Source organism: Acinonyx jubatus, chromosome A1 (assembly GCF_027475565.1).
Source record: "Acinonyx jubatus isolate Ajub_Pintada_27869175 chromosome A1, VMU_Ajub_asm_v1.0, whole genome shotgun sequence".
Taxonomy (NCBI): Eukaryota; Metazoa; Chordata; class Mammalia; order Carnivora; family Felidae; genus Acinonyx; species Acinonyx jubatus.
Genome location: NC_069380.1, coordinates 212,525,578 through 212,597,666, shown reverse-complemented (window position 1 = coordinate 212,597,666; position 72,089 = coordinate 212,525,578). Strand labels below are relative to the sequence as shown.

Below are 72,089 nucleotides of genomic sequence, written 5' to 3'. Positions count from 1 at the left end.
GATGCTCAAAATTACTAATCTTTGGAAAAGTACAATCAAAACCACAATGAATTATCAACTTGCACCAGTCAGAATAAGTAGTATTAAAAAGACAAGAAATGACTAACAACGTGGATGGAACTGGAGAGTGTTATGCTAAGTGAAATAAGTCATCCAGAGAAAGACAGATACTATATGTTTTCACTCTTATGTGGATCCTGAGAAACTTAACAGAAGACCATGAGGGGATGGGAGGGAAAAAAATAGGTTAGAGAGGGAGAGAGCCAAAGCATAAGAGACTCTTAAAAACTGAGAACAAACTGAGGGTTGATGGGGGGTGGGAGGGAGGGGAGGGTGGGTGATGGGTATTGAGGAGGGCACCTTTTGGGATGAGCACTGGGTGTTGTATGGAAACCAATTTGACAATAAATTTCATATTTAAAAAAAGTATAGCACACACACAAAAAAAGACAAGAAATGAATAACAAGTGTTCACAACAATGTGGAGGAAAGGGAACACTCATGCACTTTTGGTAGAAATGTAAATTTGTGCAGTCACTGTGGAAAATAGTATGGAGTTTACTCAAAAAGTTAAAAATAATAATACCATACAATCCAGTAATTCCACTACTGGCTATCTATTGAAAGGAAATGAAAACACTAATTTGAAAATATATACATACTGCAGCATTACTTATAATAGCCAAAATATTGAATCAACTCAAATACCCATTGATTGATAAATCAATAAAGAAGATGTGATGTGCACACGTGCTCGCGCGCACACACACACACACACACACTATAATATAAAGCCAAGACTTAGATCTTGCCATTTGTGACAACATGGATAGACCTAAAGTGGAGTAAATCAGATAGGTAAAGGCATATACCATATGATTTCACTTATAGGAGGTATTGAAAAAAACTAATAAACAAAAAGCAGAATCAGACTTATAACACAGGGAACAAACTGGTGGTTTGCTAGAGGGGAAGTAGGTGGAGGAATGAACAAAATAGAGAAAAAGGATTAAAAAATACAAACTTCTAGTTATAAAAAAAACGGCCATGTGTATGGAAAGTACAGCATAGGGTATATTGTTAATAGTATTGTAGTCATATTGTATGGTTACAGATGGTGACTACAGTTATCATGATGAGCACTGAGTAATGTATAGAATTGTTGAAACAATGTGCTGTACACTGGAAACTAAGATAACATTGTAATCATATACTTCAGTAAAAGAGTACCATTTATACATACTGTTCCTTAAAAAAATACAAATACTTATCAGATGTAATTTCAGAGTAATATGTGATTTTAATAGCCTAGTGTTTGTGACAGTTTGTAAATATTCTAAATTTTAAGTTATATAATGTGTGAAAAGAACCAATATTACTACATATAACTAAAAATTAAACTGATTTAGAATTATAGATGGCAGAATGAAGTTGTTTCTTGGGCCCTTTTCTCATTAATTTAGTGCCACCAACAAAAGGAAAATGAAAAATAAGTGTATGCTCAGTAAAAATAGAAAATCTAATGGAAGATGGTTTTGTTAATGGAATACGACCAAATTGAGGAAGAACTCTGCATTGTATTATTGAGATGTGTGTTACCTCATCTCAATAATACAATGCAAAGTTCTAAATGTAAGTGACCAATCTTGTGATTCCTGAACTGGAGTTTGGGAAAAGGGCAAGATTTTCCCAGGAGAATGGATGAATGCTCAGAAAACATATCCCCCAAAAATTGGATGGATAAGGTTTTCCATTATAGAACTCTTTGTACAGCAGCCAAGTGAGGACAACTCAATGTCCACATAGGAATGGGAAATAAATGATGAAGAATCCAGAATATATAAGACTATGATGGTATTCTGAAAAAGTTATATATCTATAAAGAGATATGGAAAAAAGTTTTTAAATTTTATTATAAGATAAAAAGCATGATCCAAAGCAATACAAAGACTGCTTGTCCAATGTTTACATTTCTACCAATCTGAATACTTACATTTAGTTAATTTTATGAATTAAATGTATAAATAAAACATTTGTATTAATATTAAATCTGGTTTGGTTGAATGCTAAGCAGTTTATATATTTTATTATGTTTATAAGCTTTTATTATTTGTTTTGAATTGCTTGTGACGATTCAATGTAATATTTATCTTCTATGTATTTTATTAAATCTCTTGACTCTATTGATTATTTTGCATTGCAGAAGTTCTCTATTTTGAAATTTCTTTTCAGTTTTTGAAGTTTTTGATATTTTTAAAAAATGTTTATTTTTGAGAGGGGTGACAGAGGATCTGAAGCAGGATCTATGCTGACAGCAGTGAGCCTGATGTGGGGCTTGAACTCACGAACCATGAGATCATGACCTGAGCCAAAGTCAGACACTGAACCTACTGAGCCACCAAGGTGCCCTGAAGTTTTTGATATTTAATCAAATCATTATAACTCCTTATAGTGTAGCTCAGTTTCAATTTTCTCCTATATAATTGTAGGATTTTATGCTCTTAACATTTAAGTCCTTATTCCATCTGAATGCTACTTTGATTTGTATTTCAAGATCTATACAAAAAGAGCCATTTGCTAATTAAGTGTACATATTTAAGATATTTGCAAATGACATATCTGATAAAGGGTTAGTATCCAAAATCAATAAAGAACTTACCAAACCCAACACCCAAAAAACAAATAATCCAGTGAAGAAATGGACAGAAGACATGAATAGATATTTTTTCAAAGACATCCAGATGAGTAACAAACACATGAAAAGATGTTCAACATCACTCATTATCAGGGAAATACAAATCAAAACTACAGTGAGATACTATCTCACACCTGTCAGAATGGCTATAAGTAACAACATAGGAAACAATAGATGTTGGCAAGGATATGAAGAAAGGGGGACCCCCTTACACTGTTGGTGGGAATGCAAACTGGTGCAGCCACTCTGGAAAACCATGTGGAGATTCCTCAACAAGTTAAAAATAGAACCACCCTATGATCCAGCAATTAGGTATTTACCCAAAGGATACAAAAATACTGATTTTCAAAGGACAAATGCACCCCAATGTTTATAGCAGCACTATCAACAACAGTCAACTATGGAAAGGGTCCAAATGTCCATTGACTGATGAAGGGATAAAGAAGATGTGGTACATATATATACAAGGAATATTACTCAGCAATCAGGAAGAATGAAATCTTGCCATTTACAATGACATGGATGGAGCTAGAGTGTATTATGCTAAGCGAAAGAAGCCAGTCAGAGAAATACAAATACCATATGATTTCAGTCATTGTGGGATTTAAGAAATAAAACAGATGAATATAGGGGAAGGGAGAGAAAAGAGAGGGAGGTTTCTCTTTAACCAATATTGCAAAGAATGCCAAGCACTTGAGTGTATAATCTATCATAATAGTAGGGAATGGGGTATAGTAAAGAGTTTTAGTACCCACTGCTGGCCTCAAGAAGATGAGTGATTGCCTTGGAGAACCTTAAGTATTTATTTAAATTTCAATTTGTAACATCTCTGGTTAATCAAAATTGTTATCATCATTGTTTCATGTATTCTCAGTTTCGTGAGGCAAAAATTTGCTCTAAAAAATGTTTTTACCCCTTCAGTCCACCTCCATCTACTCAGTCAACAGAGGAAACTTCTCTTGCATTAGTGGTATTATGTTTTTATCAGATCAAGTGTTTGGTAAATATCAGCTTCATCTTGACTTGTGTCTTCAAAAATATTGGAAGAAGGCTGAACCTAGTAACTGATAAATCTTTATGTAACTTTCTGGATTTAAAAAAAAGGAAAAAAAAACTCTTTGTAATTTGCAAAAGTAACCAGTGTGATAATTCATTAATTTTGCTTGATGCTTTTGAAGATTTATAAATTAATTTTTTAAGTTTATTTACTTTTGAGAGAGAAAAAGACAGCATGACTGGTGGAGGGGTAGAGAGAGAGGAGGTAGAGAGAGAGGGGGAAAGAGAGAGAATCCCAAGCAGGCTCTGCTCTATCAGCGCAGAGCCAGACGTGGGGCTCAAACTCACAAACTGTGAGATCATGACCTGAGCTGAAATCAAGAGTCCAACCCTTAACCAACTGAGCCACCCAGGCACCCCTATAAATTAATTTTTAATGAAAAAAATAAATTTGTCAACGGTGTTCTTTCACATAAACATGGTAGTCTTTGCATTCAATATTTTATCAGTTTTGTTTCATGACATTGCCATTTTATGCAGACTGGATTTTATTGTCTACTTCTCTCTCTTAATGTTTCTCTCATCATAACTAGTTTCTATGATTTTATTTGAATTCTGAACAAGTTGACTGAATATCTGTTTCATTGCACTGATTTTCTAAGGAATATAACTTGTTAACTGCCATAATAGTTTTAAATTTGATAATTCTTCTTTCAATCGGGAATACATATTTTATTTCTAATCTCTAGAATAATTGCATAAATTAAGAGCTAATGATAGCTTCAGGTCATAATGGAGGTGGCGGCTGAATACCAGATTTCTGGACTACTCTGTGGGTTCCAGTCACAACTGGGGCCACCTATCCACAAGGAAGGTCCTCATCTACTTCATCAAGCTCCCTGGAGTTGGAGTCAATATGCTAACTGCTTTCCTGAAGTCACACCAGGGAGAGCATAAGAACCCGTATTCTCTACCTACCCTCATCTCCGCATCAGGTCCAAGCTCTTTCTCTGGAAAGATGGCTACCATGCTCTAGTCCGTAGCCTTCATGCAAAGACACTTTCAACCCATGATGATATGAATAAAGAAAACCACTACTCTGACACTGTGGACCACAGCACCAATTTGGACCGTTATTCTATACATGGACCAGTAAAACATAAGTGATTTTAAGCTCATTTCTTTAGCTGCGTCAAATGATGATGTGTAGACTGGTCTTCTAACACTTTGATTTGACAAGAGATGACTTAATAATTTAGAATGACTTAAGTAAATAATTTAGAAATAATAATAATAATAATAATAATAATAATAAATCTTTAAAAAATAAGTAATAAGAAGAAAACCTTGCCTCACTTCCCCCGACCCCACCTTTTTATTCTTGTTGCCTTGGGTTTTACATTTCCAAGTAAAGAGTCACCGCATTACATAGGTAGTATATATAACAGCCATATACATGTGTTTTGACAATTAAACATTTTTCACACTATATGAAAGACAACAGTTGATCCAATTACAATTAAAGTTCTCACTACTCAGTGCTTTACAAAGAAAATAAATTGGACAAAACCAGTTCAAGACTAGTTCCGACTTTGATTCAATGGACTCAGCAGAAGTTGACCTAGAGGAGCTATAAGGTGGCTAGTCTTCTATAATGTATAGGTTATTAGAGGAGTATGGAATAAAAAACAAACAAAAATGAAAAAGATGTTCACAAGATGAGACTGCAGAGGTGGTCGTAGCCTAAGTGTATATATGGCCCAGGAACATAACTTGATAACCTGAAAATATTACTAAAAGCCTTGAGAAAACTCAGTGCAGTTAAATCATTGTTGAAAATATTTTAATATGGTGGCCCAGGGTAAAGAAAGCCATTTTCTGCCCTAGACAGAGTGGTGGGGTAAAATGGGAAACTGGCAGTATTCAGTATGTAGCCTTGCATTCTTTGTTTTACTTCACTGACTTACTTTTTAATATATTTTACCATTGTTGATTTAAGTAGTTTCTGTGAATTGGCTGGGTAAACATTAAAAATGGATATCTTAAGTCTTCTAGTAATTAGCAATATTCTAGAACACTAATAAAAATATTTGATGATGTATTTTTTTGTCAAGATGAAAATTGGCAGGTTAATAAAACCAAAATAATGTATTTTTTTTAAACTTTGCAAATGCACTGAGAATTTCTGCCATAAGTAAACCTGAACATTATTAATCCAACATTTCTAAAATGGATTTGATGATCTATCATGATTTTATTAATCATAATACCTATCAATATATTGCAGAATCAGTACGCCAATGTTTTATTTTAGATTACTTATTAAACCTATTTTTAAGCTTGATTTTATAAATAAAAACACAAGAATTTGAAAATTTTCAGTTTTCCACTATATATAAGAGGTTCATGACATAAATTGGTCCATATGAGAAACTTTCTTTTTAAAGAATGCTGAGTTACTTAACAAGAGACACAGATAACATGAAATAATATGAAGGGTTTAAAAAAATGTAACTGTGTTTAATTTATTATATGTTAAACATTTTATCCAGTGACTCACAATTGCTGAAAATTTTCAAAAGATACAGGAAAAGAGAGATTTAAAGAAAAAATATGCAACTTCAACACAAAACTAGCTTTTCCACGAAATGAGGGCCATTCCATGTTCCCATGGAATGATATACACCCACTGGCAAAGCTTTGCTTCTAATCTAATAAAATATACAAATTTAATCAGGGATAATACTCAAATACATTCATTACTTTTTCCTTGGGCATTGTGCATGACACTTAAAAACTTAATTTTATAATAAAACAAGATGCCTATAGCTACATTGGTGAAGTGTTAGGAAATTGTTTAAATTGTTGTTATTTAAAACAAAACTTTCTACTAAAGCTAATAAAAATTTAAATCAATACATAAAGCTACATTTAAGTAGATTAAAAGGAAGCTTACCGTTATGATTAAAAACAATAAGCTCAAGAATGTAAAATGAATAAGGACATTCAATAAATAAAATGTATTGATAATTGATATATAATTATATTCTATTTATTAATTAATAATTCAATTCTAGAAGCATTGGAACTTAAGCACATAGCTATCTGTACCATTATTAGAAAATAGAGATATCACATATTATATTAATAGGAAAGAAGTTTAAAATATTTTTTTAAAAAACTTAGAAAAAATTATCAGAGGCTGTGGATTCAAATAGAATCATTAATAAAATGAGTCTTTGGTTTAGTGCATGCTCCACAAAGGGATAAGGGAGGAGGAGGGAACTAAAATGCTTTGAAAAACTTTCCATCATATTTCTGGAAATCTAGGAGGTCATGTTCATGTTTAGAATTGTGCACATGCCCAGAAGAGACATGAAAATGTACTTTAACCTCTGCTTGACCTTGAGGCTTAACAAAAGCAGTAAGTGAAAGTTATGACACAGTCTTAAACTATTGGCTAAAGCAGTGAACTTGTACCCCAACACAACCCACACCCACACACAGAGCCACTCAGCAAAGTCCTAGAAACCCATTAGTTGAAGGTGTATAAGTATATCTCCCTTCCACAAAGTTAAGTAGAGGCCAGCCAATACACACAACAAAGAATACAGACAGTATATAATTAGTCCAGAAAAGTCCTAAACAAAGGATGATAGCAGAGTAGGAAGATTCTGAGTTCATTTCCTCCCATGTACACACCTAAAATGCCTCTGAAGACAAGCAGAACAACTCTTCCACAACAAGGGATAGAAAGTCACACTAAGAAGGGTAGGAGGGGCAGAGACAGAATCAAGAACCAAACCACTGGTACAACCAAACCACAACTGGGAGGAATTCCATAGGCACAAAGATCCTCCCTGAGGAGTGAGGGATCAGGCCCCACATTGGATAACCCTTGCCCTGGAGACGGGCAAGGGGAAAATGACCATCATAATGTCTGTCTCTGAAAGTCAGTAGAGCTTAACTCTGGGAGAGCTGAAGGGATATAGGAAGTTGATATTTACAAATAAGTCATGTTGATGAAAAGGACAGAATGGGTAATACAATCAATAACTTTGTAATAATTTTATATAGTGACAATAACTACATTTACCGCAGTGAACATTTCGTAATTATTTGATTATCAAATCGTTATGTTGTACACATGAAACTAATATTGTAGGTCAACTATATTTCAACTAAAATTTTAAAATACATATATTAAAAAAACAGCAAATAGCAACAATAACAAAATTGGATGAAGGAGGAAAATAATTTCCAGAGCTGACACAGAGTCAAAGCCTTTGGAATCAAGGTTACAACATCAGTTCCTGCTGGAATTTCCAGCCTACAGGCATGCCCTGGAGATTTTGGATTTGCCAGTCCTCACAACTACATGAGCAAATAAACCCAAGTCTCCGAAATACATTCCCTAAACATCTCTTTCTCTCAGTTTCTGTCTCTGTTTCTCTGTCTCTGCTGTCCTTTTATTTCTCTCTCATGTGTTCTTTTTCTCTGGAGAAGCTTAATCCAAAAATCAAAAGAAAACACAGGAAACAAAAAATCAAGGACACCAGAGGAAATTAAAGCTCTGACACCTATAGTTACACCAGACAATAAAAACAGACCCATAGCTAGATAAACATACAACTTCACACTAAAAACCTATTTGCTGTAGTTCTTATCCAAATACAATATGTCTAGCAAGTAACAAAAATTACAAGGAATACTAAAAGGTAAGTAAAACCATAGTCTGAGCCAAATCAGGTAACAGAACCAAACTCAGAAGTGGCAGACATTTTGAGTTTATCAGGTTGGGAATTAAAAATGAGTATGATTAATGTGTGAAGAGAACTAATGGAAAAGTGGACAGTGTGCAACATCAAATGGGTAATGTAAGCAGTTAGATGGAAACTCTAAGAATCAAAGTAAATGCTAAAAATCAAAATCACTGTAACAGAAATGAAGACTCCTTTTCATGATCTTATGAACAAACTGGACAGAGCAGAGGAAAGAATCACTGAGCTTGAAGACACCTTAACAGAAACTTTCTAAATTGAAATGCATAGAGAAAAAATATGAAAAAAAAACTGAAAAATAAATCTAGGTACTATAGGGCAAGTACAAAAGGCATAATATATGCATGTTGGAAATGCAAGAAGAAAAATAAAAAGGAGGGAAAATCATGTAAGAGGTGAAAATGGCTAAGAATTTTCCTAAAATGGCAGGCACCAAACCAGAGATTAAAGACTCAGAAAATTCCATGTAGAATAACAAAAACCCTTTACCTATGCATTTCATGCTTAAACTACAAAAAATTAAAGAGAAATCTTGAAACACACACATAGACAGAAAAACGACATCTTACCTAGGAAGAAAGAAGTATAAGATTCATAGCAGACTTCTATAAGCAATGAAAACAACGAGAGAAAGGAGTAAAAGAAATCACCAACCTAGAATTCCATATCAAGGAAAATTATTCTTCAAAAGTGAGGGAGAAATAAAGATTTTCTGAAACTAGTAAAACAACAAGAGTATTTGTCACCAATAGACCTCCCTTTAAAAAAATATTTAGGGGCGCCTGGATGGCTCAGTCGGTTAAGCATCAGACTTCGCTCAGGTCACGATCTCGCGGTCTGTGAGTTCGAGCCCCATTGGGCTCTGGGCTGATGGCTCAGAGCCTGGAGCCTGCTTCCGATTCTGTGTCTCCCTCTCTCTCTGCCCCTCCCCCGTTCATGCTCTGTCTCTCTCTGTCTCAAAAATAAATAAAAAACATTAAAAAAATTAAAAAAATAAATAAAAAATATTTAAAGTATAATGTTAAAAAAGTGTTTACAGAAAGAATTGATGAAGATCAGAAACTGAAATCTACACAAAAGAGGGCATTAGAAAGGAAATAAAGGAAAGATAATTTTTTTTACATATTGTTGATTCAGAAACTTTAAATTTTTTTAATGTTTATTTTTCAGAGAGAAAGAGCACGGGGGGGGGCGGGGGTAAAGATAGAGGGAGACACAGACTTCAAAGCAGGCTCCAGGCTCTGAGCTCTCAGCACAGAGCTGGAAACGGGACTTGAACTCACAAACTGTGAGATCCTGACCTGAGCCGAATTAGACGCTCAACGGACTGAACCACCCAGGTGCCCCGAATAACAGCAAGACATAGCAGACAATAATAGCTTATTAATAAGTGAAATGCATGATAGCAATACTAGAACAGATGGAGGGATAAATTTGAAACGTTCTGTTATGAAATATCTGCACTACTCATAAAATGGTGTAGTCTTATTTGAAAGTGGACTTCAATTAGTTATAAATATATGTTGAAAACTTCCAGGCAACCAGTAGAATAATTTTTAAAAAGAAGTATAAATAATTCTACTGAAAAATGGGAGAAAACAGGGACACCTGGGTGGCTCAGTTGGTTGAGGGTCTGACACTGGATTTTGGCTCAGGTCATGATCCTAGACTTGTGGGACTGAGCCTGACGTCAGGACCCGTGCTAAGTGTGGAGCCTGCTTAAGAGTCTTTCTCTCCCTCTGCCCCTCTCTCCCCACTCGCACACTTTGTCTAAAATAAAAATTTTAAAATAAAAATAAAATATCAATAAATAATGAGAGAAAACAGAATCACAAAAATTGACTAATCAAGTCAGAGAAGGCAGAAGTATGGAAGATTAAAAGAAAAACAACACAATGAATAAAAAACAGTACTGAAAGAGGTGAGAATTATCCAAGTATATAGATAATTGCTTTAAATATGAATGGATTGAATGCAACTATTAGGGGGTGCTTGGGTGGCTCAGTTAGTTAAGCATCTGACTTCTGCACTGGGCTCTCTGCTGTCAGTGCAGAGCCTGCTTGGGATTCTCTGTCCCTCTCTCTCTGCCCCTCCCCCTCTCTTGTGTGCTCCCTCTCTTTCTCTGTCTCCCAAAAATAAACAAACATTGGGACGTCTGGGTGGCTCAGTTGGTTGAGCGTCTGACTTCAGCCCAGGTTTGTGAGTTTGAACCCCGTGTTGGGCTCTGTGCTGATGGCTCAGAGCCTGGACCCTGCTTCGGATTCTGTGACCCCCTCTCTCTCCGCCGCACCCCTGCTTGTGCTCTGTCTCTCTCTGTCTTTCAAAAATGAATAAACATTAAGAAAGATTTAAACACCCCAAACATTAAAAAAAATTCAACTATTTAAAAACAAAACAAACAAAAAAAAGAATAGATTTTTTAAAAAAGAACAAACTCTATGTTGTCTACAGGAAACCCACTTTAAATGCATAGACACAGATAGATTATGTAGAAAAGGATGAAGAAAAATATACCATGCTAACACTAATGAAGAGAAAGCTAGAGTAACTATATTAATGCTAGGCAAAGCAGACTTCAGGCAAGGAAAATTATCAGGGACAAAGAGAGGCATTACATAGTGATAAAGGGGTCAATTTCCTAAGAGGATTTAACAGTCCTTAATGTGTATGTGCTTAACAGCAACACACCAAAATAAATAAGGCAAAAACTGGTAGAATAGCAAGATTAAGTAAGTAACTCTATAATTATAGCTGGAGAGTTCAACAGACCTCTATCAGTAATTGACAGATCTTGCTGGCAGAGTATTAGTTAGGGTATAGTTGAACTGAAGGGCTATCAATCAAGTGCCTCTAATTGACATTTATAGAATAGTTACCCAACAACAGGAGAATATACATAATTCTCAAGCTCACATGGAACATGCAGCAAGATAGATCACATTCAAGTAAATGAATCAGACTTTAGCAAATTGAAGAGTAGAAGCCATCCAAAGCATGATCTCAGAACACAATGGAACTGAACTAGAAGTCAATAACAGAAAGTGGTAAATTCCAAAAGATATTTAAAATAACTTAAATTGAATGAAAATACAAATTATCAAAATTGGTGGTATGTAGTGAAAACAGTGCTTAGAGGGAAATGGAGAACATTGAATGCCTATAGTATAGCAGGAGAAAGCTCTAAAGCCAAAAACGTTAGCTTCCATCTTAGGATACTAGAGAAAGAAGAGCAATATAAACCTCAAAAAAGCAGAAAAGAAATAACAACCTTAAAGTAGAAATCAATGAAGTTTAAAATAAGAAGTAGAGAAAAATCAATAGATAAAATGAGAGGATCTATGAAACCAAAAATCAGGGCTCTTTGAAAACAGTAATGTAATTGATAAACTTCTATACAGACTAGGAACAAAAATGGAGAGAAGACACAGTGACTAGTATCGGAAATGAAACAGTACCATCATTAAAAAAAAAAAAGGTTATTTTGAGAGAAAGAGCGAGCACACATGAGCGAGCTGGGGAAGGGCCAAGAGAGAATCCCAAGCAGGCTCCATGCTCAGCACGGAGCCCAATGAGGAATTTGATCTCGTGACCCTGAGATCACAACCTGAGCTGGTATCAGGAGTCAGCCACTCAACCTACTGAGTCACCCAGGCACCCCAAGAGTACCATCATTTTAAAAGCTAACAGATTATGTAAAATGTTATGATCATAAATTTGATACTTTGAATGAAATGAACTAATACTTGACACAACCCATCAAAATTTACACAAGGAGAAATGGTAATCTGAATAAGACCATGCCTATTATAGAAATTCAAACAAGAGAAAGCACCAGGCCCAGATTTTTTCTTTGGTGATCTCTACCAAACATTTAAGAAAGAAATGAATTAAATGTCTTTAATATACTCTATAAAAGAGAAGCCGGTTGAACATTTCCTCACTCATTCTATGATACCAGAATTATCCCAATATCAAAACCAGATACAGACATTACAATAAAACTACAAGCCAACATCTCTCTTAAGGAGATGAAAAATCCTAAAGAGTTATAGGACACTAAGCCCAAATCTTTGTAAAAAGAATTTTCATACTAGACCAAGTAGGATTTATTCTGAATTGGCTAAACATCAATATTCAATTACATCAAAAGAATAAAGAAGAAAATTTTACCCCAGTCACGTTACCCACGTTCTAGTGTCTCATTTTTCACATCTGTAAAATCTGGTTAATAAAGGATGTACTGCATGCAAACAGCTGGCTGTGAGAAGTAGGTGATGACTCCTTTCTCTCCTTCATTTTACACCAAGATCACCAGGTGTGAGTCCAGTAGGATAATCAGATGTGGCTGTCATACAGTTCAAGGAATGATGGTACAGAAATACAAATATGGACCTAGAATATAGTATCTACTTGGTAAATATTTGTTGAGGGAATGAAAAAAATAAACACAATACTATATAAAAATACTGATGAGGGGCAGTTAACTCTGATGGTTTCATAGAAGACTTCTTGAAGAAACTGATTTTTGATCTGGTTCTTGAAGGATGAATAGGAATCTGTCCAAGGGAGGAGATATGTACCAAATGTCATAGTCAAAGAGCAATGGAGCTCCCAAATGACAGGAAGTGGAACACTGAGGTCAGGAAGATGAATAATGGTTCCTCCTTGCTTCCTTTAGATCTGTGCCCCAGATTTGGGGCTTGGAGTGTGCTGGTTGTGGAAATTTGTCATTACACCTGTTTTTATAATTAATTTTATTTCACTATGAAACATAGCAAAACTTCAGGTACTCAGTCTAAACATCTTATCTTTGGGATGGATTGACATTCTATATTTAGGAGTGCTAGTCTAATATTTACATGTTATGTAGGTATGATTGCTATTCACTACCAATATCTGCTCTGATTTGTCAGTTCTATACTCTACCAGTCATGACATATTTTAAAAGTTGTATTTTAAAATTACATATTTACCACAAAGTAAATAAAGATAGTCATTTTTTTGCAAACTTTTGGTCAAGTGTAAATAATAGTATTCATTTGATATGAACTTGACATGAATCAAATGAGTTACTGTAAAATTGTTTTTTAATTTGTTTCTAAGAGAAAGAGAGACAGTGTGAGTGTGGGAGAGGCAGAGAAAAGGAGACACAGAATCCAAAGTAGGATTCAGGCTCTGAGCTGTCATCATAGAGCCCAACACAGGGCTCAAATTCATGAACTGCAAGACAATGACCTGAGCCAAAGTCAGACACTTGACCAACTGAGCCATGCAGGCGCCCAGAAGAGTCACTTTTTAAAAGATTCTATTACCTTTATTTTCCTTTTCCTTTATTTTGACTCATTATGTAAGTATTTCAAACATTCAGATAATTTTAAAAAGAAAAAGAAAACAGGTATAGTTATATTCACTCTGTACATAAACTTTTAATTTTGAGTGTATTTATTTCCATGACTTCCCTTTGAACACCACCATTTTATTACTGAACCATCCAAACCAGGTGAATTTTTAAAAATTTCTGATTATACATTAGTAAATGTAGTTTTTAGAATAGTTTTCGATTTATAGGAAAAAATGTGAAGATAGTTCAGAAAGTTCTCATGTATTTTATATCCAGTAGCCTCTGTCATAACATCATGTATTAGTTGTGGTCCATTTGTCACAGTTAATGAACCAAAATTGCTATATTATTAACTAATTATTAGCTAAGGTCCATACTTTATTCAGATTTGTTTAGTTTTTACCTAATGTCTTCTTTTCCAGAAACACATTGAGGATACCACACTGTTTAGTTGTCATGTCACCTTAGGGTCCTCTTGGCTGTTGACAGATTCTAATGCCTTTATTGATTTTGATGATTTTGACAGTTTGAGAACTAACTGTTCAGGTATCTTTTCACAATGTCCCTAAATTGAGTGTTGCCTGATGTTTTCTTATTATTACATGGGAGTCTGAGATTTGGAGAAGAAAGTGCACAGAAGAGACATGACATTTTCATCATATCAAGTGTATATACTATCAACATAATTTAGCAATGTTGATGTTGACCTTGACCACCTGGCTGAGATAGCATTTTAATTTTTTTCCACTATAAAGTTTTTGGTTTTTGTTTTAATTTTTCCTGTACCCTGTCTCTCATTCTCTACTCATTGGAAGGACATCACTGTGTATAGGCCACATTTCAGAAATGAGAGTTATGTTCCATGTCTTTGAGGGTGGAGTATCTAAATTATTTGCAATTCAATAATCATTTATTTATATAAATATGGCCTCATTGATGTTAATTTTATACTTTATGTTACAACTCAATACACTTAATTTATTTTGATGCTCAAATTTTTCCAGCTTTAGCCATTGGGACCTTTTTCAGTTGGTTCTCTGCCTCTTCAACCTACCCTCATCATTATAGGTGTTTTGTTGCCCTTCCTTACTTCCTGGCACTAGATGATCCTCTAGGCTCATATGGTGAATTTCCTCCTCTGACGCTAGAGGCAGCCATTTCTTCAGGAAGCACTGGTTCCTTTTATTGAATAATGAGGAATTAGAAACCAAAATAACATTACTAAGTGTACCCGTTGCTACTGGAGAGTTCTTACTCCTGAGACCTTTCAGATGAAAGACAAGGTAAAATATGTGTGTATAACAACATGTGTACATGTGTATATATATTAAAGTATACATAAATAATATACATATTATATATACGTAAATACATACATATATACATATATAAAATATATGCTTATCTGTAAATTGACACTCTAGTAGTGAGAAAATTTGATTTTATATATATATATAAAAAATATATATATTTTACATATAAAACCTGGAGAATACAAATGTATCAAAAATAAATTTGAGATTACTGAAAATTTTCTCACAAACACATCAAAATGTTCTTGAAGTTTGAACATATACAGCCAGGAAATAATTCTGTTTTCTAGGGCAGTGCTATTATAATAACCATTTATGGAAAGTTTCCCATACACTATGGAATGAGTTTTATTTTAAAAAATCTATATGAAGGAAATTTGCCCCAGATAGAAACTTTTACACCTCTTTAACACATCTACATTTCAGCAATAGCTACTACAAATCTGAATGAATCTTACATGATAGGCATCATGCTAAATACAATGTACATATTAACTTCCATCATACTGAGAGTTGCCTTTAATATAGTTACTATTTCCTTCATTTTACCCAGAAAACATCTGAGTTTTGTGGAGATAGATTACCTCATATCATAGAGTTATTACATAGCAAAGAACTGAGTCAAGGAGAGCAAAAAAATTAATTTCTTAACCATTTGTTTATATGGCTCTTGCATTTCCGTCTACTTTTTAGAGTAATTTAGAAATTAAACCTGAATTGTCTTTACTGACTATTTTAGCCATTTAGATTAGGTAGGCCATGCTAGTCCCCTGAAATGGTTATAGGTACCACTATTATATGAACATTTTATAGTTTAGAAATTACAGATATATATTTATGTGAATACCAATAAGCTTCTGTCAAGGTCAAGGGCTAGTCCCAAAGGGGAAAACCAAATTAAAGGAGGAATTTGATTATTATCTGCCTCTATGCTGGAAGGAAGTTCCATGAGGGCAGGGTATTTGTTTTATTCAGAGATCTAGTCTTAAACCCTAGAAAAGTGTCTTGCATGCAGATACAGTTTTGAAAATTACCAAATATTTGTAGGGATGCATAAACTTAATATAGAATCATTTTAAACTGAAATGCTACCAGCTTTTGTCTATTTGCACATATAAACAAAAACCATGGAGCTCAAATTTCCTTATAGAGCTCAAATGTCAGTAACTCATAACCATTCCTTCTCATTTCTGAGAATCCTTTCAATGTATTCATTTTAATGGAATTGGTTGATTTCAATAAAGTCTATTCTTGACAATTATGTTGAACTCTTAAGAATATGATGGCTATTCCATTTGGCGGTTGTGAACATCTTCATGAAAAAAGAGTATTTAACAGATATTTTAATGTCTGCTGGAATAAATTAAATGCAATGTGTGATACAAAATCATTTACAAAGCTCTTTTAGGAACTACAAACTTGTTTCCATGTTTGGTTTTATTCAGCTAGAAAAGTTAATTTCCTGTTCTCTGAAGTGCTGTGTGAAACTGTGATTATAAATGAACTGAATTTCATAAGCCAAATGAATCTGCAATTCTTGTTCAAGTGAAGTAGATACTTGGCATACAACACACACCCAATTAAAATGGTGAAATTTGGGGGCATGTATTATATGTAAATGAAAACATTTATGTGTATGTAAATATATGTATGATATATAAATATGTGAACATTTATGTATGTATATTATATATGTATAAAAGCAAGCCAGAGATTAAATATTATAGACTGAATTATGCCCCCCCCAACTCATATGTTGAAATCCTAACCCTCAAAGGACTATATTTGAAAATAGAGCCTTTGAGGAGGTTAAATGAGGTCAGTAAGTTTGGAACCCTAATCCAATAAAATTGGTGTCCTTATTAGAAGAGACACCATTACAAGTTCACATGAAGACACAACAAGAAGTCAGCAAGCCAAGGAGAGAAGTCTTAGGGAAAGACCAAACTTGCCAAACACCTTGACTGTGGACTTTCAGCCTCTAAAGCAAAGAGAAAATCAATTTCTACTGTTTAAATCACCCAATGTGCCCACGGTGTCTTATTATGGCAGCCTTAGCTGACTAACAATTGCTTAAAGGAAAAAAGCACAACAAAGAAATTCCCTAAGCAAAGCATGTTGGATGATAGCCTATGTAGAAAACGTTTTTCCTAATATTTAATAGTTTTAGAGCTTGTGTGTGTGTGTGTGTGTGTGTGTGTGTGTGTGTGTGTGTTTGAAAGTACAGCTCAGAGGTGCCTGGGTGGCTCTGTTGGGTAAGCGTCAGACTTTGGCTCGGTCATGATCTCCTGGCTCCTGATTTCAAGTCCCGCATCAGGCTCTGTGCTAGCAGCTCAGAGCCTGGATCCTGCTTCCATTTCTATCTTCATCTCTTTCTGACCCCTCCCTGACTCGCTTACGCGCTCTCTTTCTCTTTCTCAAATACAAATAAACATTTCAAAAAAGGTACAGCTCATGTGATGTTACATGTATTTATACCAAGTAATTTAAAAATCAGCAAAATGTATGCTTATTTATTGTGTCTTGAGAGATGTTATACAAATGAGCCCCATAAGGCCCTAGTATGGTTTGCTTCTTTACAGCAGTCTCAGACTATTAGCTCAAAAGCCTGCTGGTACAAAACTCCTATTCTTACACATCCAATTGCCTTAAATATAGTCCAAATTAGCATATATTTAGCTATTTAGAAACTGGCCTGCTTCCCATACTCCGTGAAACTGCACCCGGCATCTCCTAGTGGTAAATAAGACAACCCTGGGGCCATCCCTGATCCCAAGCCACGTCTCTCAAACCCAGAAAGTCCCTATCTTGCTGCTGAGTAACACCTGACACTAAGCCTCCTCTTCAATTTTCCTCCCAAGTAATTCCTTTGGCGGGCTCCCTTTCTGGATGACGGTCCTGCCCCAGTGTCCAAAATGTCTCCTTTTGAGGGGGATTTTCTCCTCAGTGGCGGGCAAGTGCTGCTCCAATGAAGTCTTTGTATGCTACTTCCACCTCATGGCATATGCCTTTGCCTGGACCAGGCCTCCATGGCCTTCAATTCAATGCAGTGGGTATGAGTGTCTTAATCACACATAAGCTCATAATCAAACTTAGATCTAGATACCAATTTTATATAAACCAAAGATGAATCACAAGTGGTAAATTGCTCGTAAGGTACAGCCACTCACAAGATAATTGGGGGTAAATAAATTAGTGTATGTAAAATATGTAGAATAAGGATTGCAAAATACGTAATGGTACTTAGCAAATATTAATATTCCTGGTGAACTAGACTCAAAAATATTGATACAATTTCTTCAACTTTTGCTGGACCAACTTTTCATAATCATTTTAGAACTTAGTCAGCAAGCACTTTGAGCACCTTCACTATGTCAGGTTACTACATGGTGGAATCTTTCCACATTTTCTCCTCTTTATTTAAATAGAGTATTTCACATGGAACTTTCCTATCATATAAAGAAAATTTCTTGCCCTGATTAGTAAATTTGAATCATAAATCATTTATGGCATTTTTAATAGTTATTCATTTTTGAGAGAGAGAGAGAGAGAGAGAATGAGCAGGAAGGAACAGAGAGAGAGGGAGACACAGAATCCGAAGCAGGGTCCAGGCTCCCAGCTGTCAGTACAGAGCCTGATGTGGGGCTTGAACTCACAAGCCGTGAGATCATGACCTGAGCCAAAGTCAGCCACTTAACTGAGCCACCCAGGTGCTCCTATGGCATTTTTCTATCATCACTGAAAAAAAAGTTGACATAGATAGATAAAATGCTATTAAAATCATTGAAGGTATAAAAGGAGATGATTCTAGGGTCATTGACAAATGCCTATTTTTCCTTTCATATTAACTCTTTTTGTGATGAGGTTCACTATCTTCTTTTAGTTTGAGATTTCTAGCATTTTGAATGAACTGATTTCTTTTTGATCCTTCAATTTTTATCAGAAATTATATATTACAGCTGTTTACCTATAATTTATTTATTAAAAAATATCCAAACCAAAAAAAAATATCCAAACCATCCAATAAGGGGTTAATATACAAAATATAAGAACTTATACAACTCCACAAACACAGCACTACAAATAATCTGACTAAAATACGCAGAGGACATGAATAGACATTTTTCCAAAGAAAACATACAGATGGCCATCTGACACATGAAAAGGTGTTCAACATCAATAATCCTCAGGGAAATGCAAATCAAAACCACAGTGAAATATCACCTAACATCTATCAAAATGACTAAAATCAAAAACACAAGAAACAACAAGTATTGGCAAGAATGTGGAGAAAAAGGAACTCTCGTGTAACTGTTAGTGTGAATGTAAATTAGTGCAACCACTGTGGAAAACAGTATGGAGGTTCCTCGAAAAATTAAAAATAAATATACTATAGGATTCAATAATTCCACTACCGGGTATTTAAAAAAAAATGAAAACACTAATTCAAAAAAAAAAAACATATGCACCCCTCTGTTTATTGCATCATTATTTACAATAACCAAGATATGGAAGCAACTTAAGTGTCCATCGATAGATGAATAAAGAAGACACTGTGTGTGTGTGTGTGTGTGTGTGTTTGCGTGTAATGGAAGATTACATGCCATAAAGAAGAATGAGATCTTGTCATTTGAGACAACATAGATGGACCTAGACAGGTTTTATGCTAAGTGAAGTAAGTTATACAGAGAAACCCAAATATCATATGATTTGAATGATATGCAGAATCTTAAATACACACACACGAATGAATAAACAAGCAAAAAGCAGAATCATACCTATAAATACAGAGAACACACTGATGGTTGCCAGAGGGGAGGAAGTGGAGGAATGGTCAAAATGGGTGGAGGGGAGTGGGAGATACAGGCTTCCAGTATGGAATAAGTCAGGAGAATAAAAAGTACATCGTAGGGAATATAGTCAGTGGCATTGTAACGGGATTGCATGGTGACAGATGGTAGCTACAGTTGTGGGCAGCATAGTATAATGTATAGACTTGTTGAATCACTATCTTATATAGCTGAAATTAATGTAACATTGTGTGTCAGCTCTCCTGAAAAAAATATAGATCAAAACCAAAACGTATGAGTGCGTTCATATCCTAAACCCCTTTGGCAATTGGAGGTCATGTAAAATACACCTCAATTCCAAGTTATGTCAACATCTTGTTTCCAGGAAATTGTTAAATTTTATCTCAATTGACAGAAATGCATATTAAAAAAACAACAGTTAGGGGCGCCTGGGTGGCGCAGTCGGTTAAGCGTCCGACTTCAGCTAGGTCACGATCTCGCGGTCCGTGAGTTCGAGCCCCGCGTCAGGCTCTGGGCTGATGGCTCGGAGCCTGGAGCCTGTTTCCGATTCTGTGTCTCCCTCTCTCTCTGCCCCTCCCCCATTCATGCTCTGTCTCTCTCTGTCCCAAAAATAAATAAAAAACGTTGAAAAAAATTTTAAAAAAATAAAAAAAAAAAAAAACAACAGTTAATACTGCTGCATGGCATATAGGAAATTAAATACTAAATACTAAATATTAAGTAAATACGGAATCTTCATCACAAAAAACAACCTTCTTTTTTCCTTTTTTAAATTGTATCTACATGAGAAAATAGACTTTAGCTGAATCTTTTGTGGGAATTATTTCACAATACATAGAAATCAAGCCACTATACACCTTAAGTCTACAGTAATGTTTCTCAATTATTACTCAATAAGACGCGGAAAAAAGAAACAGAGATCTGAAAATATTTTATATACACACTACAACTGACTGTAAAATTTTGCCACTAAACTAATGTGAAAATAAAACAGAAGACAAAAGAAAGAGCTTCCATGTGGCAGTATAAATTTCTGTTACCACTCTTCAAATATTTAAGCCTTTGAAGAAAACTCTGTAAAACGACTGAAGTGTCATTAGAATGCATGGAACTTGCTAGAAAGTCCTTTAAATTTCTAAAGGACTAAAATTTTTTAGACTGCATCTTTTTCAGACTAATAAATCAATAGTTAAAGAGAAAATTAGGAAGCTAAATATTCCGATTTTAGAGCTTTTACTGAATTGCAATGGTTAAAAAGGTTTGCAAACAACAAGATGCTTAAATGTATCACCACAAAAGTGAAGAAAGGGAAAATCTAAATGGCCTTGAATTTGGTGATAGGTTTTTAGATACAATATCAAAAGCACATTCCATGAGAGAAAAACTTAAGTTGGGCTTTATTAAAACTAAAATATACATGCTGTAAAAGAAACTTTTAAAAGAATAGAAAGACAAGCTATTGACTGGAATAAACTATTTAAAAAAAAACCACATACCTGACAAAGGTCTTGTATGCAAAATACAGAGAAGGATTTAAAGACTCAACAATAAAAGTATTAATAGGCAAAATATCTGAATACCTTACCATAAAGGACATACAAATGGCAAATCATATGAAAATATGCTGAAAATCATTTATCATTAGAAAACTGAAAATTAAAACAAGAAAAGATAGGACTACACAACATTACAATGACTAAAATCCAAAAATGTAATAATAATAGCTGGTATGGATGCAGAGAAACAGGGACTCCGTTCACTGATGATGGGAAAGCAAAAGGTTTTGGAAGATAGTTTGGCAATTTCTTACAATGTTATACATACACTTAACCATACAATCTAGCAGTCATACCCCTAGGCAAGTTACCCAACTTACTGAAAACTTATATTCACAGAAACCCTGCAGGCTTCAGGTTTCTGATTCTACATATAAGGAGTTTGGAAGTCACCACCCCATACTAACAAGAAAAAAGCTGAACAGACTTCAAAAACCAACAACTCCTCTTAAATCCATAAAAGAGGACACAGCACAAACCACCGCCCCCAAGATTGGAGAGAGTCACCCAAGTGCATACAGGTATCAGTACTTACCCGAGCAGAGACTCAGCAGCAGAAGATGCGAAGGGAGCCAGTGCTGGAGGAGGAAAACATGAATGTAGCTGATTAAGTGCTAGAGGCTCAGTGTGGACATCTCCAGACAGTTAAAAACTCCAGGGGGACCCAGTTACAGGGGCTCTCACATTTTCGTGAATTTTACCTCTAAGAGCCCAACAAGATTCTCACGGTAAGTAGGAGAGAAGAATCCCCTCTGGCTTCCAGTGGCAGCAAGGGAAAAGGAACCATTTTGAAAAACGCCAGAGCCCTCTGTTCTTAAGGAGGCCTGCCCTCAGAAGAAACAAATTAACCAGAAACTAATGTGCTGGTTGTTATCAGTCCCTCCCTAACTCACCTGGGAGAAGGTGAAAACCCAACCTCAGTCAAGTATAGCTTTCCATAAAGGAGGAGGAAAGTATCAACTCCAACCCACTTAGCCATCCTCAGCTACCTAAGGAGAGAGGAAAAAAAGAGAGAAATACTTGTAAAGTTCACAGTCTAAGCTCACTAAAAAACAGAGATCTAATCATAGTAGGGCCAGAGAACACTTCCCTTTTCCCAATACCTTGACACCACATACTAAAAACCTATGTACAGCAGTTCCTTGTTCACGTCTGGCTATCAAGAAAAAAAAAATACAAGGCATTCTAAAATGTGGGGAAAAAATACAACAATTTGAAGGGACAGAGGAAGCCTCAAAGTGGGAATTATCATACCAGGACTTTTAAAAGAACATTAATATGCTAAGGGCCATAAAGGATAGAGTAATTAACATTCAAAAACAGATGGGCAATATAACAAGAGAGAGAGAAGTCCTAAGAAAAAAACAAAAGGCAGTACTAGAGATCAAAAGCACTAACAAAAATGAAGATTGCCTTGATGGGATAATGAGTGGACTAGATGCAGCTGAGGAAAGAATCTCTGTGCTTGAGATAATTTCAATATAAACCTTCAAGACGGAGAAGCAAAGAGGGCACAGACTGAATTTAAAAAGAGAAGAGAAGAGAAGAGAAGAGAAGAGAAGAGAAGAGAAGAGAAGAGAAGAGAAGAGAAGAGAAGAGAAAAGAAGAGAAAGAAAAGAAAAGAAAAGAAAAGAAAAGAAAAGAAAAGAAAAGAAAAGAAAAGAAAAGAAAAAGAGAATATCTAAGGAGTGTGGGAGAATCAAAAAAGGTAATATATATGTATGAGAATGCCAGGCGAAGAAAGAGAGAAAGGAGCAGAAGAAATATTTTCAATGATAATTACTGACAATTCCCCCCAAATTAATGTCAGACACCAAATCAGAGATGCAGGAAGCTCAGAGACATTAAGCAGAATAAATGCCAAAAGACTATATGCAGGCATGTCATAGAAACTATAGAAAATCAAAGACAAAGAAAGTATAGAAAAATCAAAGATAAAGTTCTGAAAAAAAAAAAACTACGTGCCAATAAACATGCCAGCTTTCCTCACAATTGTCAAAAACCCAGAAGTGACCAAGATGTCCTTCAGGAGGTGTGAATAAACAACTATGGTATATCCAAACAAGGGGATGTTATTCAATGATAAAAATAAATGAGGTACTAAGTCACAGAAGTATATGGATGAATTATACATGTATATTGGTCAGTGAGAGACGCTGGTCTGAAAAGAATAAATAATGAAAAATATGATGTTCTGGAAAAGGTGAAACTATAAAAATGATTTGAAAAAAAAACAGTGATTGCCAGGTGTCTGGGGTCAGACAAGTGTTAAATAGAAGTACAGGGAATTTTTTTAAGGCAGTGAAATTATTCTGTATAATATTGTACTGATGGACATCTGATACTATTCATTTGTTAAAACCCATAGAAATTCATAGCACAAAGGGTGAACCATAATATCTGCAAATTAAAAAAAAAATCATTTAGAATGTCAGGAGAATCCTGCAATGGCATGCAGTATGTGACCGATCGAACTTAGTACAAATGTATAAAACAATCTCACTTAAGGGGGTTTGGGGAAAAATAGGTGTTGACCTCAATTCTGGAAATGAGAAGAGGCTGTAAACTGAAAGCCAAAATTAACCATAATAAGCACTATAAAAATTACTAAACAGATATTTTGTGGAGAAAAAAACTAACTCAGATAATATATTTGCTTAAGTTAAAGCCCAGGGTCATTGATCTCCCCAGTCTAACCTAAGGCTCAATGAATCCCTGTGCATTGTCACATCTGTTGCCTTTGAAGTCTGTGAAACATCGGTGTCTCAAGCAGATGTTTAAGGCTTTTCTAAAGACTGCATACGCTGCTCTCGGGGACAAATTGCCCTAAAATGGGATTTGAAAAATGTCTTAAAACTGTGGAGGGTCTCTATGTTACTGCTTCCCTTGCCCAAGTTGCAGATCCTGGGAAGACTCAAAATGTGCACTTCTCATCGCTGATGTGTTCAAGCAGATGTGTTAGCTGCAGAAGTGCAGAGCAGACAGAAGTTGAAGAACCCTGCAGAGATTTGTTGGAACCTGGCTCCTATTTATTAAAACCAATGGTAAATGTAAAGCAAATAGGAGGTGACAGAGGTTGCGAACACATTCATTGCTTGTGTTTTCCCTGGTGCGCGCTGATAGTCAGGAGTCGGTTCCCTCTGTCATCCATTCCCTGCGCAGCATGAGTTAGAAATTTTATCAATAAATGTTTTCACTGTCAATGTTCAACCTATTCTAATAGACCGTTAAATACAGTTTTTGGGTTCACAGCTTGTTATCATCATTTGTCTACACCTGTGGCAAGGAATACGTAATGAAATACTCAGCATTTTTCATACATAGACTAAAATGATGAATGCTGTGTTTCACAGAATGATCAGATTCATAAAATTCAGAGACCCAACCGACATGCTGTGGATATTCAATGGTAGGTTTGGATTTTATTTTTTTCAAGGTTAATGATAAAGGGTTATAAGCTAAATATTAGAAAGTCAAGTATGTGTTACGATGAAATGGGTAACCTGAATTAGCAATATGCACAATACAATTTATTTTTTGTCTTTATTCTATTTTATTTTATTTTAGAATTCATGTCATATGTATAGATTATTCATTAGTTTGGGTCCTTTCTATCAGAATAAAGTTAAAATTAAATAGAGCTATAATAAAAAGGACTATGTTTTAAAATCAAGATGAGCTTTCTCAATAGGCAAAGGGAAGGAAAGTGACTTTGACTCATCTTTAATTTTTTTACATACATGTAAGAAAATCATGTTGTTTTTACATGCCTCGGTATTAAAATCAGCATCATAAAATATGCTTTGCAATTCCTAATTTTCATAGTCGATGGTTGAGATGGAAGTAGCAATTACAGGAATTACATTGATATAGATTTATGGTACTCCAGATAAAAATCAAGTTTGGGCTGTGTGAGCTAAGAAAGCCTGTGCCAATACTGCTTATGGTCTGCTTCATGAGGACTTAGTGCATTTCCAAAATGTTTCATCACTAACATTGTCGATGCAATATTATGCATAGTTATGTCAATGCATAACTATGTCGATGCAAACCTCGATACCCTTCAATAGGTCACCCCTTCAATCAGTGCTTCAGATATTGGCAAACCATGATTTATGATTGATAAAAATTTTTAAATTATATAATTATTAATCTAATAGTGTAATATCACACATGATAGATAAAATTATGTTGTGATAATTTAAAATCACAAAATCTCATTGGTTTAACACAAACAAAATTTACTCCTTGCCAATTAAATATCTCTATTGTGGTACTGCAGGGACTTTCTGTTTATGATTGTCACTCAGATATCTAAGATGATAGAGACTCAATCTTAACATGTATTTTCACAATCACTAGAGTCAGGAGAAGACTAAATGGCAGGTCGCATCTAGATTTCAAAATTCTCCAACTGGACATTCATATAATACTTCTGGTCACATTTTACTGGCCAAAGCAAGTCACATGACAATGGTTAATTTAAGTTTTATTTATTTAGCTAAGCTCTCCACCCAACATGGGGCTCAAACTCATGACCCCAAAATCAAGAGTTGCTCACTCTTCTGACAGAGCAAGCCAGGCACCCTGACAATACTTAATTTAAAGATAAGATACTGAGGGACGCCTGGGTGGCTCAGTCAGTTGAGTCTCCGACTTCCACTCAGGTCATGATCTCACCATTCGCGGGTTTGAGCCCCACATCCGGCTCTGTGCTGACAGCTCAGAGCCTGGAGCCTGCTTCAGATCCTGTCGCTGTCTCTCTCTGCCCCTCCTCTATCCGCACTATGTCTCTCAAGAATAAATAAATGTTATTTTTTTTTTTTTAAAGATCAGAATGAAAGAGGAAAAGGCCTGGAGTGATTGCCAACACTAATCATGACTGCTGCAGTTACTGAGGACTCTACCCCAGTGCACTTCATAGGCCTACCTAGGTTACATTTAGTCCAGCTATTAGCTTCAGCTGAGTGCCGAAAGGAAAGCTGAATCTCTTAAAAATCAAATATACCACATGGTAAAGATTATGGCCAGCAAATTATCTAGGGCCGGGCAATGACTGTTCCTATAAATCAAGTTTTAATGGAGTCAGCTATGCCTATTCATTGATGTATTGTTTATGATTGCTTTTGTATTACAACAGAAGATTTATATAGTTGCAACAAATTATGTATGGCCTGCAAAGTCTAAAATACTTATTTTTGCATTTTAAAGAAAAAGTTTGCTGACTATTGATATAAGTGCATATATAACAGATGATATATATATTTTTTCTTTTTAGATTTTTTTCTTTTAGTGGTGGGCCTTTGTTTCTGATGTGATATTGGACATGTGAAAATTCAGAGAGGTCCCCAAAGGAGTCTATGCTATTTATTAATGAGTGTGAAAAGGAGCAATCCACACTTACCACCAAAAATTCCTGTGAAATGATAAATATGAGCCCATAAATATAAAGCTAATGTGGTTTTGTAAGCATAGTATTTTTATGTGTACGTGGTGTATTTCTGATTTTTTTAGAATTTATTTTGTTAAATTATTTTCTTTTTTTGTCTGTTGTGACAAAATACACACAATGGAAAATCCACAATTCTCATCATTTCCAGCATCAAGCTGTACCTCAAGCACACCCACACTTCAGCGTAACCATCACCACCATCCTTTCCCAGAACCTCTCCATCCCCCTCAACTGAAATTCTGTACCCATTAAATACCAACTCTCATTTTCCCCTCCCTGCAGCCCCTAGTAACTACTATCCCACCATCTGTCTGTCTGTCTCTATGAAACTCACCATCCTAGGCACTTCCACACAAGTGGAATCATACAATACTTATCCTTCTGAGACTGGCCTACTTCATCCAGTGTAACGTCTGCAAGGTGCATCTAAACTGTAGCATATGCCAGGATTTCCTTCTCTTTCAGGTCTGAGCAATAGTCTAAAGTATGTGTAGGCTGCATTTTATCCTCTTAGTCTTGGATGCACACCTGGGTTGCTTCTACTCCTTGGCTGTTGTGAAAAATACTGCCACGAACATGGCCATACCAGCATCTTTTCAAGTCCTCACTCCACCTCTTATGGGTACATACCCAGAAGTGGAAATGCCGTATCACAAGGCAATTACGTGTGCAACTTATGAGGAACACACGTACTTTCCTCCAGACCCACTGCAAAATTTTATGTTCCCATCAGTACTGCACAAGGATTCCAACCTCTCCATATCTTTACCTACACCTGGTATTTTGTTTTGTTTGTTTTGTTTTGTTTATTTCGTTTTGTTTTGGGCGTGAAGTGGCATGCCATCATAGTCTTGATCCAAATTTCACCCAAGGCTAGTGATGTCTAACATGTTCTCATGTGCTCAGGGGCTACTTCTATAATCTCCCTGGAGAAATGTCCACTCAAGTCCTTTATACTTTAATTGGGTTTCCTGTATGTTTATTGTTGAGATGTAGAAGATGTTTATATATCATGGATATCTAGCCCTTATAGGATATATAATTTGCCAATATTTTCTTCCACTCTGTCGATTACATTTCACCCTGATAGTATCCTCTGATGCACAAATGCTTTTAATTTTGATGCGGTCCAATTTATCTGTATTTTTCCCTTTTTGCCTATATTTGTTAATATGCTTACCCATCCTGGCATGCCAGAAATAAATACCACTCAGTGATGGTGTAAGTAGATAGAAAGCTTGTGAGAAAAGCTTTAAATATTTTTGAATTATAAAATTTCCAAATATTCACAAATTTTCAATATTTTCAACTATTCAGCAGAAAGGTCAGTTACTCTTAGGAATTCATTAACAAGCTTTAACAAAACATGTTTTTCCACATGTTTCAAAGCTATCCCCAAATATTTGTTCTTTAAACCGAACAATTTTAAAATTAGCATGAATTTCAAAAATAATAATAAAAATATTTCTTACATAAATACAATCATATTTTCATATCATACATTTTATGATTTATGAATATTATATAATAATCCATAATCAACTTACACTATTCCTTATAAAAAATATTTCTTGTTACTTCAGGATAAAAAGCATGCAATCCAACATTCTGATTTTTTGTTATTCTATTCCACTAATAGTTTTCAAAAATGTATTCAATTATTTTATAGTATACTCCATATTTTGAATTTTATGAATTGTTTCCTTATGGGATACTTTAACTTTTTCCTTTGTTCTTCATATTTTCTGAATGTTTCTGAACAATAGATATAAAGGTTTGAATACATTAAGTTTCAAAACTGTTGACAAGAATTTTGGAGTAGTTTTGGATGGTTGCATTGCATAACATGGGGAAACACGTAATGTTTGTCTCAAATCTAGTGATTCTAATAACGAATGAGTCCAAATTACCTGAAGCCTGGAGCTCTTACAACTGGAAGTCTCCTGTGTAACAAACAAACACATTAAAAAATTTAAAATTACCAAAAAAAATTACTAGTATAAGTATTTAGTTAGAAATAATAAGGAAATGGGGCACCTGGGTGGCTCAGTCCGTTAAGCATCTGACTTCCGCTCAGGTCATGATCTTGTGGTTTATGAGTTTGAGCCCTGCATTGGGCTCTGTGCTGACAGCTCAGAACCTGGATGGAGCTTGCTCTGAATTCTGTGTCTCCCTCTCTCTCTGCCCCTCCTCTGCTCAGACTGTGTCTTTCTCAAAAATAAACATTAAAAAATTTTTGAAAGAAAAAAATAATAAGGAAATCATACATACACACACACACACACACACACAATTAAAATTAAAAAAGAAAACAAAACAAAACAAAACAAAACCCTAACTAGTTACTGCGAACTTCACACATTGCTCTGGTCTCTCAGAGCTTGGAAGTGGCAAATACAAATAAGGAAACTTGAAGCTAAGGCTATTTCCTTTATAGTAACTAACCTCTCTCTGATGCTAAGATTGTAATGCTTTCCAGTAGAGACCTAACTCCTTTATTATAATACTTCCCACTAACATTCTACCTTAGCACAATTGTATCAGCCATCATGACTGTTGATCAAATCATGTATTTCAATATAAATTGCAAAAGAAAGTTACTTAAATTTGATAATTTCTTCTTTATGAGCTAGATTTCATTTTTAAGAAAAGTGACTTTCGAAGTTATGCAATGATCCTAAAATGAAGTTCCTACCAGAAAGATAGTAAAATGTGTATTTCTTTACCATTAATCTATTTTCAGAGTAATGAGTTGATGCTTTAGTGAACGCTAATGATTTTTGTCATTTTCATATGCTACTTTTTTCTTTTCATGAATGTCTTTATGAACTCATTTTCTACACTTAAAGAGATTTAATCAATTGTATAGTCATTTAAAAAAAAATTCAAACTATCTTATATCAGCCTATAAGTTTCTATTAAAACTAACTCTTGGATCCTCCTGACATGACTCTCTTAATTTTGAATAGCCATGTTTTTTTCTGGTGTAGTAGTAGGCACCAGATCTATCTTGTGAATTTTCTACTCCAAACACAGAAACAGTTATCTCCCCAAGGCAAATTCAGCCCCCCTTAATTGGATGAACTGTATTAAAGACAACAATTTTGACATTGGGGCAGCTTTTATATCATTTGTAGAGAGTGGTGTCTCCTGCTTCTTTACAAAAATTACATCTCAAGTTATACCACACTATAACAAGTAAAATGATTGCTTACAGTCTACTCTGATATCATTATTTTATTAAACACAATTTGGGTGTATTTTTCTTTTGAATCTCACAAATCTTGCATTTCTAACAGGACCCCTAACTCACTGTTTTTATCTAAAAGGACCAAGGATTAATACATTGGTTTAAAAACTGATACATCTTTTATTACAGAGTCACAAACCAAAAATATCTTCTGAGCTTACCAAATATATATAAATCATATATGGTGATACATACAAATTATGTGTATGTATGTGCCTCTGTCCAACATTTTATACACAATTCACTCTGTACGCATGGCTGAATAAATAGATATCATTATTATAGCTCAGCTGCAAGGTACTGTTTCCTTATTTCTAATGACAAGTCCTATGACAAGAGAAAATCAAGGATATTTCTGCACATAAAGCCTATAGCATCTTTCCAAAAATCTTTCCCTCCAGGGCTGAATTGTTCAGAGTATACCAATATGCATTATGAAATCATTTATTCAATTATAAATTTGGAGAAACATAAGTTTTACTTTCAGTGGGTCAAAAGGAAAAGGGATTAATCTTAAAAGATCATTTCTGAGACTGTGTTCAGTATTCCCCACCTTTCATGTCATCCGTATGCCTATTACTCAAACAAGTGGGCTACTGTCGTGGGGACCTATGGTGGCAGCATTGGTGCACTGCTTCAGCTTTATACACAGTAATTACTTCTACTTAGAATCTGTGGCATTGGACAGTGAGTGCCTGTCATGTCTGTCATCTAGCTTGCCCTTAATTGGAAAAAATGATGGATCGATGGAAAGACAGGAGGCAAGAAGATGGACAGAAAGATGGAAAGCAGCAAATAAAAACAGCAGAGCACAGATTAAAATATATGTTAAGCTTTGCAAACACTGCAAGAGGCCAGACAGCTTGAAAGATGCTTATGTTCAGTTTACAGATTTATGACTTGCTCTCTCCAATATTCATGAACACAGAGAGTATTTGCCTAAGGCATGATACAGTGCTGAAGCATTAAAACTGACAATAATTGCCTAACACAATGAACAATATAATTATAGACTTTTGGCCATTTTATCTATTGAATTCAAGATACATTTACTACTCTTAAATGTATCTGTATGTACAGAAATGCATTCATCTGAAACAAAGGTCAGTTGCCTACAAGATTTTCTAATCTTTTTATCTCTTAACTAATGCTGTTTTTTTCCCTTTCATTTTGTTTATAGCATGTAAATTGCAGTTTTACTTAATTCAACAGATCCTTGACTAATTGGCTGTCAGTTTCATTGTGAATGCTATATTCAATAAGCCACAATTATAAATCCTTAATAGAGCTCTTATTATTGAAAGGAAGGTGAACGCAAACAAACAAAATAACACTATATTTTACATTTAACCAAGATTATTGTCCCTTTGCAGCAAGGTTTTCAGATGATAAAAACAACTGATGTCATATTATTTATCCCCATGTATTTTTTTTACAGAGCTGGGAAATAACATTCAATTGTCCTGTGGGCCAATTTCTTTGCAGATGTGTAAACATATTCAATTTTTCAATTAAAAAGATTAAAAGAAGAAAGAAGGAAACAATTTGTATTGACTGTATATATCCCTTTCCTGCTAGACTGTACTCTTGCCTTCTTCTCCACAAATTTCTTGAATAAGCTGTCTGCATATAAAATTTTTTCAAACCATCATCCAAACACTACAGTTAATTTAACTACAATCTGGCATGGCTCGTCTTCTTCTCCTAAAAGTTTGGGACCCCAGAAAACCTTCCATTGCCAAATCTAAGGGTCACGTATGTCACTGCCGGATATCTTACGGGAAATCTCCCTGCTTGACTTTTCTCAAACTACACTCCTCTGGATTCTAGTGCATCAGCCCACTCTGGGCTTCCTTCTAAAAATAAACAGGATTGTAGTAATAAATCTTTTTACTCCTTAGTGATGGTGTTCTCACACTCATGCAGCCACACTCTTTCTCTCCCTTTGTCTTCCTCATGTTAAAATTCTACCAATCTTGTTAATTGTTTTTCACCAGCAAAAAAAATTTGTCTCTGTTAATTATATTTATATTGAATATTTTTATTTCATTGACTTATACTCTTATTATTTATTATTTGTTTGTTGCCTAGGGAGAGTTATATCATATAGTACACTGTAATTGTTTTGAATTGTTTTGGCTTAACATAGTCAGCTGTTTTCATCTAAATAAAGAGCAGGAAAAAATGCTGGATTCTTTTTCGTGTTTATTTAAATAATTAAAACTTCTATTTTTCTCATTCCTCCCTTTACATGGGAGTTCCAGTGGGTGGTGTTTCTCCTCAGCCTGAAAAACACCATTTAGTATTTCTTTTAATACAGTTCCACTGGCAAAAAATTCTCTCAGTTTCCATTTTTCTGAATGTGTCATTTGTCCTTGTTATGACTGGATACTTTGTCTATAGCTTTCTGGGGTCTCTTAGTTATTTTAAGCTATATTACATGTTAAAATCTAGAAAATTCCCAGCCATTCTTTTAAAATAATTTTGTGAGCCGTTAGGCAATATGACCCACCACCAACCTCCTGGTCTCAGACAAGGAACTGGAGGACCTGTACACGATCACAGAGAAAGCAGGGCTTGGATATAGGTCACAGGATATATGCTATGTCCCTGCCAAATGTGGTCAGAGTCCACTGCAGGAAAAATTCTTGGCTTTTACAGTCAATCTTGTCTGCTGGTTTGCCCATGTGTCCCAGAGGCTAGTTGCCATGAGCCACATTGTAAAAGTTGAGTCCATTTCAAAGAACTCCTGACTCTCTATCAGGCTCACTTTCCAGCCCCTCACCACACATGGTGGACTGGAAAGCTCCCCCCCCCGTATTTTTTGTACATAAGCTTCTTATCACACACAATAAACGGTTCCCAGTTTACAAACAAAACACAAAATAAGCAAAGAAAAACTTTTGCATTGGCTTAAGGTTATAGCATAACTCTAAAAAGTGATTTCAAATTAGAATCACGCTGAATTTTTAATATAATTATGGAAATATCAACATTTTTATAAACATGTATGTTTCCATCAAACAATATCGTATGTTCCTTCTTTTTGCTTTGGTCTTGTTTTATATCCTTCAATAAAACTGTATTGGTTTATTCATAAAAGTTAGGTACTTTTCCTCTAAGTTTATTCCAAAGTATCTTACAGCTTTTCCACTGTGTTAATGGATTTTTAAAAATTCTGTTACTACTTCTAATAGGAGAGACCAAGTAATAAATTATTTTTTGCATCTGTTCGATCGCTCTATATCCATTATTACATTTTCTTTTTTTCCCATTATTATATTTGCTAAGAATTTATTTGAGTCTCTTAGTTTTTTAGGCATAAAAATCATGTCTTCAAAAAGGTATATATTCTCTCTCTTCTTTTTTTTATATTTATAAAAACTATTTCAATGTACCTTATTAATTGCGACAAAACTTAGAATACTGCATGATAATGTGGATGTCATTCTTCTCTGTCTTTATCCTAATTTTCCTTGGTGAAGACTTTAAAGTTCCCTTACCTAAAGTGGTGCTTGCTATTAAAATTTGATAAATGATTTTGATTGCAATTACCATTTTGCTTAGACATTTTATTATAAATTATTTTTAAATGCTACCAAGAAATTTGTTTGCACATGAGAAACAGGTACTGATATATTATTTAATGGATATAATGAGATGTACTGTAGGCATTCCAGGTATTGAGCTAACTTTTCAATCTCGAGATAAATCCTACATTGTTATAACATACCATGCTCTCAATACATTGCTACAGTACCATATAGTATGGTATATACAGATATATCAGTTATATATTATATAGGATTAGGCTTTAACCATAATATTTTCACTCTGCTCTATTTTTATTTTGCAAAATTAATCAAAAAGTTTTATGTCTTATTCCATGGTAGGGGTGAGTTAAATATCACTAAAATTACTTTAAAGTTTATAGGAAAATTAACTATACAAATATCTTTACCTTTGTGTGTGTGTGTGTGTGTGTGTGTGTTTGGTCTTATTTTTCCCAGCTCATTTATTGAGGCATAATTGACAAATAAAATTATATATATTTAAATGCACATAACGTGATGTTTTGATATATGTAAACATTGGAGAATAATCACCATAATCAAGCTACTGAACAGATCTACCTCCTCACACAGTTACCATTTGCTTGTGTGTGTGTGTGCGTGTGTGTGTGTGAGTGTGCACATGGTAAGAACACAAGATTTATTCTGTCAGCAAATTTCAAGTACCTAATAAGTATTGTTAGCTATAGTCACTCTGCTCTACATTAGATCTCCAAAAATTGTTCATCTTGCATAACTGAAATTATGTACTCTTTGGTCAACAGCTCCCTGCTTCCTTATCCAGATCTACCCCCGGAAACTAGCATTCTAGTCTCTGCTTCCATGATTTTGGCTATTTTAGATTCCATACATAAGGTAGATCACCTTTCTGTGTCCTGCGTCTGGCTTATTTCACTTAGCATAATGTCCTCCAGGTTCATCCATGTTGTCACAAATGGCAGAGTCCCCTTCTTTTGTAAAGCTGAATAATATTCCATTATATACTCACATTATAAAAACCACATTTTATTTATTCATTCAACTGTTGATGGACATTTAGGTTGCTTGCATATCTTGGCTATTATGAATAATACTGCAATGAACAGAAGAGTGAAGATATCTCTTTAAGGCACTGATTTCATTTCTTTGGATATATATTCAAAAGTGGGATTGTTGGATCATAAGATACCTCTATTTTTAATTTTTTGCAGAACCCCCACACTCTTTTCCACAATCGTCACATAAAAGTACATTCCTACCAATAGTGTGCAAGGGTTCCCTTTTCTCCATAGCCTTGTCAACACTTTTTATCTCTTGACATTTTTTTCACTGTAATAGGTACGAGGTGATATCTCATTGTAGTTTTCTTCTTAAGTGTATTTGTTTATTTAGAGAGAGAGAGAATGGGGAAGAGGCGGGGCAGGAAGAGAGGGAAAGAGAAACCCAAGCCGGCTTTACACTGACAGCAGAACGCACTGTGAGATCATGACCTGAGCCAAAATCAAGAATCAGATGCTTGACCGACTGAGCCACCCAGGCGTGCCTGATTGTGGTTTTAATTTGAATTTCTTGAAGATTAGTGATGTTGAACACCCTTTTATGCCCCTTTTGGACATATTGATGACTTTGAGAAATTTGTATTGAGGGCCTTTGTCCATTTTTAAATTGAATTCTTGTTATTACTACTTTGCTGTTGAGTTATATGAGTCCCTTATGTATTTTGGGTATTAACTTCTTACCAGATATATGATTTGCAAATACTTTTTTCCATACTTAGGTTGCTGTCTCACTTTGTTGATTATTTGCTGTGCAGAAGCTGTTCAGTTTGACAAAGTCCCACTTGTTTCCTTTTGTTTCCTGTGATTTCGATGTCATATTCAAAATGCATTGCCAGGACTGATGTCAGGACACTTTTTACTTATGTTTTATTAAAGTAATAATATAGATTCAGATCTACATTTAAGACTTTAATCCATTTTGAGTTGATTTTTGTACATGGTGTAAGCTAAGTATCCAATTTCATTCTTTTGCATGTTGATATTCAGTTTTATCAACACCATTTATGAAAGAAATTTCCTGTCCCTACTGTGTGTTCTTGGCACCTTTGTTAAGAGCAGTTTACCTTAGAATTGTGAATTCATTTTTGGGCTCTCTGTTCTTTTCACTGGTCTATGCGTTTGTTTTTAGGGAAGTACTATACTCGTTTTGATTACTGAAGCTAATATATTTTCAAATCAAGATGTGTGATCCCTCCAGCTTTATTCTTCTTGCTCAAGACTGATTTGGCTATTCAAAGTCATTTATGGATCCATATGAATTTTAGATTTTTTTTCTATTTATTTGAAGAATGCCATTGAGATTTTAATAGGGATTGAATGGAATCTGTAGATCTCTTTGGGTAGTGATCACTTTATTAATTCTTCTAATCCATGAAAACTGAATGCCTTTCCATTTGTCTGTATATAATTTATTTCATCAATATTTTGTAATTTTTAATGTACAAGTCCTCACTTCTTTGGTTATATTTATTCCTTAGTATTTTATTTTTGTTGTTATTGTGAATGGGACTGCACTCTTAATTTCTTTTTCAGAGTTCAGTTTTGTGAAAAGAAATGTGACTCATTTGGGTTTTTTCTTTTATTTAAATAGAGGTATAATTTACATATATCATTATATTAGTTTCCAATATACAAGGCAACAATTTGATATTTATACATTGTAAAATGATCACTACAATAAGTGTAGTTAACTTCTATCACAATACGTATTTACAAATGTTTCTTCTTGTGATGAGAACTTTTAAGATGTACTCTTTTAATAATGCAATACAGTCTGGCCCATGAAATATAGCCAGACCAACACGAAACCATCCTACACACCTAGAAAACTGATTGGAGGATTAACACAACAATGTGCACAACCTGAACCACAGAATTCAGCAGGTATGTGGTGTGGAGAGGTGAACTTGGGGAGAGAGAAGCCAGCAGTGGGCTGGAAGCCACTTTTTCAGGAGAAGAGAGGATGGAGACTGGGTGGGGGGGCAGATGCAGGAAAAGCACCCCTCCCCAAAAGCAGCTGGAGAGAACGTTTTAAATTGGAAGCAGCCGCAGGTACTAAACTAAAAAGAAAGGAGAAAGGAGAAAGGAAAGGGTTTAAATTCCACTAAGACTGTAAACAGGGGGAGTGCAAAGTCTACAACTCCGCAGCTTGATAACTGGTGGTTCTCTGGTGGGAAGGGCGAATCCCCAGGAAAAGAGTGGGGTCCGGGAGGTTCTCGGGCCACAGGGGGAAAAGCGGTTCCACTGCTGGAAGGACATTTGGTAGAGACTGTTGAAGCCATCTGGTCCCAGCAGACCCCTGAAAATGACAACATTCGCTGTTGCTGGAACAAGGTCGTTAAGGGTGAAGCCTGGTGTCAGATGTGTGTTGTAATTTTCCAAAATCCCTCAAAGGTGCTGCTACAGTATCTCTCAAACTTTTTCTGGGGTGGGCTGGCACCTGGCCGTAGTCTCAGGGCACTGGCAGCAGCAGGGTCCAGCAAGCATTCCTGGGTGCAGCTGATATTCAGCCATTGCTCATAAGCCATTGCTCTGCTCGGTGAGACTCTCCCGCAGAGGGGTGGAGAGGGTCAAGCCTGCGGTCCTTCAGAGGTAAGGGGCCGGGGGAGGCACCCGCATCTGTGACAAAACTCGGGAGAGAGGTACTGCCTGGGGCTTGGTCATGGACAGTGGGAAAGTGGGAGGTGGATGAAAGCTGAAGACAGAGGACGGGTGTGCAATTGCTGATCAGAGAGAACAGAGTTCTGATACTGCAGACTGGGTAGCTGTGTGATGCCATTTTCGCTGCCCCCACGCATGCGCATAGGCACCTACAAGCGCCGCTACAATCCACCCCAGTAGGCTAGCAGTGCCATCTAGTGGAGAACAGAGCCGTTACACTGAGCCCTGCCCAACTGGGCCAACCTCACTCTTCAAGAACACAAGTCTCACCGCCTACTTAGTTTATGGACTATAAAGACGTACATAGTATGACTTATAGAGGAAAACGAAGTAATTTCAGTCCCATTTCAATCTATTAGCAAGTCCATCTATTCAATTTTCTTTCTTTTTTCTTTCTTTTTTTCTCTTTTACACTACTTTTCTTTTTCTTGAATACAGAAAGAGAAAAAATCATTTTTATTTTCAATTTTTATTAAAAATATTTTTATTTTTTAGTATATTCTTTACTTTTGTGTAATTTTTTTAAAATTCTATCTTACTTCCATCATTTTATTTTAGTTTACTTCAGTGTATTCACCTTTTCAAATGTTCAAGCGATTTCCTTTTTTTCTTATTTCTTTTTCTTTTTTCTCGTTTGATTCTTTTCTTTTTCTTGAATGCAGAAAGAGAAAAACTTCATTTTTTACATTCCATTTCTATAAAAAAATCTTTTTCTTTAATTTTTTTTACTATTTTTTTGCTTTTATGTAAATTTTTTCAAATTCTATTTTACTTCCATCATTTTATTTTAGTCTACTAAAGTGCATTCACTTTTTCAACTTTTCAAATGATTTTTTTCTCTTTTTCATTTCTTTTTCTTGAATACAGAAAGAAAAAAATCACTTTTATTTTAAATTTTTATTAAAACTATTTTTATTTAATTTTTTTCTACTATATTCTTTAATTTTGTGTATTTTTTTTCAAATTCTATTTTATTCCCATCATCTCATTTTAGTCTGCTTAAGTGTATTCATTTTTTCAAATTCCCAAACGATTTCCTTTTCTTCCCCCGCTTTTTTTTTCTCTAATATGTCAAACCACTTTCAACACCCAGAAAAAAACACACCTAGGATCTAGCATAATTTATTTGTGTGTGTGTGTGTGTGTGTTTAATTTTTTAATTTTAATATTTTTTTAATTTTTTTAATTTTAATTTTTCTACCTCATTAATTCCTTTTATCCCTTCAAAATGACAAAATGAAGGAATTCACCCTCCAAAAAAGAGCACGAAGAGATGACAGCCAGGGATTTAACCAACATAGATACAAGCAAAAAAAAAAGAGCACAAAGAAATGACAGCCAGGCATTTAACCAACAGAGATACAAGCAAGATGTCTGAACCAGAATTTAGAATCATGATAATAAGAATACTAGCTGCTGGAGTTGAAATAGATTAGAATCTCTTTCTGCAGAGATAAAAGAAGTAAAAAATAGTCATAATGAAATTAGAAACGTTATAACTGAGCTGCAATCACGGATGGATGGAGCAGTGGCAAGGACGGATGAGGCAGAACAGAGAATCAGCAATATAGAGGACAAACTTATACAGAATAACAAAGCAGAAAAAAAGAGGAAGATTAAGGCAAAAGAGCATGACTTAGGAATTAGAGAAATCAGTGACTCATTAAAAAGGAACAACATCAGAATCATAGGGGTCCCAGAAGAGGAAGAGAGAGAAATAGGGGTAGAAGGGTTATGTGAGAAAATCATAGTGGAAAAGTTTTCTAACCTGGGGAAAGATACAGACATCAAAATCCAGGAAGCACAGAGAACCCCCATTAGATTCAACAAACACCGACCATCAAAAAGTCATAACATAGTCAAATTCACAAAATACTCAGGCAAGGAGGGAATCATTAAAGCATCAATGGAAAAAAGTCCCTAAACTACAAGGGAAGACAGATCAGGTTTGCAGCAGACCTATCCACAGAAACTTGGCAGGCCAGAAAGGAATGGCAGGATATATTCAATGTGCTTAATTAGAAAAATATGCAACCAAGAATTCTTTATTCAGCGAAGCTGTCATTCAAAATAGAAGGAGAGATAAACAGTTTCCCAGACAAACAAAAATTAAAGGAGCTTGTGACCACTAAACCAGCCCTGCAAGAAATTTTAAGGGGGACTCTCTCTGAGGGGAGAAAAGATGAATATATATATATGTGTGTGTGTGTGTGTGTGTGTGCATTATTATTATATGCATATGTAAAGAAATACCAAAAGCAACAAAGATTAGAAAGGACCAGAGAACACCACCAGAAACTCCAACTCTACAAGCATCATAATGGCAATAAATTCATATCTTTCAGTACTTACTCTAAACATCAATGGGCTCAATGCTTCAATAATGCAATACAGTCTTATTAACTACAGGAAATACGACAAACTTCTGTATGTTGATTTTGTATTTGCAACTTTACTGAATTCGTTCATTAGTACTAAGTTTTTTTTTTAATCTTTAAATTTTTCTATGTATGTGATTATATCATCTGAAAGCAGATATAATCATCTGAAAACAGATATGATTTACTTTTTTCTTTCTTATTTAAATGTTTTTTCTTTCTTTTTCTTATTTATTTTCTCTGGCTAAAATCTCAGTACTATGTTGAATGGAATAGTCAAGAATGTGCATCCTTGCCCAGTACCAGATCTTAGAGTAAAGGCTTCTGTTTTCCTCCATTGGTTATGATTTTAGCTATGGGCTTCTCATATATAACCTTTATTGTGTTGAGACAAGTTTCTTTTATACTTACTTTATTGAGAGTTATTATGGATGAATGTTGGAAAATATGCAAATCTTTTTTCTCTATCTATTGAGATGATAATATTTTCTCTTGTTCTGTTAATGTGTTGACTGATCATTGACTGATTTGTTTACATTGAACCATCTTTTCATCCCGAGAATAAATTCCATTTGGTCATTAGGTAAGATACTTTTAGTGTGCTGTTGAATTCAATTTGCTAGTATTTTATTGAGAGATTTTTTTTAATCTATATTAATCAGGTATATTGGTCTATAGGCTTTTTTTTTCTTGTGGTGTCTGTCTGGCTTTACTATCATGGTGATATGATTTCATAAATTAATTTGGTGGTGTTACTTTTGATAGTAGATATTTTATTTCTTTGCTATGATGATTTATTTATTCAAGCTTCCTTATTGTATATCAATCAATAAATCAAGATTATTAATTTTCAAGGAAATTATTTATTATGTTTTCTAATTTATTGAAATTGAGTAACAGAAAATACTTTATAATAAAAGTTTAAATAATCTGTGGAGTTTCACCTCATACATTTACCTATGAATTATGCCTATTTTCATTCTACAATGGCAGATTTCTGCCAGTTGTGATAGAGACCACATGGCCCCAAAGCCTAAAATATTTACTGTCTGGCCATTTACAGAAAATGTTTGATGACCTCTGTTATAAAGGAATACATAGAAAATTCAATTATTATTAGTTTATTGTATTTATCTTAGCTTGAAATTGTCTGGTAATCTGAACAAGTAATTGTATCACTACATATGATTATTTATTTCATTCTCTATTATACCTTATTTCAGTTTTTTTTTTCTAAATTAAACACTTGATTTCTTTATTAAAACTATCCCTTCATCTTTCCAATCCAATTACATACATCAGAAACCTCGATGCCCTTCTGGGTACATTCTCCTTCTACATATTCCAGCCAGTCTATTACTTATGAATTTATTAAACAAATTACATTGAGTCACAGTATATTTTGGTGACTAAGAATAATATTGTGTAAAACTCTAATTCTTTATATCAAATATTTTTCAGTAGGTTAAATGGTTATTATATTCCTAGCCAAACTCTAACTGGCACACAATTACATTCATTATATAATCCAAGATTTTGCACATTCCAGTTCCTCCTTACTTCTTCATCTTGTGTGTTTTCTTGCTTCTTCTAAGAACAATAGTTTTCTTTCAGTTTCGCTAGTACAGAAAGCTCTTTTCCACATTTAGACATTCATGGAAGATGTATCTTCTCCCTCAAAGGCCCAGTCTCCTCTACAATTCAAACTTCAGTATAAGCATTAGTTCATCAGAAATGAGTTTTTCTTCTTAATGCAAAATACATTTACTCTCTAGCTTTTGTTCTCTTGTTAAATACTGTTTTTTATCACAAAAATATGTCATTGTGAGATTTCATTTCATGTTTCTCTTCTCACTATTGTGTAGTCTCCATGAGGACAGGAGACAAATTCCTTAATGAATACCCAATACTAAACCTGAACTACATAAGCATGTTGCTCAAAATAGTCATTTGAATAATATTTTTATTAAATAATACTTATTTGGTGTAAAATAATCACACAGGCATTGCTTACAATAGCAAAAGCCAATTATAAAACCCAAGTGAAAAATTAGGGAAAGGTAAAGTTCACACATAGGGTTGAATTCCAGTTATTCATTACGTATAATGTTTTAGAGGAAATATTTAAAAACATTACTATTATCAACCAAGTGAAAATGTTATATTGTTTTGGTTCTTTTTTGCTGAGTACACTGCCCTCCCTATTGACAAAACCAAAATAAATGAGAAAATTCTCTCATAAGCTGTCCAGTCAATGAAATAAATTCCCAGTGTAATGTTTTGCTCTCCAAGGAAACCTAAAGTCACATGGCTAAGTATTTGAATAGTTTCGAAATGGATTTAGACATGTACATACAATCCTGTTCATTTTGGATCATCAGCAAAGAGAACAGAATAAAGTAAAACCACCTGTTTTTCTGGAATAATGGACCACAGAGAGCTTGATGTGTGGCATAACTGTGGATACTACTGGAAAATTGTTCTAGGTAGAATCTCTTTACAAGCACCCTCTAGCTTTCCTGATGCGAATAAATGGGGAACATGATTACATTATTTAGGGTGTTTTGGGCTTAATTAATGGAAGTCTTGTATAAACTTCCTAAAATAATGAGAACATTTATTGTCTCAGTACTGGAAGTTATAGCAGATTTCTAAACTTATTGAATACATGACTTAATGAGGTCATCAGAGTCATTAATTTTATCTGCCTTTTGACTCTTGTCCTCAGGGTTGGCTTCATGCTAAGACTGGTTGCCCCCAGGGTTATAAGGTGACTGTCAGTAGCAATCACTGTTACAGGCTAACTCCTATTCTTAGGTTCTTTCCAGAAGAGCAAGAAAGAACTTTCTCAGAAGTCCTCAGCAGATTTCTCAATTTTAATTCTGAATAAATCCCATGTCTGTATTCCAACCAATCACTGACAAGTAGGAAGATACATATTGTGACTGATTTAGGCTAAATTCAGCCTATTAAGTCTCTACTGAGTTATATAAGCTTCATAGAAAGCATTGGATATTTGGGGTAAATGGGTTCAGTTTTTAGTAGGGAAATGGAAAGGGGGGATATGGAATGTGGATAGACAAACAACTATCCAATATTACAAGCTCTTTGGCTATCCAAGAGCTTATTTTACAAATATATTTTTAAAATATTCATGCTCACATAAAATATGTATCAATTCCTCCTCAAATAGATAGAATCAAAAGTTAATTACTGTATTTAACCTCTAGTATAACATCTTTGGTTGGTGTTCAGTCCTCTTCATCATGTCTAGATGTAGCTCCAAATGGTTCAATGATATCATACTACAGGATGAATTGTTTTCCTTAAAAGCACACAAATGCAAAGTGGATAAAATGATAATTACTATCAAAACTTCCTTTTTTAGGGGACTTTTTGAGTGGAAAGGAAAGACTAAGAGTAAGGAAAGTAAGAAGCACAAAAGCAGTAAACATAAGTATATCTGTAAAAATCAGTCAAGTGACCCACAGAATTAAGGATATATAGTATACCTAAAACTTGGGGATGAGAGGAGTAAAAACTTAAGCAACCATCAACTTAATATAGATTGCTATGTGAAAAAGATGTTATATACAAACAGAATGGTAACCATAATTCAGAAATCAGTAATAGATATGCAAATATAATTTGAGAAAGGAATCCAATTAAATCACTAAGCAAAGCCAACTAATCATGAGAGAAGAGAGCAAGAGAAAAAAACAGAGAAAAACTTCAAAAATCACCACAAACCAGATTTTAAAAATGGCAATAAATACATACCTATCAACAATTACTATGGATGTAAATGGAAAAAATGTTCCAATCAAAAGACATAAGGTGAAGGAATTGATTAAAAAACATGACCCATCTATATGCTGCCTACAAAAGACTCATTTCAGACCTAAAGAAGCATACAGATTGAAAGTGAAGGAATAGAGAATATTTACCATGGAAATGGATGTGAAAAGAAAGCCAGGATAGCAATACTTATAAGGCACAAAATACTTTAAAACAAAGATGATAACAAGAGATAAAGAAGGACACTATATAATAATAGGGGAAAAATCCAACAAGAAGATAAAATCGTTGTAAATATTTATTCAGCAATATGAGAACACCCAAATACTTAAAGCAGTTAATAACAATCATAAAGGAAGTAATCAATAGCAATGCCATAATAGCTTAGGAATTTCACACCCAACTTACCTCAATGGGTATATCATCCAAACAGAAAATCAACAAAGAAACAGTGTCTTCAAATGACACGTTGAACCAGACGGATTTAATAGATATATTCAAAATATTCTATATTAAAACAGCATAATATGCATTTTTTTCAAGTCTACATAGGAGATTCTTAAGAACAGACCACATATTAGGCCACAAAATAAGTTTTAACCAATTTAAAAAGATCAAAGTCATACCATGCATCTTTTCTGAACTACAATATGAAACTAGAAATTAACCAGAAGAAAAACTCCGGAAATAGCATAAATACATGGAGGTTAAATAACATGCTAGTAAAAAATGAATGGGTCAACCAAGAAATCAAAGCAGAAATAAAAAAATACACAGAGACACATGAAAATAAAAACACAACAGTCTAAAATATTCAGGATGCAGCAAAAGCTGTTTTAAGAGGGAAGTTTATAGCACTACAGACCTACTTCAAAGCAAGAAAAATCTTAATCAAACAGTAGAAGGAAGGATATTCCAGTGGAAGGAAGGAGATAATAAAAATTGGAACAGAAATAAATAAAATAGAAACTAAAAACAAACAAAAAACACAACAGAAATGATCAATGAAAACAGGAGCTGATTCTTTGAAAACATCAACAAAATCAATAAACCTTTAGTCAGACTCATCAAAATAAAAAGAGAGAGGGAGAGAGAGAACAAACATAACGGAAATGAATGAGGAGAAATCATAAATGATGTCACTGCAATTAAAAGAATTGTAAGAGAATATTATGAAAAATTACATGCTAACAAATTGGACTACCAAGAAGAAATGGATACATTCCTAGAAACATATAACCTCCTAAAACTAAATCAGGAAGAAATAGAAAAATTGAACAGACCAATTAACAGAGGTGAAATTGAATCAGTAATCAACAACCTCCCAACAAACAAAACTCCAAGACCAGATGGCTTCACAGGTGAATTCCACCAAACATTTAAAGAAAAGTTAATACCTATTCCTTTCAAATTATTCCAAAAAATAGAAGAGGAAAGAAAACTTCCAAATTTGATCTATAAGGCTAGTATTACCCTGATACCAAAATCTAATAAAGATAGATAGACACACAGACACACAGACACACACAGACACACACAGACACAGACACACACACACACACACACAACAATGGGCCAATAACTCTGATGTCCATAGATGCAAAATTCTTAAAAAAATGAGCAAACTCAATCCAACAATACATTTTAAAAAGATCATTCACAATCAAGGGGGATTTATTCCAGAGATGCAAGCATGGTTCAGTATTCACACATTAATCAATATGATGCATCACATCAATAAGAGAAAGGATTAAAACCATATGATAATTTCAATAGACTCAGAATAAGCATGTAACAAAGTACAACATCCATTCATGATGAAAATCCTTAACAAAGTAGGTTTACAGGAAACATACCTCAACATAATAAAGGCCTTATATAAAAAGCCCACAGCTAATATCATATTAACTGGTGAAAAATTGAAACTTTTCTCACTAAGATCAGGAACAAGACAAGAATGTCTGCTTTCACCACTTGTATTCAACATAGTACTGGAAATATTAGCCACAGCAATCAGAAAACAGAAAGAAATAAAAGGCATCCAAATTGGTAAGGAAGAAGTAAAACTTTCACTATTTGCAGATGACATGATACTATATATAGAAAACCCTAAAGACTCCACCAAAAAACTACTAGAACTAATAAAATGAATTCAGTAAGGCAGCAGGGTATAAAATCAATGTAAAGAAATCTATTGAATTCCTATAAACCAATAATGAAGCAACAGAAAGAAAAATTAAGAAAACAATCTCATTTGTAACTGCACCAAAAACAATAAAATACCTAGGAATAAACTTAACCAAGGAGGTGAAAGACCTGTTCTCTGAAAACTATAAAAGTTGATGACAGAAATTGAAGACAACACAAAAAAATGGAAAGACACTCCATGCTCCTGGATTGGAAGAACAAATATTGTTAAAATGCTCATACTACCCAAAGCAATCTATAGATTTAATGCAATCTCTATCAAAATACCAATAGCATTCTTCACAGAACTAGAACAAGCCATCCTAAAATTTGCATAGAAGCACCAAAGACCCTGAATAGCCAAAACAATCTTGAAAAGAAAAAACAAAACTAGAGCTATCACAATTTCAGGTTTGAAGTTACAATAAAAAGCTATAGTAATCAAAACAGTATGGTACTGGCACAAATATAGACACATAGATTAATGAAACAGGATAGATAGCACAGAAAAAAAACCCCAAAACTGTGTGGCCTATTAATCTTTGACAAAATAGGGAAGAATATGCAATGGGAAAAGAGAGTCTCTTCAACAAATTGTGTTGGGTACACTAGACAGCTATGTGCAAAAGAATGAAACTAGAACTCTTTCTTATACCATAAACAAAAACAAACTCAAAATGGATTAAGAACTCAAATGTGAGACCAGAAACCATAAAAATCCTAGAAGATCACAATTGGTAATTGCTCTGACATCAACCATAACAACATTTTTCTAGATATATCTCCTAAGCCAAGAGAAATAAAAGCAAAAACAAACTTTTGGGACTACATCAAAATAAAAATCAAAGGAAAAAATCAGCAAAACTAAAAGAAAACCTACTGAATGGGAGAAGATATTTACAAATGCCATATCCAATAAAGGATTAGTATAAAATATATAAATAACTGATACAACTACACACACAAAAAACAAATAATCTAAAAAATGGGCAGAAGGTATGAGAGATGAACAGACATCTCTCCAAAGAGGACATACAATGGCCAATAAGCACATGAAAAGACGCTCATCACTCAGCATTAAGTAAATGCAAATCAAAACTTCAATAAGATATCACCTCACACCTGTATGAATGGCTAAAATCAAAAATATACGAAACAAATGTTAGTGAGGATGTGGAGGAAAAAGAACCCTCATGGACTTTTGGTGAAAATGCAAATTGGTTCAGTCACTTTGGAAAATAGTGTGGAGGCTCTTCAAAAAATCAAAATAGAATTTACATACAATTTAGTAACCACACTATTGGGGATTTATCCAAAAATATGAAAATACAAATTCAAAAGGATTATATTCACCCCTATGTTTATTGCAGTAGTATTTACCATAGTCAAATTATGGAAGCAGCCCATGCATCCATTGATGAATGGATAAAGAATGTGTAATATATATATATATATATATATATATATATATATATATATTAGCCACAGCTAATACAATATGATGTAATATATATATATAGATATATAGATATAGATATATAATAGAATATTATTCAGCCTTAAAAAATAAATTCATACCATTTGCTACAACATGGATGGAGCTAGAGAGTATAATGCAAAGCAAAATAAGTCAGAGAAAGAGTAATACCATTTGATTTCACTCATATGTGAAATTTAAGAAACAAAACAAATGAACAAGGGAAAAAATAAACCAAAAAACAGACTTGTCTATAGAGAACAAAAGGATGGTTACCAGGGTAAATGGGCGGTGGGTGGGGTGTGTGTGAAATGGCGAGGATTAAGAATACACTTATCAGGATGAGCACTGAGTAATGTACAGAATTGTTAAATCACTATCTTGTGCACCTGGAACCAATATAGCACTGCACGTTAACTATATTAGAATTAAAACAAAACACTTAATAAAAAACTATCTTTTGTTATGGTGGGCAATGGAAAAATGTGTGGTTGTCTACAATATACTTTCCTTTTTAGACAGGGATACAGAAAGTTCCTGATTTGTCACAGGAGTGGTTTTCTTTTACTTTTTATTTTCTTCTCTTTCCTTCTCTTTCTTTCTTTCTTTCTTTGAAGCTGTTAGATTCTCGTCTAATTTAGGTTCTTGATAGTCCTTTTAATATCTAACATTCTATTATATAAATATTGGGGAATGGAGGCATGGGAATGTCAATTTAGTTTTCCAGTTCGGAATGGGGCAGACAGAAAATGCTAAAACTATTTCTTGACAATTTATTCCAAAAGAGAAGTCCTCTGCTTTCATCTTTCAGGCACTTTGGTTTTATCCACTGACCTTGAATTTCTGCATATCTTTCTTATTCTATTCTTTACTTAATATGCTTCTATTTTATCACCTTTTCTCCTTCATCTTCTTAGAGCAATTCAGCCTAGTCTTTTTAATATCCCCTTCATTTGGAGTCTTCTCCTAGAGTATTATTTGTTATTACAGTCCTTCTGGGCTCAGGTCATGATCCAAGGGTCGTGGGATGAAGCCCCACATTGGGCTTTGCATTGAGCATGGAGCCTGCTTGGGATTCTTTCTCTCTCTCTCTCTCTCTCTCTCTGCCCCTCTCATCCACTCACACACTCTCTCTAAATTATAAATAATAATAATAAATTATTAAACATCTTTTTCTTAAGAGAGTGAGCAAAAAAGAGTGGAGGAGGGGCAGAGGGAGAGAGAGAATCTCAAACAGTCTCCATGGTCAGTGTGGAGCCTAATAAGGGGCTCAATCTCACAGGTTATGATCTTGAGATCATAACCTGAGCTAAAATCAAGATTCAGACACTTAACTGACCGAGCCACCCAGAAACCCCAACAAATAACTCTTACATCAAGGTATTTTTTATACCTTTATTAAAATAAAATGTATGACATGAAACTTACTGATGGATTGACATATTTCATAGTGAATACCAGGTTTATTATTTATTCTGAGATTAATTAAAATACTATTTAAATATTTTTTATGATATGGATGTACTTTTTGTTTTTTATTTTCATTTAAGTTTTTATTTAAATTCCAGTTAACATACAGTGTAATAGTAGCTCCAGGTGTACAATATAGTGCATTTTTTTTCTTTTGAAGACAGAACAACACTGTGATCATTCATCAATAAATGATGTAAATTTGAGTTTTCATATTTTTCATAAGACCTGAAAGTCTATGTCTAGGGGTAAAGCAGTACAGTTACACAATAACTTAGGGAACTATTTTTTTCTTTGTGCTAGTTTATCTCATTTTTAAAGGCTACATTTTAAATCACAATTACAGCTCGTGTAGTAGATAGATAGTGATTACAGACGGACAGATGATAGAAAAAGAAATGGGGAGAAAGGGAGAAAGGAAAAAAGGAAGGGGGGAGATGGAGGGAGAAAAGAATGAGAGAAAAGGAAGAAGGAGAAAGGGAGAGAAGGAGGAGAAAGTTAAGGAAAAAGAAATGGGATAGGAGAGGAAGGGAGGAAGAAAGCTAAAAAAGAAGGTAGGAAGAAAGGAAGGATGGAAGAAATGGAGCAAGGAAAGGGAAAGAAAAGGAAAGAGAATTTATTATAGATCATCTCTTGCTGAGTATCCTAATTATAAATATTCACAGTCTACAATACTTCATCTCATACTCATTTAATGGAAAACCTTTCAAAAAAATAATAGAATACCTTTTGCTTAAATGCCTCACCCTAGATAATTTCAAAAAATTGCAAACAAATGTGAGAGTTAAATGTAATGTAAGACTTACATTTTTTAATATATGGACATATTAATGCTATAGAATTTTTGTTTCCATTAGCACTGTTAACATTTAGTGGATAAAATGTAAAATTTCTTGAACATTCAGTATTCTTGAAATGTCATTCATATCTCCACTTCACAATGGCCTATTTATGTACTTATTTAACAGTCCTGGATGGTCCTAAGACTCTGAACTGTGGGTAAAAGATTTCGAAATCTTTAGGGGTGTGTTTGGAGGGTAATGGCATGCAAAACTTCACTCCTGATCAGGATGTGACTGAAGACAGCCTTTTGCATATTCCCCAATAAATTCAGGTGATTGTAGAAATAGTGTCCCTGTTACACTTGTGCTCAATCACACTGTATTTTATAACAACTAAGGTAAACTCTTTTTGAAGTACACAGACATGAGAATCAGGAAAGAGAGTAAGGAGAACACATGCTCTGGAATAGCCTGGAAGCTCTACCCTGAACATATATGTTCAACAAGCTCAATGTTTTCCTATTTAAGGGGGGAGGGGCATAGTCTTAACATACAGGTTTGTTTTTCTTATGAGTTTCAAGTGGTATTATCTATAAAGTCTTATGATAGTGCTGGTCACAAAATGTGCATTCAAGAAAGGTAGGTTATTATATTAACAGTGGTACACAGCTATTGATAACGTGAAATTTATATTCCTGATGCATTTTACTGTAGAAATTTTGAACTATGACTATATTTCAAAAGAAACTGTTATTTTCTCAATTGTTTTGAGCTGGAAACAACAGGAACCTTCAAATGATCCTTTTTCTGGCAAGGGTAGAGAGGCAGTCTCCAAGGTAACTAAATCCCAAACCATATCAGAGTTTAGAAATAAAAATCTATACTTTAAATTTCACTAAGAAGAACAAAGGTCATCAGTAACACTTTGCAGTTCAGTAGCACTATGTTTTGTTCAGTCAATCCTCTATTCACCCAGTCTTCAAGGTTAATAACCAATTATTACTAATTTCATACTATCGGCAATGCTAGTCAATTTAAGTAAAATTCAAGTCCTTAAGCATTGTTTTCTCTTTATATTTGGAAGTTTGGGTGTCTTAAATTAACAATTTTCCCCACTGAATTTTGCATGCATTGGTATATGAATAAACCTACATTGACCATTATAAAATAGAATGCTATTTGATAATATTTACCCCTATATTAAGATATAGGTTGGTTAGAATTATGTTTAAACTATTCAGAATACAATTTCCTGTTGGGTGAAGCAGTTGTATTTCTGTTTCTTTTAGTTATTTGATAACATATTCAGATGAAGTAAATGCAGAATTCTGTTAAGAATATGAAGAGGTACCTGGCTGGCTCAGTCAGAAGAGCATGTGACTCTTGATTTTGGGGTCGGGTCAGGAGTTCGAGCCCCACATGGGTGTAAAAATTACTAAAAAAATAAATAATCAATAAACTTTTAAAAACCCATAAATTTTTCTTTATTCCTTTCTATAATATCTGATATCAAGTTTTAATGCCAATGTGTTATTTCCACAATTCCAGCATGGGATTTGGATTATAAATGCTCATTGCATATTATAATGTAAGAGAAATTTTGTGTTTCTCTAGAAGTTTGAAATCCACTATATCCAATGATTTCTGCATGTCAGTGAGCCTCCAAATTATTCATATAATACTGAATGTATACTTTTTTTTTCTAATTTCACAGAAATGTCTTTTTTTCTAATTAAACAAAATACAAATGCACCTTTCAACTAAACAATTGCCCAAGCATATTTTCCACTAATAACCAACATACCAACTATAGAGCAATGTGCTAAAATCAAGTATGAGTCATCGTTTTTGTTTATAATACAAAAAGATTCTGATTATAAATTTAATGTTAGTCAAACATCATCAAGTTAGGTCACAACATTACTTGTAACATATATCATTGACAATAAGTACTTTTGAAAAAGATTTAAATATATAAAATATCAGCTTTGGAAGACTGAGGGACCTGAATTTTCTTTCCTGCATATATTGAGTAAAATATATACTTGCTTAAAACTATCTTTATAAATAATTTGATAAAACAAATGGAGAAAAAAACAGCCATGATTTGAGCTTTTACAAAATACAAAGTGTGCTATAATCAACTAAGCTATTAGTGTTGTCATTGACTATGGAATTCAGGGGAAAACAAAAGACTCCTTTGTCTCTTTAATTACAGTATTGGCAATAATCAGAATGTGAAGTTTTATGAGAATTTATCTACGGTCATGATAGATACATAAATAGATATTGTGAAATTGATAAAGGCTTTGTTCATTGATCAAGTTTTAGTTTTGCCCTTTCTTTACATTTGTGAACATTTTATAGAAAGGAAATAATGAAGCAAATGTTCCCCTTGATTTAATAAAAGTTTCATGGTTGATCAAACTATCATTTGGATTTAGTCATTGAATGCTCAAGAATCTCCTATTTTTTTTTATTAAACAAGAATGCATCCATAAAGAAAGAAATCAGGTCAAATGTTTATCTTCAGTTACTGAGTGCATAACAAATACATGAATAAATAGTTACAGATAGTTCCTGGACCAATGAAAGCCTGACAGGCAGTGATAGCTGGAATATAGTAAGACAGGTCTAAACAGCTGATATCTAAGTCATGAAAATGGTTACTTTTATTTACTTTTAAATATAATGCAGCCCTGAGGTAAAAATACTATCCCTTACTAGTCTTACCTTACTGTGTGTGTGTGTGTGTGTGTAATATTTTTCCTTTTAACCTCTTATTTTTTATTTGTTTATTTTTGAGATAGAGAATGAGAGAGTGAGCAGGGGAGGGGCAGAGAGAGGGAGAGCCAGAATCCCAAGCAAGCTCCATGGTGTCAGCGCAGAACCCAATGGCGGACACGGGGCTCGAACACACAAACCATGAGATCGTGCCTGAACCGAGATCAAGAGTCAGATGCTTAACTGACTGAGCCACCCAGATGCCCCTCTTTCTGTCTTCTTAAAGAGTTAAGATGGCTTGTATGTATAGGGCAGAAAGATTACAGAAAGTCAATCGTTTTGGGACTCAAAGCCTCTTTTTTTCTTATTATAATAATTATGATAAATATTAATAAAATCATCACCCTTTAAAATTTACATATGAAAGAGTTTTTAACAAATATTTAGAGAAAAAATAAGTGCGTATCATATAAACTATTTCAGAACATGGGAAATACAATATGTTTGCCAGCTCATTTTATGAGATTATCATATGCATGATACCCAAACAAGACAAAATTACACACACACACACACACACACACACACACACACACACATCTTGCAGGTCAATTTCTCTTGTAAAAACAAATTGAAAGACTCTACATAAAACATTAAAAAATAAATTCCAACAGTATTTAAAAAAATTAATTCAATAGAACTAAGTAGGGTTAATCCTAGGAATCTGAGGCTAATTAGTATCAATACAATTCCACAGATTAACAGATTAAAAAATAAAATCACCAAGCAACCTTAAAAGATAACACAAAAACATTTGCAAAATATGCTAGCAATTCTTTACAAAATGAAATCAGTAAATAGGGCTTGAAGTATATATTAATTTTAATAAAATGTATCTATTTCCAGTAGAAACATTGCACTTAACAGTTAAAACTTTTTTTAAATTTAAAGTCCTAGTTGGAAGAATAAGAAAAGTAACAACAAAAATAATATAATATACAGAGACATTTAATGATATTACTTGCAGAGTTATGCTTGTCCTATGTTATCAACTACCAAAGAAGAAAAAAGAAAAAAAAACTACACCAAATTAGATTTAAAGTGCATCATGATAACATATTCAAGATGAAAATTTAAAATTCTTAGTTTGCCTATATACCAGCAAAATCTATTCCAATGAAAATATTTTTAAAGTGCATATTGCATGTTATCAACAATTATAAAATAGGAATAATCAAATAGTATTGGTGCATTAAATACCAAAAGACACACATAAAAATACACAGAGACATAAAATGTTCCTGTATTGAACAAATCAATATTAAACAAATAACAATGATTATACAAATAACAAAAAGTTTTATTTTGTGTGTGTGTGTTTATTTTTGAGAGAGAGACAGAGACAGAGCATGAGTGGGGAAAGGGCAGAGAGAGAAGGAGAAAGAATTTGAAGCAGGGTCCAGGCTCTAAACTGTCAGAACAGAACCTGACGTGTGGCTTGAACTCAGGAGCCATGAGATCATGACCTGAGCTAAAGTCAGATGCCCAAATGACTGAGCCACCCAGGCGCCCCATGTAACAAAAAGTTTTAGAAAAATATTCAATATAATTGAAATTGTTAAAGATTTTGTAATTAATCAACTGGATAATAATTTCCTTTGGAGGCAAAAATGATGAGGAAATATTCTTTATTAACAACATGACAAAACTTGGGGCACTTGGGTGGCTCAGTCATTTCTATTGATTCAATTCTTGATTTGGCTCAGGTCATGATCTCACTGTTCATAAGACTGAGCCTGAGCTGACAGCATGCAGCCTGCTTGTGACTGTCCCTCTCCCTTTCTCCCTACCCCACTCACTCGCTCTTGCTCTCTCTGTCTCAAAACAAATAGACATTTAAAAAACTAAAAATATGACGAAAATAAAAGAAAATGTTGAAAATTTCAACATTAGATGAAAAATAAAGTAGTAAGGTAAATTGATGTGAATAATACAGTACTTGTTGGAATAGTATATAGTCTAGACACATTTAATGAATATTTGGAATTCAGAAGAATAGGGAAAGATGTAATAGTCAATAGAATATTTAAAAACAATGGCTAACCATTGAAAAAAACAAAACAGAAATAATTTTCAATGTAATATGTTAATAAGAATCAGAAAAACTAATTTTACATGGATAATACAATTCAAGTAAGTAGCATCATGTAAAGGTAAACATCAATTGGCACCATATATTTTGAGTCAGGGTGAGGAAGTCTTTCCAAAGCAAAACAGAAAATCCATGTTATTGATTAATATATATGATACCATAAAGTATTGAAAATAGATAAGACAATGTATAATAGACATAATCTTAAAAACTAGAATAAAGTATTTTAGAATATTAATACAAAAGATTAAACTCTCCCATTAAAATGAACAAATGATAAGGTCAAAAGAAATGCAGAGTAAATAAAAATAATTTTCCCCAAGAGGAGTGGGATAGGGCAGAATATATGAGGGAATGGTTATCAACAGATAATGTTATAAATAGGCACAAACTCTTGATGTGGAATAATTATATTTTCTGAAATTTAAAATGCACTTATCGTTCAGTATAATTTCAGTGCTAAAAACCTGTTACATGAGTATGCATATGAAAAAAGATATAAACAGTATGTCTACTGCAATTTTATTTATTTTTTAATATAATTTATTGTCAAATTGGCTTCCATGCAACACCCAGTGCTCATCCCAACAAGCACCCTCCTCAATGCCTATCACTCACTTTCCCCTTTCCTCCACCATCTATCAACCCTCAGTTTGTTCTCAGTATTTAAGAGTCTCTAATGGTTTGCCTCCCTCCCTCTCCGTCTCTGTAACTTTTTTTTTCTGCTTCCCTTCCTCCATGGTCTTCTGTTAAGTTACTCAAGATCTACATATGAGTGAAAACATGTGGTATCTGTCTTTCTCTGACTGACTTATTTCACTTAGCATAATACCCTCCAGTTCTATCCACATTGCTGCAAATGGCCAGATTTCATTCTTTCTCATTGCCAAGTAGTATTCCATTGTATATATAAACCACATCTTCTTTATCTATTTATCAGTTGATGGACATTTAGGCTCTTCTTATAATTTGGCTATTGTTGAAAGTGCTGCTATAAACATTAGGGTACAAGTGGCCCTATGCATCAGCACTCCTCTATCCCTTGGGTAAATTCCTAGCAGTGTTATTGCTGGGTCATGCAGTTTTATTTTAAAATGACTAAAAGTAGGGGCACACCTGGGTGGCATAGTCAATTAAACCTCTGACTTCGGCTAAGATATGATCTCGCAGTTCATGAGTTCCAGCCCCACATCAGGCTCTGTGCTGACAGCTCAGAGCCTGGAGTCTGCTTTAGATTCTGTACCTCCCTCTCTCTTTGCCCCTCCCCCTGCTTGCACTCTGTCTCTCTCTCAAAAAGAAATAAACATTAAAAAAATTGTTTTTCCAAAGACCAAAAGGAGAATCAACCTTATCTATCAATACGGGAACAGTTAAATATGGTCAAAAATACAGTAATAGTTTCATATATTCTGATATGATATCTTCAAGACATAAGAGCAAGTTTGAAATAAAAAAAGAAAACATTCCATATAATTTAATTATATTAATGTAACAAGTGGACTATATATGTCATATATATTTAGTGTCCTTACCATAGAAAATGTCAGGAATGACATCAAGCAAAACATGAAGACGGGTTACCCCTGGAAAAAAGTATGTAGGATATTCTAATTTATCTACTTTTGCATTATCAGTATATTTACAATAAAGCAATATTTATTCACTAATTACATTTTATTGATGTATAATTGACCTGCAATATTCTATTGGTTTCACGTGTGCAGTGCAGTGATTCGACATTTGTATGCCATGAGAACAGCTCACCACCTAAGTGTAGTTACCATCTATCACCATACAAAGGAAATACATTATTATTGACTGTACTTCCGTCATCATGATTTATTTATTTTATAACTGGAGATGTGTACCTTCTTGATCACATTCATCCATTTTGCCCACCTGTCACTCCCCTTCCTCTCTAACAACCACTGCTCTAATCTCTGTGTCTGTGAATCTGGATTTTGTTTTGTTATGAATCTATCCTTGGATTAACTCTAACCATCAATTAACTAGGATTTGGACCTAGCTCGATTGGCCAAGCTTCCTGAATTAACATTGGAAGATGACAGTGCACTATTTTGGACAATAATTATTGGAACAGTATTTTTTTTTATTTTTTTTTAACATTTATTTATTTTTGAGACAGAGAGAGACAGAGCATGAACGGGGGAGGGGCAGAGAGAGAGGGAGACACAGAATCGGAAGCAGGCTCCAGGCTCTGAGCCATCAGCCCAGAGCCTGACGCAGGGTTTGAACTCACAGACCGCGAGATCGTGACCTGAGCTGAAGTCGGACGCTCAACCGACTGAGCCACCCAGGCGCCCCTGGAACAGTATTTTTAAAACTCACACGGAAATTGTCACTTTTTAACATAAAGATTTGCAAGAATGCTATTAATGAAATTAATGGAAATCTTTCTAGGAGTTTACTAGGAGGAAACATTTTTCTAATTTGAACATCACTGATAGATAGATTTCTCCTGAATAAAACCTTATGGATGTGGTTACTAACAACTGGTTATTATTACTTATTCACATTATTTTTTATAAATGTTAGAGTTATGCAGAAGAATAATATTTAATAAGATGAAAGATTTTAGTATGCGTTTTTTCATGGCCCTGACTTTGTGCATTAACTTTTATGTATTTTAATTACATAAGCAATTATGATTATTATAGAAAAATTTGTATTCTATCAAGAGTAAGAAAAAAGTTTGAAATGTATAATCCTAACAAAGGCAAGTATATTGATATGTTGTTTTATTTGCCTTTAATTTGGGTAGTGTATATTTACTATTAAATGTGCATATCCACAAGCCTACTAAATATCACATTCATATGTTGCATATACACAAACATATATAAGAAACATAAAAACATACACATTTTCAGAAAGTTGCTATCATTACATATATTTTTGTGTACCCTGAGGTTTTGTTCTTTTTTTAACTTTGCAATTAACTTTTTTCTTGTTTCCACTAACATATTTTTTTACTATTATAAGTTTGGTATAATTCCTCCTGAGTTATTGTGTACTGAAAGTAAATGGAGGGGTGCCTGGGTGGCTCAGTTGGTTAAGCATCCGACTTCGGCTCAGGTCATGATAGAGCAGTTCCTGAGTTCAAGCCACCATTGGGCTCTGTGCTGACAATTCAGAGCCTGGAGTCTGCTTCGGAATCTGTGACTCCCTCGCTCTCTGCCCCTCCCCCATTCATGCTCTGTCTCTCTCTGTCTCTCAAAAAATAAATGTTAAAAAATAAATAAGTTAAAAAAAGATGAAGTGAATGGGATTTTTCACAGTTTCAAATAAGGCTATAATGTGAATAATTTAAACTACATCTTCATGAAGTTTAAAAATCAAGCTTCAAAACATCAATCAATTTGATGAAAAAGCATTAAATATCCTTTATGCTCGTTGCTAATTCTTAAGGGTTTTATATTTTTGTTAAGCTTATGAATGGATTAGGTTTATCTGATATATTCTTTAACTGGTCACGGTGGTATTAAAGAAGCTCTTGACGATTATAATAAGCAATTCCCTGAACTCTGATTTGTAAGAATAACTGCATTCTTTTCTCCTAACTGATCATCTCAAGTTTTTAGATACCACCAAAAAATGTAGGAAATAATACTTGACTTCTCTTTCCTTAGCACTTCTATTTCTATTCCTGTTACCACTATGGCTTAAATATTCAAACAGTCTTTAAGGAAAGCCGTAGAGTCACAGGTCATACCGCTTTGTTCTTTAATGAGAGAGCCTCTCCTGTGTCCCTCTCTTGTAGAAACTTCAGTTTTATACTCCCCACCATACCAACGATGTCATTAACAAGATTTTTATAAACTTAGTGACTTTGTAAGAAATATTTTGTCATAGACTGATTGCCAAATTTTTTCTTACTGAATCTGTTGTACGTTCTAATATTGAAGTGTATTTGCACTCCTAAAATATATTTACTTAATCATGAGTGTAATTACACTAAACGGAACTGAAATTGATTGTTATTTTGAATTTAACTCTTAGTGGTGGGATTTGGCAAGACTTTATGCGCATCATTTGTGTCAAAATTATAACAGGTCCTTGAAATGGAAGAATATGGACAACATTTTATAATACAAATCATTTTATTCTTGTTGGAAATGTAATAATATATGTCCTCACTACAGTTCTAAATTCTCTAAAGTTCTGATATCAAAATATATCTGGAGCCAAGGGTTTTGAGTACAAGATTGTGATATCCTTGAACTCATTACTTCTTTTTGTGTCCCTCTGCTTTTTTCTTTTTTTAAATTTCTTTTTAATTTTTTAACCTTTATTCATTTTTTGATAGAGACAGAGCATGAGTGGGGGAGAGGCAGAGAGAGAGAGAGAGAGAGAGAGAGAGAGAGAGAGAGAGAGAGAGAGAGAATCCGAAGCAAACCCCAGGCTCTGAACCGACAGCACAGAGCCAGACCGGGGCTCGAACCCACGAACCTTTAGATCATGACCTGAGCTGAAGTCGCACGCTTAACCGACTGAGCCACCCAGGTGCCCCCCTCTGCCTCCTATTTTTTTTTAATTTTTTGATTGTATTTGCCAGTTTCAGCTTTATTTTATGTATTTTATATGTATTTATCAAAATTCCTGTTTCTAATTCATTTGATTTACTTTTGTATACTGTTTGTCCTTTTTCCCCTGGGGTTATCAATTCTTTTAAAACTTTTAAAGTTTTAACTATATTCTGGCACTATTTTAATTTCCCATTCTGAATTAGAACTCCACTCTTGTTGCATATTTATTATATCTTACTAACTTGTGAAATTGTGGAAGTTAGTGTAAATAATTTGAAATGGAAAAATGGGAAAATGGGAAAATAAATATAATTTTACATGTATTTTGAGTGTTTACAGAAAAATTATTTCATTCTGTTTCACAATCATTTTATATTTCAGCATATTCCATAATAAACATTACTGTCCTCACTCTATAAAGTACTTATTTTATACATAATTTTATTTAAAATCTATTCATAATTTAGAAGCTCTGTAGAATAGATCAAATTATATTCTCATGTCAAATGAAAATAGTTGCCACCCCTCTCTCTGCATTAAGAATTAAAATCTAGCCTTCCTTACTATGAAACGCTTTTAAGAATTAGTTTTAATAATGCACAAATTTATTTTATTCATAAAATCCTATATGTAGTTAGATTTGCAAAATCTAAGTGTCTTGATAATATTTACAAAAGTTGGAAATTGTGCAAAGTAACAAAATTATTCCCCAAGGAGACATAACAGGCCAGACACCTTTGTTTATCTTAAGTTTTATTAAATAAGGTGTAGCTTACTACTAAAAAAAATGCTCAATTAAAATGGAAAATACATAAAATATAACGTTTAATCAAAATAATTTCTTCATAGACCTGTTTAGCGATTTTTGTCTTTTCTTTCAATATATTTAGTAAATATTCAATATATTTAGTAAATACTTCTCAGTAAACTTGTAAAAATATCTTATGTTGTCTGTGTTAATATGGCACTGAATCTCAAGCGTACTGATTGAATAAATATGGTGTTTATAGGTAGACAGCAAAATTCTGAGCTTTCATTTTCATATATAGCAATGGAAATAAAAGGTGTTTGATAGTAAATAAATGATTTTCAGCAATAATAAATATAACAACAGAAAAAAAGGAATAATAAAAATGTTATGGTTTGGCCCAATTTTCATTTTGTATATACTGGTGTGTTATTTTTGTCAAGTGCCAGAAACTTTCTGACAATTATTTACCATAATATACTCAAGGGAAATTTTCCAGGCATAAGTGCATCAAGAAAAACTCCAGGCCATACTTGGTAATAGATCAGCAAGCCACATAAAAACATGGAGAACCATAAAACATATTCTGAACCAAAAGAATCTATACATGAACCAAAATAAACTCAAAATTTTATATTTTATCAGAAACCTGTAACATGAAAATGTAAGCCCGCTATTTCTCATCAGTGCCTAGAATTCCATACACATAGTAACATCAATAAATATTTGATGGATGAATGAAGAAATACCAAGCCGTAGCTATAGTTGCAGTTATTGAGGCTTCAGGAGATTCAATAACTAAACAGAATAATGATAGATTAAAGAGAGATTGATGATAGACACAGGACAAGGTAATCTAATTAAAATGTGTTCCAAAATTCTCAAATTATATGCAGTTCTTTATAAAGTTCCACATTACAGGAATATCTTTGATGGGTTTTAAGAAAACTTATGGGAATTGACTAGATCACACATTTGCTGAGGAACAGTCTTACTGAATTGTGTCTGGATAGGTATTGTTTCCACGGCTGTCACATTCAGAATAATCTGTTCTTGAACCATAACTATAGACAATAGGTTATGTAGAATGAGAGATGTTTATTTTTCCTACTCATGATAAATTAATATTAGTAAAGTTTAATTATTTAAAATGCTCTATAAGGGGCGCCTGAGTGGCTCAGTCAGTTGAGCCTCTGACTCTTGACTTTGATCCAAGTGTCATGATCCAAGGGTCATGGGATTGAGTCCTGTGTCAGGCTCTGCACTGAGCATGGAGCCTGCTTAACATTCTCTCTCCCAAGGGAGCCTGGGTGGCTCAGTCAGTTAAGTATTGGACTCTTGATTTCAGCTCAGGTCATGATCTCACAGTTTCATTGAGTTCAAGCCCCACTTCTGGCTCTGTGCAGCCCCTATAGAGCCTGCTTGGGATTCTCTCTCTCTGCCCCTCCCCTGCTTATGTTCTGTCTCTCTCATATTAAACTTAAAAAAGAAAAAAGAGTCTCTTTCTCTCCCCTGCACGTGTACTCTCTAAAATAATTTTTTAAAAATGCTCCGTAAAAATATCAAATCAGAACTTTTACAGTTGAACTGTCTATCTTCAAGTCATATACATTTTATGCTAGTAGTTTAGGAGCCAGAGTGCTTCCCCTTACCAGAAAAAAACTAAATAAATAAAAAATAAGAGTATAAGTGTATGTGTGTGTGAAATAAATGATCAAATATCATTTACTTCCAAAATAGGAAGTTAAATACAAGAAATTATATAGTTGTGGCTTTGTCAATTTATTGATAATTATATCAAAATTTGTTATTTATTTTGATGTTATATAGTCAGGCATATGTAGATTACTATTTTATTTGATTGCCCTGATAAACTGCTCTGTTAGTAGGTCACAATCTACTTCATCACTAATATCTGACTTCAGGTTTGAGGGTTGTTGTTGTTGTTTATAATATTTTTCTTCTTTTTAAATTACCTGACAAGTACAACATTAAAATTTTTTTTAATGTTTATTTATTTTTGACACAGAGAGAGAGAAAGACAGAGCATGAGTGGGGTAAGGGCAGAGAGAGAGAGGGAGACCCAGAATTTGAAGCAGGCTCCAGAATCCAAGCTGTCAGTGCAGAGCCCGATGCAGGGCCCGAACTCACGGACTGCGAGATCATGACCTGAGCTGAAGACGGATCCTCAACTGACTGAGCCACCCAGGTGCCCCCGCCAGGTACTATTTTAACTGTTTGAGGTAATTTTAGAATTAGAGTCAGGCTGAGGTAATTCTAGAATTAGAGGCAGGATGGCATTGCCTATCAGAGACAGTGATCACAAAAGAGACATTATACCTCAGGGGCTTTAGTAATGTTCTCTCTCTTCATCTGAATAGTGTTTGAGATATTCGAATTCATTGAAATTTCACTGAGTGAAATTTCATTTATTCAATGAACACTCATTGAGCTACACACTGACAATTTTTGTACTGCCACTAATTTTACTAACGTAAAAAATAAGTGTTAATCATTTTCTGATGTTTTTAAATGGATGTCATTTCTTTTTACTCTCCATGTTACCAAATAGGTATATCCAATTGCTCTTTAGCACTGAATTTTGGGTAACTGGGGACAAAAGCACCTATGGGTGATGAAGGATGCTATCCAAGAGATAGTGAGGCCCAGAGCCTTACAATATTATATTATGGTTGGATACCTTACAGCTGATCCAATAGGGACAAATGGTCAATATCCTTAAAATTAGCCTTAATGTCATCCGAGATGAAGCAAATAAAAGATTTCGAAGGGTCATTTGATTCATCTGGTTGGCTACTTTGGTTCTGCTGTTAGATTCTAGAGTTATGGCTCCCTTTTGGGACAAAGGAATTCTGGCATATTTCTCCAAGAAATCTCTACCTGATAAGCAAACAGGAGTGGAGGAACTAAGACTTGTAGTGCTCTGAGGCCAGAGCTGTTTAGCTATTCATTCCCAGTGTGGAGAATTGCTTTTTGGAGCCAGATAAGAGGGAATAGTGGAAACAGCCCCTGTAGGTCTTTGAAGCCAGGAACTAAGCTAAGGCTGGTTTAGAGGACTGAAGATTCCTACAGCACTAAGTTTGCAACAATCTATGACCCAGTGTCCTGGCTTTTTCAATGGTGGCAGAGAATGGGTTGGGTGGGGAGTGTTTTGCTTAAGGGCCTCCATTTGTTGGAGTTAAGAATTGGAGGATTTTAGCAGTCTTTTTAGTTCAATCATCTATGGTATGGGGGAACTTATTTGGTAACTAAAGAGGAGCAGACATAGATTTTTTATTCTACCCTGATCCTCTTAAATAGTAGAGAAAGATCCCAGTTCAGTCTATTAATTACTATAGAGTGAAAGGCCACATGAGTGGATTCAACATCCAGAGGAAGGCCAGAATTTTCCTAAAAAACAATTTGGAACCATGCACAGGTTTCCTGAGTTTCTAGGTACAAGCCTGAAATTTATTCCAGTCGACAAGTTTTGGGAAAACACCTAAAGATTGCCAGGTGACATTACTTAGCGACTGCCAGATCATATAACAATGTCCAATCATATAACATGGCAGGGAGTTGGTCTCTTACCTGAAGTTCTAGAGATTTTCAGGATCTCAATTAGTTGTTTTCATTCAGTGTCTGGCCTGGTCTTCGCCAGTGAGCATGTGAACTAATTGGTACACATTGGAGAAAACTAAATTTGAAAGACTATATTAAATTCCTCAGCAAATTTGTGGGGATCCTCAGCTACTTTGGGAAGAATGGTTCACAATTAAGCCTCAGTCCAAGGGACATAAAGAATTAGGGCCTTAGTATAAGAATCCTCAGTGGGTCTGATTTTAAAGGTGCAGTTTCTAAGTTCATTGACAGGGTTACATGAAGAGGTGAAGGGTATTCAGAGGTGCCACAGGGGAAGAGAATGAAGCATGGGAGGAGGGAGCAAAGAGGACTTTGATGGCTTTTTACTTTTTTTTTTTGCCTTGGTCAATTTAGAAAGGGTATTTTGTAAAAAAGAAATTTTAGAGTTCTGAATATACTTGGAAACCTCACAAATACCAATTGAAGTAAGTGTGCCATTCAGTTTTATTGTAGAGGTATGGTCTTCTAATATAGTTCTGAGAAGAGTAAGTTTGGGAAGGAAGTTCCCCTAATGGCCACTGAAATTATGAAAGTAACTTGGTTAAGTTAATACAATTAGTTAAGAATTCACATGAGGAAAGACCACAGTTTTTAAACACAAAACTGGCTGAGGTCCCCAAAAACGATACTCCTGAGAGAGTCTGGCAGATTGAAATCCCAGTATTACAAATCAGAGTTCCATTAAAAACAAAAACAATGGAATACTCACCAGTAAAGACAAAAACTTTTAAACAGATCCCAAAGAAAGTCAGAGTTCCAACAAAAGGAGGGAGCTCAGATCTGAGAGACTTCCCAAACCTAAAGGAGAGACAACTTGCAAAAGCAGAGAGCACAAAGGGCTCAGGTGGGTACTTCACAGTTTACTGGGTTTAGTTTCTTAAGGGTTCATCATTTCTGGATCCTTCTCTGATCACCACATAATGTTGACTTTGAGAAAATAAGAGCCAGCTATTTTACAAAAAAACAAAACAAAACAAAACAAAAAAAAACCTTACTTGAGAATAACAAAGAATTGCAATTCAGAACAAGCAAACTATGCCTAACCATCAGCAAGTCTGGAGAAGAGCTGAGAGGGGCTTGCTTTTATAGGGGAAAAGCTGAAACTGTGAGGTTCTGTTACAGTTTCTCAATTGCTGGAGTGTGGTAGTTTCTCATTGGCTGGGCTGTTGCTGGACTAGGAGAAATTCTTCCTTCCTTCTGCTGGGGTTTATAAAGTAAGCTTCTTCCTGTTGGGGAAGGCGAGGTGCCTTCTTACCATGAGGGGTAGAGAATGAAAGCTCCCTCTCCAGGGCTTTCCCACTCCATTTTTAATGAACTTTCCCTTCTTTTCAGTTTGAAGACACAGATGGATTGAATTCAAGGCCCTGGAGAATTGCTATTCTCTGTCCTGTTTTTCTGCCTCAAGGAACCACCACAGTTGTAACATCACAGTGCCTTGGTGTAGCCCCCATTAAAACCCTCCTCTTCAGAGTTTAGCAACACATATTTAGAAAACAATTGAATTTATTGATAATATGTGGCTTCTTTCATGAGTTTTATTGCTCCCTGAATTGCCTTTCCCAGAGCATGAGCTTAGTTGTTGAGGCATTTCTAAGTTGCTACCTGTAAGAAGACAAGGACTATTGTTCAATCCAAGCATGGCTAGTCCCCCTAGAGGTTAGAGAGAAAGGGAGATTTATTCCTCAATGATAATTTCCAGAGCACTTGCTTGTCAAGAAATTGTCAGGAGAATTTTTGATCATCTTATTAGCTTAAACAACACATAAAATTTTATAGAGCTCATTGTCTTGCAAATTTTGCCCAGAATAATACCCGAGCAGCAGACACTAGATGCAACTTACTATATAACAGGCATGGTGAAAGCAGTTTTTGTGTATAATTTAATCATCACATGACATCTATGATTTAGTATTAGCCTCGTTTAACAAAAGAAGACTGGGGCACAAAGATATTAGGTCACTTCCCAAAGAATCAATAATGTCCTGTCTTTTGTATTTCATGTTGGTATTACAAAGATCAGGTCTGCCCGCCCATGGTCCCATCTAACTAGCAGGTTTTCTTCTGAGGCGGCATGCCCTCCTGGTTTTATTCAAGAGTGCCAATAATGAGATAAAAAACTGAGTTTCAACCAAATTCACAGCAGCCTCAGGTACAACATCAAAAAAAGTAATTTAAGCACTCAAAGACTGCAACAATCGATAAAACAAATGAGAGGTGATTGCACATGAAAAATGGCCATTCACATTTCGTCAGTTTTTGTTCACACTTCATAATGAACAACTTCAGTCGCCTCCAGAAAGCTGTGTTTCCAGGTATATCTGGAAAATCTCATAAACGTCTCACAAAGGTTCAAACATAATTTTATTCCATCATGCTGTAAACACTAATTATATAGAGGCCAAATGTATGAGAGGCAATTCCCCCAGACACTGGGGTTTTCAAAATAAAGAAATAGCTCAGGATGTTGCAGACAAAATAATAATAATAATAATAATAATAATAATAATAATAATAATAGCAGCAATAATACAATAGTAATAGCAAAGAGGAGGAGGAGGAAGGAGAAATTCTCTCTTTGTGTAGGCACTTTGCTAAGTCTTTTGTATTCTTCAGTGTCTCACTGTATATTATAATAACATTAATGGAAAACAATTCATACCCACTTTTAATGAATCCAGAAGCAGAGATTTGGGGAGATTTAGTGACCTACTCAACATCTCACATGTTGCCAATTGCAGATTTGCTTTTGAACTAATGCTTATTTAATATCAGAATCCACTAGAGAAGTTAAAAACATTTTGTGCCATACATACTCAAGATGTTCCCAAAGCAGAGCTCTTTACATGCTAATATTTTACAGCATTAATGAGAATATTTTTTTCTTATATGCGAACTACTACCACTCTGATAATTAGTATTCATCTGCAGCTACTTTTTAAAACTTTATTGTAGGTTCTAGAAAACTACTGCAGACATCTTACTTACAGCAGAGACAGCTGATGGCTCCCCAGCATGGGTCTCTCCTTCATTATCAAAATATTAGCACTCTTGATTTAAGTTGGACTATTGCTGGCCGAATTTGATCCTCTAGAAGGCAGATAACAAGATGAATTTTCCACTCAAAACATGTATTGAAGGAAATGCCTGTAAAGGATAAAGGAGAGAAGAAACATGAGGAGGCAGGGATGGTCTTGAGACAGAGATTTAGGTTTGACATCTGTGAACTGAGAGAAGGAAGGAAGTAGGATCGAGTGAGAAAGTTTCAGACCGCAGAGCAGTTCTAAGAAATATTTACCTAGGGTTACAGAGAGCTCCAGAAGAAAGATGGTTAGAAATGTTCTCATATGTTGGGAAGGAATGGCCTGGCTCCAGTATACCCTCATACTAAGTCATTAGCTGGATACGGCTGCGAGGGAGTATAGCCTCAGTTTGAACACCGGTGGTTCCCAAATGTGTGGCAAGTGGAGGCCATCAGCTAAGTACCTTTTTCCCTTGAAGGGAAATTCGAGTGGTGTACTGTGTAGGCTGGTACAACTAGCCAGTCATCTGTGAATGCGAAGTATGTCCATATAACTAAGATCGAATTCAATGAGATATAAGCTAAAGTATGCAATGCTTATTCCTACCTTTACATTCTTCCTCCACCCTCAGCTTGCACCATGTTCACAGTAGCATGTCATCTCAAATGATTCAACGGACCGAGGACAAAGGAGATAGGAGAAACCAGGGTCCCTGGATAATGGAGGAATGCCAAAACACCAACCATGATAAGAAAAAAGAAATGCCTATACCCATTCAATAAATATTGTCATAGAGTTCTATGGCACACAGCTGAATTTCTATCTTAACTAATACAGTCACATTTAGAGATGAAATGGAAAATTTTGCTGAGGCAGCGATGCCTCAGGTAGATTAAGAAAAAAGGGGTATTTTAAAATAAATGGTTCTGTAAGAAAACACTGTAACAATAAAAGCAGGTTTTAACATTGGCGGAGACATTGCGTTTTGGAAAAAGAAGGGAAGTTAAATGCTTGGTCAAGATGAAACCAATAGAATTGCTGACATGATGAGAGAGAAGGAAAATTAATGAAGAGTTCAAGATTTTGAAATTGTTGATTGGGTGAATGATGATATCGTTAAACAAAACAGAAAGCATGAAGATGGGTCAGGACTACTGGGAGGATGATGATGAATTTAGTTTTTGTTGAATTAGATTGAATTGCTGATGAAACATTTAAACTTGGTCGCCCTGTGTAAGGAGAAGATTGAGTCTGTTCAGCCAGTGAAACAGATTCTTTATGAGCATAGTATCTTTCCTCTAAAAATTTCCTAAACCATTAGAGAAAGTTATGCATGTGAAATAAAGTCATAATGCAGTATTTAGGGTTTCCATTTGCAATGGATGATGGTTTTTTGTTTTGTTTTGTTTTTGTTTTTCATTTACCACATATGGAAAATATCTTTGAGTAGTGAAATGACACTTCTTTGTGGTTCTTTGTACATTTCCTAGTTTAACCATTATAACCCGAGTAATATAGTGATTTGTGCCACTCTTTCGTAGAGTGTCTATATCCAGAGATAACTAAATCTTTTATACCTTATCTTTGTCTATTCACCTCCTAAGAGTATAGAAAAATACACACCTTAGGCATAAATTCCATGTTCTCAAAGATTCCTAATTTTGATATAATGTGTGTATATATATATATATATATATTCAAATTAACTTGCATAAAAATTATAAAAACTTGAAGTTACTTTGTATTTTAAGTTATAAAATAGCAGGCATATATATTTTTTACCTTCTGATTTTATATCCTAGATTTATGTAAAGGTAAACCTCGCAATGATTTTTATTTATATTCATGGATTTGAACATTTTGCTGGTGAAAAGCCAGAAATTGCACATCTATATTTATTATTTAACCTCCTTTCTTTTCTTTTCTTTTTTTTTTATCATTGTTGTTGCTGTGGTTGTTTTTTAATCTTCATTGTTTTTACTGTGGTTGTGATTTTTCGCCCTGGGTGCAAATAAATAGATGCAGATCCAGTCAAGTCTTCCGGTGATTGATCTTTGGATTTCCTGACAACTCACAACATATCTAGTAATTATGTCATTCAGCCTTGGAGATTGCATTATCTCAAATTGTCTGGAATGATAACAATTTATCAAACTTGCTAGAAGAAGTTCATCTTCGCCTTAATGTAATCCCTTTTTTCCCTGTTAAGTTGCTTTATCTTATAGAATCAGTCCAGAGGGCTATCATCTATTTTCTTTTCCTACCCCTTTCATTGTTATTCTCTTTGGTCATTAAGCAGCTGGAAGAAGAAGGTAGGCAATATTTTGTGCCTGTATTTTTCTCTTATCATTTGTCAGTGAAATAGATTCAGATTGTATAATTTGATACAAAAACACAAGACAAATTAACCAATAGGATTTCAGAGTGTCTCAACCAAAGTTGAGTTATATGTGTTCTACACGATTGAGTTTTCCAAGACACATTTAATTATGAAAACAGGGATATAAAAATCAAAGTGCTACACGTCAGAGAAGTCAGTCTCCAATCTTATATTATCCTGCTGACTCTTTAATAACAATACTAACATTGTATATTTCCTAGATCAAGGAAAGGGGGAAAAACGAAAAGAGTGATTTGTCAATGTGAACTGATTTTTGCTTCTCAACGATAAATAGTTTTACTACTGCTTTTGGTGCTAACGTAAGTGACTGTGATGTTATGCACAAATAATTTCACATTGCATATCAGACATTAAGAGACGGAAAAGAAAGTCCTAGGGCTTGGAATCCCATGAATCTCTAGAAAGACAGGTTACAAAATATCATGAACCTCTTTTGCCAGAACAAGGAATCATTGTCACATGGCAAATGACCTAGAGTTTTGTTCTATAATGCAGAGTGTGAATGGTTACTTTCATGTGTCAATGTGACTGGGCTAAAAGATGCCCAGATATTGGGTAAAACATCATTTTTGAGTGTGTTGGTGAGCGTGTTTTCAGAAGAGAATAGCATTTAAATCGGTAGACTAACTAATGGAGATCACCTTGACTAATGTGATAGATATCATCCGAACTGTTGAGGGCTTGCATAGAACAAAAGTGCAGAAAAAGCAAAAATTTGCTCTTTTTGCTTGAGCTAGCATATGTATCTTCTCTTGGTTCTTGGGCCTTTGTACTTAAACTGAAACTTGCAGTACTGGCTGTCCTGGTTCTTAGGACTCTGACGCCACTGGCTTTCTTCGTTCTCCAGCTTGCAGACAGCAGATTGTGGGACTCAGCCTCCATAATCATGTGGGCCAATTCTTCTATGAAATCCCCTCTGTATTATATATATTATATATCATATATATTATAACTATATATAACTATATAGCTATATAACTATACATTATGTTGTATTATATTATATTTATTATATTATTATTATTATTATATTACATTATATTATCTTCCCCATTGACTCTCTTTCTCTGAAGAACCCAAACAAATACACAGGGATTTTCAAGATATATTAAGGTAACTCAAGAGCTTTCTAACATTGAAAAGCTGTTAAAAGGAGTTGAAGGCAGCAAAGTATTTGAGAAGGGACATATAATGTTAGAGTGAAAATTGGAATGTGTCCTATCAGAAGAAACAACTAAAAATCTGCAAGTCTTTTCTTGGGAAAGAGATTTGAAGGGAGGTGGAAACCTAGCACATACGACTGATCTTTTATGTTTTAAACAGTGTATCCCTAAAGCTTTATTTAAAAATTATGCAAATTTATTACTTTCCTTTTAAAAATATTTTTTATGCAAATTCATTTCTCACATGTATATTTGCTTTTCTTGCTATTTTCTACCAAATAAAAGTGTAATTGCGGATAACGTGTATGATCAACATTGTCTAAAAGGATCCATATGAAAATATAATTTTCTTATCTTTGATATTTGAAGACCTGGCTTAAAATAAATTGGCTATTTATACACACTCTAATTAATGTACAATGATTAAACATGATTATCTTTTAAATAGTCTCCTCATAGTACCATTTTTCTTCCATGACAGAGATTTTATTATATGGCTTTTTTTCCTGTATACTTTTCCTTAATGTCAGACTTTAGCATTGCTTCCAGTTTCTTTTCCTTACATTTCATTAACTGCTTTTTCTTTACTCTTATAGTCCCCATGAGATGTCAAACATTAACAACCAATGTGGTCCTACCGACTAAATTCAACACAAAGACAGAGAAAATTAAATATTAAAACAAAATAAAAACAGCTTTTGTCATCATATATCTCTGTCCACTTTCTAGGCCCAAGTTGCCTTCTGTGTTAAAAAAAAAAAAAATTGCAGGAAGGTGGATTTCCCCAATTGCTGTAGAGTTGAACAAGCACTGCCCTTAGATAATAGAGACAGAGTGGGGTTTCACACAGCACAAAGTGTTGTTAGAGTCCATATCACAAGAGTCAATAATTAAATTATAAAATGCAGCATAGTATAGTTCCCTATAACATCGGGAAGATAGAATTGATTGAATTGATATTAAACATGCCTCATTTTCTATTTGTGTCTCCGAAGAGATGCCAACCCAGACCTCCTCAACAGTTCTGGGAAGCAATTAGGTGGAGAAAGGGTCTCCTTGGTGCAGTTCAGTGTCAGTAGGTTTTTTTCATCCTAGCAGTTGGACCTGGGAGCTTGCTGTTCCACAGCAGGTGGGAGTGTCAACGCTCAGTCAGCTTGTGACAGTGGATAGACCAGCCAAAGCAGCCCCTCTGAGATACATTTAAGGTGAGACAAGCTGTGGTTGTAAGAAGTGTAATTGTCATAGGTGAGGAAGATGAAAGCCAATTTACAGAATGAAATCAAAGTGAATTCAAATAGTGGACGGAGGCACTCATTTTGAAATGTATTTATACATTTCCAATTTTATTTGTTTCCAAACTTTACTTATAATCTCACTCTCTCTATTACACACACATTTTTATCTATCACTTTTGTTCCAAGGTATACAGAATGCCACTTCATCAGCCATCAAAATAGACGTGGAAGACACAAAAAGTCATCGCCACACCTCTTTTGCAGATAAAAAAGAAAATTGAAGGGAAGTCGAAGTGATTTTTCCCCTAGATCATTTCATGAAGTCCCTGGCAAAATCAAGAAGGGTTTTAAGCTCCCTTGAGACCCATATCCACAAGTATGAGATGGGACTGTGGAATAACAACATAAACAGAATTCAAATCAGCTGTCAATGAAGTCCAGATTTCTCTTGTTTCTCTGCCAGGAACAAAGGGAAAAAAAGCAGATACTATTTATGAAAAATATACTCTTTTCAGTTTATACGAATAAATTTTGAAGTAGCAAGAACTAGAAATAACTACATATTTAACTATACTTTCTGTTTAACTACTTTTTTCTCAAATGTAATATTTTCCCTCACAAATCCGTTTTAATTCTTATACATTCACTATACTGTGCTCATAATTCTATGATCTTAATAATATTTTTGAGATTATATAATACAGGGGAATTTTACTATATTCGGAAATGTAGAAAGGCTCAAAATATGAACCTACATTCAAACAGAACAGACATTGTTAATTTTGAAGTGAATTGACTTTCTTTTATATCAAGCTGTGTATTTTCTTACAAAACTAAATTATTGGACTTTCAGATGAAAGGTGGAAAGATGGAATGAGTGTTGTTCACATCCTTGTATGT

General features: G+C 34.4%; 1 long non-coding RNA gene across 1 annotated transcript; it reads right to left on the bottom strand.

Moving 5' to 3' along the window:
* Positions 1 to 24,510: 24,510 nt before the first annotated feature.
* LOC113603253 (uncharacterized) lies at positions 24,511 to 67,104 on the bottom strand. The gene is made up of 5 exons (XR_003424825.2): positions 66,997 to 67,104; positions 66,356 to 66,514; positions 55,966 to 56,016; positions 28,856 to 28,888; positions 24,511 to 24,647 (listed from the first exon to the last, which is right to left on the bottom strand). It is a non-coding gene; the product is annotated as an uncharacterized LOC113603253 (long non-coding RNA).
* Positions 67,105 to 72,089: the final 4,985 nt, after the last annotated feature.